Consider the following 72,089-nt stretch of genomic DNA (forward strand, 5'->3'; position numbering starts at 1 on the left):
ACGAAGACGAGCCACCCATTCACGAACACCCTTTCCGAGTTTCAAAGAAAGAATGCGAGGCTATTTGCCGCCAAGTGAAAGAAATGCTCTGAGACAATATCATTCAGCCGTCGACAAGTCCTTAGGCATCCCCGGCCATCCTTGCTGACAAGAAAGACGGTTCTCTTCATTTTTGCGTAGGCTAGCGGAAGCCTAACAAAGTGACGAAGAAAGACGTCTGCCATTTGTTGCATGTTTATTACTCGTTTAATCGGCTGCGCCATACCAAATCGGCTGCGCCATATCGGTTGATTTGCACAGCGGTTATAGGAAATTTGAAATATATGAACGAGACCGCAAAAAACAGCTTTCGTTACTCCGGACGGCCTCTATGAATTCAACGTCCTGCCAGTTGGTCTGTGCTCCGTCCCCGCCACTTTTCAGTGAATGATGGACATTGTTCTATCTGGACTAAAGTGGCACACGTACCTTGTATATTTCGACGAACTGGTAGTGTTCTCTAGGACGTTCAAAAGGGCACCAAGTGCGTCTGAGAGCAGCTCGTGAGGCCATCCGCTCCGCCTAACTGTCGTTGAAACCACGGAAGTGCCACTTAGTGTAGGAAACGCTGAAGATTTTGGCCCACCTGGTGAGCTTCCAAGGCGTCCGTCCAAACCCCGACAAGACGGCTGCTGTCGGCGCTTTGCCAACACCAAGTGACAAAAATGCCGCACGCCGTTTTCTCGGCCTCTGCGCGTACTATCGCCACTTTGTGGGGAACTTTTCTGAAATAGCGGAGTCGTTACCTCGCCCAACAAAGAATGACGTACAGTTCAGTTGGTGCCCAAAAGCGTTTGCAGCGTTCGACGAACTGAAACGTCGGTTGCAGAGTCCACCTGTGCTCGCCCACTTTGCTGAGGACGCTGACACTGAACTGCATACTCATGCAAGCAACATCAGGTTTGGTGCAGTACTTGTACAGTGGCAAGATGGTGTAGAGCGTGTTATCGCTTATGCGAGCCGTACTCTGTCACGCGCCGAAGCCAACTACTCTACAACCGATTAAGAATGCTTGCCTGTCGTGTGGGCCGTGACGAAATTTGGGCCATATCTATATGGACGACATTTCAAGGTGTGACTGACCATCCCTGTCTGTGCTGGTTGGCCAACCTGAGTCTTCTGGACGCCTCGCTCGCTGGAGTCTCACGCTACAGGAGTTAGGCGTCAGCGTCGTCTACAAGTCCGGCTGTAAACACGGCTACGCAGACTGCCTCTCTCGCGCCCCAATCGATAAAATCTTTACCAAGGAAGACGATCATGGCGGCTTTCTTGGAGCCAACACTCCTTCTGACCTTTTTCAGGACCAACAAAAAGACCCGGAGCTTCGCCCAGTCATCGATTAACTCGAAGGATGCGCCTCTCAGCTAACCAGATCTTCCGCACGCGGCCGTACATGATTTTGTCTGCGTAACAACATCCTGTATAAAAAACGTTTTGGATGCCACTGAAACAAAATACTTCCTCGTTCCACCAAAAAAACCACCTGCGAAAATTCTGCAGGCCTGCCCCGATGAACCGTTTTCCGGACATGTCGGCTTCGCCATACCTTAGCACGCACACGTCTACGGTATTACTGGCCGAAGCTTGCGGTTGAGGTCAAGCAGTGGTCATGTAGAGGTCAAGAGGCGGAAAACTCTGCCCGAAAAGCCCACCGATTCGCTCCAACCAGTTGACCCTTCAAAATTACCGTTTCGGCTGGTCGGTATCGATCTTCTGCGGCCTATTCCTTTGTCATGCTCCCGCAACAGATGCATCGTCGTCGCTACTGACTACTTAAGGCGTTACTAGAAAACAAAGGCCCTTCCCCGAAGGACGGCCACAGAAGTCGCCAAGTTCTTTATCGAGAACGGCGTCCTTCGTCACGGTGCTCCGACAGCAGTTATCATGGACAGGAGAGTTGCGTTCACAGCACAACTTCCTGAAGAAGTGTTCATCTGAGCTGCTCGAGCCAGCGGAGGAGAACCGCCTAACTCCCGCAGGCGAATAGACTAACGAAGCGCCTAAACAAGACCATTCCCGATATTCTCTTATGTAAGTTGACCTTGACCACCGGAACTGGGATGCCATACTACCATATGCGACCTTTGCCTACAATACGGCGGCGCGGGAAATAACATGGTTTACCCCGTTTCACTTGGTGCATGGTCGATACGTCCTGACAATGTTGGACTCCATGCTTTTACCTTACAAGTGCTCTGTCGACACGACAGACGCCTAGGTAATCGCAAAGAGTGGAGAGGCCAAACCGCAGCTGGCTCGCCAGTGCAATTAATGTCTGCAAGTAAACGATGCCCGCACGTATAATGCGGGTTACATATCTGCATTACATACATATTACATTACATACATTACATATCTGCAAGGAGGCCTCGTCTGGGTGTGGAGCCCTGTTCACTCCTAAGGGTTACTCCGAAAAATCGATGCGTGACTACTTTGAACCCTACAGGGTTCTGCTCCAGACAAGCGACGTGAACTACGATGTTCTTCCTGAGGGCACGGTATGTCCTCCTCGCACACGTCACAGTGCGACGTCGTTCACGTAGCACGAATGAAGCCGTACTACACCCGCTCGACTGAATCCTGAACTGGTGTGTTTGCCATACGATTCTCAGGACCATCAATCGAAACGATGCAACGGGACGATGCATCGGGAGGATGCGTTGTCAGGGGAGGGGGAATGCCGCATGCCTGGGACATTCTCCCAGTATGGGTATGTGCCTCTTTCGGGATGTTGGTGGCAAGAAGAAGAGGCTAAGGTGTTACCACGGCAGACAATCTCTAGATCGGAGTTATTCCTGGCGAATCCCGGATCACACACCCATTTTTATGGCCGAAAGCTCTCGCTCTAAGCAAAGTAGTGCAGCATGTATAAAAAAGCATCATATTATTCGATTCGATGGCAGTCACATCGGCATTACCTTCCTCTTCCGACTCTCCATTGTACCGCACACTATTAGTTTTTTGTTCCTAGGCACGTGAAGAAGGTACGCTTCTCTTGGGTCCCTCACCATACGGACATCAGGGGCAACGAGCTAGCGGACTATTTAGCTAATCTCGCTGTCACTTCTGCCATTAAATTCGGAATTCCTAATCTGGCTCCATTTGCATGTTGAAGATTAAGGCGATATTGGCATTTAAACGTTACTCGTTCAGACACTTTTTTATCATTTGAAGAGTGCCAACGTTTGAAGTTCGGTTGGAATGTTCATTTTTGTGGTTCTTGGAAATGCGAGGTCACCTTCACCGAGCTGCGCTGCAGGATTACAAGGCTTAATTTCTATCTCTTTAAATCAGTAGTTTTACCTACGGAACTATGTTTGCGGTGCCAGGTCCCTGAAACAATCCAACATTTTTTTTCGACTGCCTCCGTTTCTCAACAGCTAGACAACTTCTTTTGAAAGGACCAATTCAGCATTTCGGGTAGACTTTTTTGATTCCACTTATATTATCTATTGGCGCATCAAATGGGTGTTTGCAAAAATGGGATATATATAATTGCATTCAATATTTTCTTTCTGCTTCAGGTCGTTTGAATTGCTGAAGGGTGCTAATAATGGGTGATTGGTGTTTTATTCATAACTGTTTCTTTTTACAGCCTCTTTCACGAAATAACTTAGTATTGCCACAGACACTATTAACGGTAATAGAGGAACAAGATGCTTTGCCTGGTTGCTTGCTGCCTTGTCTTATGTGTGCGGTGCCAGGTCCCCGAAACCATCGAACATTTTTTTTCTCGACTGTCGCCATTTCTCAACAGCTAGACAACTGTTTTTCAAGGAGCCGATTGAGCGGTTGGGGTTGACTCTATCGATAACACTTATATTATCTATTGGTGGATCAAAGCTGGGGTTTGCAAGAAGGGATATATATAATTGCATTCAAAATTTTCTTTCTGCCTCAGTTGTTTGAATTGCTAAACGGTGCTGATTAATGGGTAATTCGGGTTTCATTCACAAGTTTCCTTTTACAGCCTCCTTCCGGAAATAAGTATTTTGAAGTCCCCACGTATTTAACCGGTTTAGCCCTCGCCAATCCCCCCTTGGGGGTACGTGCCAAAATATTTGAGGACATCATCATCATCATAAACATCGTCTGGGCTCGAATCTAATTAAAACTAGTCTTCTGTTTGGCAACCATCTGTCCCTCTCGTGAAAGTTTAGTGGAGTTTGCTGGGTATCCAACCAATGTATTTGGTGCCGAAAACCTGGCTACTTCAAGCCCCAGCGCAGTGGACAAACAACACCAGTTCACAAAGCGAGCAGACGCCTGCAAGGCTTCTAACAGGAGTTGGGCGTCTCGCCAAACCTGTAAGGTGAGCCATAAGGTCAGCCGTGACTTCTACTGCGAGCCAAACTAGACAAATGGCAGGAATGGCTCAACCGCTTTACCTGCATGCGCCTCGCACCCCGAAAGTGTTTCACAGGGATAGCTTTGAGGACGTCGACGATAGGCTTGAAAGCTTTGAACGGGTGGCCTCATGAAATGAATGGGATGACCATCGAAAACTGAGGATGGTTTATTCCTCTCTGGAGAATTCCGCTCAGACTTGAATAGAAATCATGAACCCACCATGGACACTTGGCAAGAATTTCGGCGACAGCACTTGGCCACATACCGAAGCGGCGAACGAAAGGCGCGGGCTAAGATCGACCTTCAGTCACGTGTCCAGGGTCCAAACGAGACTGTGATTGTGTTTTTAGAAGACATGTGCAGACTGTTTAGATGGGCCGACCCCGACATGCCCGAGGAGAAAAAGGTGCGGCATTTAATGAGATGAGTAAAGGAGCAGCTGTTCACAGGCCTTGTTCGGAATCCATCGGGTAGCGTTGCTGACTTCCTTAAAGAAGCAGCAATGGAACGCGCGCTGCAGCGACGTGGGATGCAGTACGGCCGTCAATCACATCCCCAGACATCAAGCTGTCATGCTCTAGCGCCGGGGAACACAGATGACGTTTCTATGCGACAGCTTATAAGAGCCATTGTTCGCGAGGAACTTGAGCTCCAGAAAGCCGAGCTCGTTGGTTGTCAGCCAAGCGTGGCCTCACTTTCCGACGTAGTCCACGAGCAGATACGGCAGGCATTGCAGCCCACACCGCCGCCGTAGAGCACCTCTGCTACAACTAACGACGTTCCGGCAGCCCCATGTCATGGCGTACGCATACGCTCTGCGCAGACCTTCTCTCTATGGGCCTCAACATTATCAGCCTCCAACTTTGCCTAGGCAGCAGGGGTTCACCAGCAGCGCTGCGGGGATTGATCCAGACCAGCCTGCTAGAAAAGCGGTTATATGGGGCACGTCGGACAACAGTCCCCTTTGTTATCATTGCGGGAAAGCAGGCCACGTTCGGCGCTACTGCCCCTACCGCAGGGTGGGCATGCGAGGGTTTTCGCCTGATGCTCCTCGACCCCGTTACGGCGAACGACGTCCTGAAATTAAGGAGTACCTAGCCTCCAATCTGCTCCCTCCGTCGCAGCAGCAAGCCAGTCCAGATCGTCCTCGCCAGATCGCTGTCCCCATTGATGCCCTATCTCGAATACGACGACAGCCGAGGCTGCTGAAAGGTCCCGTAGCCCCCGCCGACGGCGTCCTCCGGGCGTAGGGCTGCCCCCGCTCACACTTCGCAACTTCCTCCACCTGCTCGACGACGCAAAGCAAAACCCGACACCCCGGCCTCACCACCGCGATGACCCGACCCCGAACCCGCTGTTGCAGCGACTCGAACAGACGGCTTGACGCCTAGCCCAGAAACGCACCATGGAAACGCTGGCGTAGTATCCACCGAAATTCGATTTCAGCCGACGACTACCCTTTGACGGCTCTAGTGGACACAGGATCGGACTTTTCTGTAATGAGCAGCCACCGTGCTGGCCAGTTAAGAAAGGTGATAACACCATCGAGCGGCGCCGCGATTCGCTCGGCTGGCGGCCACCTCCTTACAACGCCTGGAGTTTCCATTGCCTGCTTCCTTGTCCTGCGAGTGTGTTCAAAGCCACTAGTGCATCGTCCGAGTAGACTTTCTTTATGAGTATGGGGCCATCATTGACCTGCGGAAGATACTGGCCACGCTCTCTTCCAACCGAGCTGTCAAAACGGAAGCCGAGCCGGGTTGTATGGCAATACGACTTTGCGACGGTCACGTGACGCTGCCCCCCTTACCCGAGCAAGTGTGTTTGTTTCCGTCAAGTGCGACAGTGACTTTGCGTGCGAAATAGCCGAAACTAACGTGCCCTTTCTGTTGGAACAACAGATCAGCGTGGCTCGGAGAGTGGTTGAAATCTGGAACTATCGCACAGACATTACACTAACGAATTTCAGTGCCGCACCCCAGCATCTTAACCACAACACGGCTGTGGTCTATCTCGCAGAAATAGCAGGCATCAATGAAACAGCTGCCGTACAAAGTACATTAGCTCAAGATCGACAAGAAGCCCTCAACATTTCTACAGTCAAAGTGACTGCTGAGCCCGCCACTATTGCTGAAATTAACACCAGTCTAACCAAAGAGCAAAAGCACCTACTCCAGGCTCTCATCAGCTCGTTCAGTGACTGCTTTGCTTCCTCGACCAAGGTAAAGCGCACTGGCCTAGTTAAACACCGCATTATAACCGGAGATGGAGAGAGACCTGTTCGGCAACAACCATACAGGGTTTCGTCAAAAGAACCAGAGGGCATTCCACGCCAGGTCAAGGAGATGCTGCGGGATGACGTGATACAGCCGTCTAAAAGTACGTGGGCATCACATGGCGTTGTCGCTGCTAACAAAGACGGTACCCTCCGCTTCTGCGTCGACTACCGAAGACCTAACAAAATTGCAAAAAAGCATGTATATCCCTTGCCACGTATCGATGACTACCTGGATGGACTCCGCCATGCCAGATATTTTTATTGTATCGACCTGCGTAGCGGATACTGCCAGATTGAATTTGGTGAAGGAGACCGTGAAAAGACTGCCTTCATTACCCCTGACGGATTGTTCGAGTTTAATGTGCTGCCATTCGGACTTTGCTGTGCACCTGCCACATTCCAGCATGGACAGCTTTCTCTCGGATCTCAAATGACACTCTTGTCTCATTTACTTTAATGATGTAGTCGTCTTTTCGCTCAAGTTTGATGAACATCTCGAACGCCTCCGCGCAATATTTCATGCGATCCGTGCAACCAGTCTCTCTCTCAAGCCAGAAAAGCGCCACTTCGCCTTCGAAACACTTAGGTTTCTTGGACATGTGGTGAGCTCTGAGGGCGTGAGCCCAGACCCCGAGAAGACGCCTGCGGTAAGCTCGTTCCCAACGCCAACTGACAAACGTGCCATTTTCCGATTCCTGTGTCTTTCTGAGTATTATCGACGATTTGTGGCTGACTTTTTAAAAACCGCGGAATCCCTAACCCGCTTGACAAGGGACGACGTACCTTGTGTTTGGGGAGAAGAGCAGTGCATAGCTTTCGAGGACATCATCCAAACGACCCTGATACTTGTTCATTTTGACGAAGACGCCAAGACTGAGTGGCACACAGAGGCAAGCAACATTGGTGTCGGCGCCATTTTAGTACAGCGGCAAGAGGGTGTTGAGCAAGTGATTGCATACGCAAGTCGCACTCTGTCGCGGGCGGAGAGAAACTACTCGACGACAGAAATGGAGTTCTTGGCGGTAATATGGGCGATTACAAAGTTCAGACCATACTTGTACGGCCGGCCATTTCAGGTCGTTAGTGACCATCACTACTTATGCTGGCTGGCAAGTCTCAAGGACCCGTAGGGACGCATTGCGCGGTGGAGCCTCAAGCTTCAGGAGTTCGATGTCACCATCGGGTATAAATCTTGGAAGCGGCACACCGACGCCGACTGTTTGCTGCAAGCTCCCCTTGATCGTAATACTGGCGACTCGGCAGAGGACAATGCGTTCCTCGGAGCCTTGGAAGTTATAGATCTTTCCCAGCAAAAAAGAGAGCACTCAGAGCTCAAGCCACTTATTGAGTGCATCGAGGGAGTACATCGAGGGACTTAGCGCGCTCATCCCACGACTTTTTAGGCGCTCACTTTCATCTTTCGTTCTCTGGGACGGCGTGCTCTTTAAAAAGGGTTTAGCCTACATGATCCGAATACCTTCTGGTTGTACTGACATGCCTGCGCGGCGACGACACGCTTGCCACGACCAGCCCTCGTCGGAGCACTTTGGCTACGCTCGCACCATGGCGTGCGTCCTCCAGAAGTACTACTGGCCAAAGTTCGCCGTGACAATCAAGCGCTACGTCACAACGTGCCGGGATTGCCAGCGCCGGAAATATCCATCTACACGGCCAGCCGGCTTCTTACAGTCTATTGATCCCCCCAACGTGCCATTTTAGCAGATTGGCATAGATTTACTAGGCCCATTTCTTTTGTCGTTAGCTGGGAACAAGTGGATTGTGGTCGATACCGACTGTTTTACACGGTACTGCGAATACAAGGCAATACCACGAGGAACATCAGCGCAAATTGCGATATTTTATCTCCACAGTATTTTGCTCCGCCATAGTGCCCCAGCAGTCGTCATTACCGACCGATGAACTGCGTTTACATCAGCGCTCTCTGAAGAATTAATTAAACTTACGTCCACCGACCATCGCCGCACAACTGCATACCACCCGCAAACCAACGGTCTGAACGAGCGGCTCAATAAGACCATCGCTGATATGATTTCCATGTATGTTAACGATGACCACAAGAACTGGTATGAGGTACTACCATACATTGTATTCGCATACAACACGGCTCCGCAGGAAACAACAGGCTTCAATACTTTTCGTCTCGTTCATGGTCGGGAGGTTGCCACAATGCTTGATTCGATGCTTCTGCCCAGTGAAACAGAAGCACCCCCTTCAGGCGCTGAAAAATTTACTCGGCGCGCCGAAGCAGTTCGCAACCTTTCGCGATGTAAAATACAGAACCAACAAAAACTCGACACCCGCCGATAAAAAATCAGGCAGAGAAAATTCCCCGCATTTCCCCGAGGGGAAGAATGTGAAAGTGCGAATGCACGAGTTGAATTTGCGCGGTTCGGTAATGTTCGCGAAAGAGAGATCACACACACACACACAACTACAAAGAAAAAAAGATGCATTTATTCACAGACACCTATTTGTGTTGTCGTTGTACTTGATTGCTAGAGCGGATCTCAGCTTTGAAATTTCGTGTCAGTACTCCTTTAAGCGGGTGCATTAGCCCTTCTCACGCCCGATTCCTGGTGAATCCCCCACGTGGGTATGTGCCATGTCAGCGGCCAGGCAGCGCGCGCCCCTCTCCCCCCGTTGCCAAGGAAGACGAGGAGATTCCTGGCCAATCCCCCACGTGGGTATGCTATGCGGACATCGCCGGTGGACGCAGGTTCAGGGTCGCTTAAGAAGTGCATTCGCACTTAAAAGGTGGCTTACCAGTCTGAAGACCAGGTTTTGGTGTGGCACCCTTTCCGCCTTCGAGGGAGGTCCAAAAAACTGTTGCGCCGCTATTTCGGCCCCTACGAAGTGGTGCGTCAACTCAGTGAGGTTACGTACCAGGTAATTCCCGAAGGAACTGTCAGATCTCGACGGAGAATTTTTCCAGAAGTTGTTCTTATGACCAGGATGAAGCTGTACCAGTCACGGTGAGGGCCGATTCCCGTTCAGTGATGGACTTCAATGATGGACTTAAGTGATGGACTTGATGGACCCCTCCGAGACTGTGAAGGACTATCGGAACTATAGTAGCTATTGTGCTGTGTTTAGAGAGTTCTTTTTCATTGTTTCCACGTTTCTCCCGCATCAAGTCGATGCTTTTTCAAGGGGAGGGATATTGCCACATCCACTATGAACAGTAACTATCCCCGCAACGGTATGCGCTGACTACTCGGAAACAGCCATGACCAGAAGGCGGAGCCAGTGACTTGGATAGAGGAAGAAGACGCTTCGTCTGCTTTCTCGCTACCTTGTGTGGGCTCGATTATAATTAAAAGTAATCTCTGTTTGCCAACCACCTGTCCCTCTCGTGACAGTATTTTGAAGTCCCGGCGTATTTAACAACCGATTTACCCCTGGCCAATCCCACTTGTGGGTAAGTCCCAAAATCTTTAAAGACATCATCATCATCGTCTTCATCCTCTTGTGCGTAAGCTTTGGGGCTTCTGTTGGTGTTCTAAATTCAGTAAATACTGCTTTTTTACCTTTATTCATGATGCAATTAATAGAAATTAGGAAGAAGAAATGGTCGTTGGCAGGGCATGTAATGCGAAGGCAAAATAACCGTTGGTCATTAAGGGTAACAGAGTGGATCCCTATAGAAGGCAAGCGTAGCAGGGTGCGGCAGAAAGTTACATGGGCTGAGGAGATTAAACAGTTTCCAGGGATAAACTGGCCGCAGTTAGAACAGGGGTGGGGTATTTGGAGAATAATGGGAGAGGCATTTTCCCTGCCATGGGAGTAGACAGGCTCCTGGTGGTGGTGATGATGATCATGGTGATGGTACAGTATACAGTATAGGTACTATTGCAGTATATGCCAGCGGGCGAGGTACTTCATCAGCTGGCGAAGCCCGGACCCCATGATACACACTCGGAAGCAGTGTCCAATTACTGTTTTTATGACCACCGAGGCCTGACGCCATTGGTGCCTAGTGCGAGCGGCGTATGCATGCTCTAAAAAAATAGTGTGCGTAATCCAGCTTTGTTCTACGTAATGTTCCCCGTGCATTTGAGACGTAACTTTTGTTTTTCGTTGAATAAAGTTCCTCCAGGTTTACAGTATAATTGGCGTGATAGTTCATAGTTTGCACACTTGAATTTTTTTATTGTAGTAGTTGTGTACGGCAAATTTAAAGGCCTTTAGTAGTTGCTTGTAGTAGTTGCTTGTGCGCTCATGCTGCTCTGAGTTCAGCATTCAGGTAAATTTGGGATAAATGGGTGCCTGCTACAACGTATGAATCCTGCAGAGAGTCTAAGAACAAATTACATACATAAATATTAACGTGTATGCCGTTGGTGTTTCGGGGCAATCATATCTAATCCACTTTTTGTCGCTCTATGTATTGATTGCGCGTGTCGTCTAAAGCAGCCGGAACGCCGCGCGATAGGGCTAAAAAGGTGTACGAAGCCTTCTCATTTCTTCGAAAAGGTGAAAAAAAAACTTCCCCAAGATTCCAGCAAACTTTCTCGGGCGAATTCCTTCTCATTACATAACACGGCATGCTACTGCGCAAGAAGCAAAATAAAGTTTTAATCTATGGAAGCAGCATATTATCGATGGCACAAGGCACTTACTGCCGTCAAAACATGGAGTGTCTCTCTAATGGCGACGCAGTGCCGGAGGTCTTTGCAGTTGGCTAACGGAAGCAGTTTAAAGTAAAGTTATTTCGGACGCTCACTCATTGTAGTGACGGGCGAGCTGTGTGGCTCTACGAATTCCCTAGAACTACTGGCGTAATCGGGCCACCTGCTGCGACATGATGGTTATTATCAAGCCTAGACGCAAGCCCATCATTGCATAATATTTTTGTTAAGCACCCCTCAGATAAACGCGCCAAAAATATACCTCCTTCTTCGGGTCAATGTGTTTATCAAATTTAGTTTATGTGCTTGTTAAATAGCAACGTCTGTGTCTTGAAATTAGGCGGAACTTTAAAGGTCCAGAGGCGGTCAAAATATTCTCTTCCTCTATAATGCAAATCGGATCACAGCCGAGGTGAAGCTATAGCGGCGTGTTGTTACTAAGTCACCAAACCAGAGGGAGCAGACTCAGATATTGTGTGGTTTTGTCGATTTTCTTTTGCTATTTCCAAAAGGCCCTATTGAAGCCGTATTATGTACGGCGTTATTATGGCCCAAATATAGGCAAGCGATTATGAATAAAATTAAGGAGAGTTTGTTCTGATGTTTAAAAACATGAAGTTCACTGGATTACGCGTAATTTTATTAGAGAACCCGCCGCGGTGGGTCAGTGGCTAAGGCGTTGCGCTGCTCAGCACGACGTCGCGGGTTCTATTCCCGGCAGACCAAGCATAGTGCGCGCAATACCAACAGCAGTACGCATCGCTACTTCTTTGTTTACGTGTGCTTTCGTAACATCCACTGTTTGTCGAACCATTCTTACTGATTAAAAATATTGTGCCCTAAATTTAGGCACGAACAGCTTGTTGGACAAGCTTACAAGTTCTGCCTAATTTGCCTTTGCTTTTTTTGGCATCCACCAATCGCAGTGCTGGGTGTTATGACATCACGGGTTCGGTTGCGGGAAATGAGCTAGTGGTGTCGCACGGCTACTGCTTTTTTTCTAATTATACAAAATATTTGAGCGAAGTTCACGTCAAAAGGGGTTCCAGCAAAATTCTAACGAGGCAATCTTTTGAATGAACCACACTTGACCCTTCAAGACCCCTTTAAATGAATGCCTTTGCCTATGTGGCATGGTGGAAAAACCTTTCGAAAATACGGCTTTTTTAACTTACTGTCGCACCAGCGTCCCACCGTGCTGAGCGGGAATGTTTTATAACGACATTTAGGAGACGTGTGGGCTGTTAATCAATAATTGCCTGCTAAGGGAGCACAACAGAAATGACGGTGCTGTATGCGGTGAATTCACCGGTGAACTAGGAGTTGCGGCACCGCTCAAGTGGTAGAGGCTAGCACAGCGCTCTGTTTCCGACGCTGATGCAAATTGCGTGATGTCGGGAAGGGCCCGCAGGCCTTCACTTTTTGTGCGAACGCTGGCTTCTACGCCCCTCTATGTACGCCGTACCACGGTCCTTCAATGCTTTTTTAATGCATTCAGGGACTTTGGCCCTACACTAACCCGTCCGCGGCAGATGTACACAGGGCTAGAAGAATGCCTTGCTTCAAGGCTGAAATATGTTTTTAAAGCCAAGCGTTCTTTTTTTCAGGAGAAGGAGAGAGAGAGAGAGAGACAACTTTATTTTTGTCCAGTTGTTTGTAAGGAGGCCTCCTTCCTAAACCGCGGCCAGCAGCTCTTGTGCCGTGGCGGCGTTTTCAGCCAACTGGACGGCCCAGAGTTGGTTTTTTGGGTCAGAGCTGAGCAGCACGGTCTCCCACTGCTCGTCATTCGCGATCTTACGGTCTTCTTGGGTCGCCTGAGGACAAGCCCATAGTATGTGTGACAGGTCCGCCCGCTCCTTACATAGTGCGCACATGCCTGAATATTGGCCAGGGTAGTAGTGACTGTATGCCACGGGGTTTGGATAGGTATTCGTTTGGAGGAGACGCCAGACCACTGACTGCCTTTTGTTTAGGGATGGACGAGCGGGAGGATAACGGGCCCGTTCGAATCTGTAATGATTAGTATTTTCCCTGTATGAGACCATTAGGTCTCTTCCCGACCTCAGCGGAGGCTGCTCGGTGGCTCGGCATGCGAGTCCTCGAGCCGTGTTGTGAGCTGCCTCGTTACCCGGGAGGGAAGAGTGTGCAGGGGCCCATAAAATTTGGACTTTCCGCTGGTCTCGGAAATTTAGCAAAATGCGTCGCGCCTCCGGCGATATGCGCCCTTTAATAAAATTTCGAACTGCCGTTTTCGAGTCACTGATTATGTATTTAGCTGTCGTGGAGGCTATCGCAAGTGCGATGGCGCACTCCTCGGCTGTCTCGGATTTTGCGGTTACGACGGTTCCGCAGCAGGTTAATTTACCTTCACAGTCTACTGCTGTCACTGACATGGCATCACACGTGGCATATTCTGCCGCATCGACGTAGATCACGTCCCTAAAATTTTGAAACCTTTTCTTAATGGCTTTGGCTCGCTCTTGCCGCCTTCGCTCGTTGTGTTCCGGGTGCATGTTCCTTGGCAACGGAAGTATTTTGGCACACACGCGTATTGCCTGGGGAATGTCCACCTTGGTGCCTTGTTGTGCCGCGTAGTTAATTCCGAGGGAGTTGAGTATGTGTCTTCTCGTTGGGCTGTGTGTAAGTCTTTCGTATTGTGCCACTGTGTGGGCTTCTATAAGCTCTTCCAGCGTATTGTGAATTCCTAGAGCTAGTAATCGTTCGTTAGCCGTACAGGTAGGTAACCCGAGGGCTTGCTTGTATGCCCCTCTGATTATACGCTCTATTTTAGCCTTTTCGGCGACTTGCAAGTTGAGGTACGGAATAACGTAAATAATAAGACTGACGACGAAAGCCTGCACTAATCTTGTGAGGTTTCCTTCCTTTAATCCGTAATTCCTGTTGGCGATCCTCGAGATGAGTCTCATCGTTTGATGGGCGCTCTGCTCTAGCAACTTGATGGCTTCGCCATTGTGTCCGTTCGACTGCAGTCGGAGCCCGAGGAATCTGATGCTTTTAACGATGGGAATCGGATTCCCGTCCGCAACTAATTTAATGTTTGGGGTTTCAGTGGGGCTTTTCCGTCCTCTACGTGTTGGTTGATAGAGCAGCAGTTCCGATTTTTGTGGCGAACATTTGAGACCTCTGGAGGACACGTAGTGTACGACTGTATTAATGACCGTCTGTAGAGTTTCTTCAATTAGGCCATAGCTGCCTCCCGTAACCCACAGAGTGACGTCGTCTGCGTATAAACTGTGATACAGCCCATCTATCTTGTTGAGTTCTGCGTGTAATCTTAACATTCCAACGTTGAAAAGAAATGGAGAGAGAACTGAGCCTTGCGGCGTGCCTCTGCTCCCGAGGATCATACTCTCTGATTTGACTCCGCCTATAGTTATTTGCGATGAACGGCCGGAGAGGAAGTCTTTGATGTATGCATACGTTCGTTTTCGGACTCCTACGTTTTGTAAATTGCCCAATATGGCTTTGTGCGTGATGCTATCGAAAGCTTTTGTGAGATGTAGGCCAAGTATGGCTTTTATATCTGTCGATTGGGATTCTTTGTCAAATATTTGATGCTTTAATTGTAACATTACGTCCTGGGTGGATAATTTAGGTCTAAACCCTATCATTGTGTGAGGGAATAACCCTTTATTGTCCATGAAGTTGCTTAGTCGGGTTAGGACTACATGCTCCATGAGCTTACCCATGCACGACGTTAGTGAGATTGGTCTTAGATTTTCCAATTGCAGCTTTTTACCTGGTTTCGGTATCATTACGACTTGTGCAGTCTTCCACTGTTGTGGGATGCTGCCCCTCTCCCAACATACGTTTAAGTATTTGGTGAGGGTCTCTATGGATATTTCATCTAGATTTCTCAAGATTTTATTAGTGATGCCGTCTGGACCGGGTGCGGATTTAGTGCGCAGCTTGTCTAGCACCGCTCGTACTTCCGCTACGGTTATGGGCCTATCTAAGTATTGGTTATCCTCCGCAGCATATGGATGTAGCTGGTCGTTGGGTGTGGTGTCGCGTACATATATCTCTTGTATATCTTGTAGAAGGTCTTTTTCCGTACCCGGATAGGTATGAATGATTTTGCTAAGGTTATGCCTTTGGATGGTTTTACTGCTTTCCGGATCGGGTAGGTATCTTAAGAGGTTCCATGCTTTAGCTGACACTATCTGTAACTCCATGCAGTTGCACGTATTTTCCCAGTTTTGTCTGGTTAGCTTATTTGCGTAATCTTCTATTTCCCTATTGAGCAAGGCTTGTCTTCTCCGCAAATTTTTGTTGTGTTTTTGCCCACGAAGGCGTTTCTGTATACTGGATTTGGCTTCCCACATGTGTAGGAGCCTGCTGTCCGCTGTTTTGAGTTCCGCTTCCTCAGGGATGGTTTTTGTGGCCTTTTCTACGCTTTGGTGAAGTTTTTTGGTCCACGATTCTTTGTCATCGATCTCTTCGTGTGTGTCTTGCTCTCTGATTTTGCGAAAGGAGTCCCAGTCTACTATCTTGATTTATCTGCCCTTCTTTTTGGAAGGACCCGCCCGGATAGTCGTAGCTACGATATAATCATCGCTGCCCAAATTTTCTATAGTATTGGACCATGTATGACCGGGAATGTTTTTAATTAAAGTGAGGTCGGGTGTGGTGTCGTTACACACACTGTTGCCCAATCTGGTGAGAGACGCGGGGTCCATCACAAGGGTTAGCCCTTCCTGTTGGGCGTTTAACCATAGATTGCGTCCTTTGATGGTTTCCTTGTTGGAACCGAAAGCGGGATGCGGAGCATTAAAGTCCCCGACCACGATAAGCGCCTGTTTGTTGGCTATGCTTAAGGTTTTGCGGAAGAGCGGTCCGAAACGAGATTTTTGTTTGGGGCTACTGTATACGTTAAGAATATATATGTTGCCTTCGTTTTTTCTAGTTGGAACTATTTCGATTAGGACGTGATCGACGTTCTTTACGCTAGTGTTGTGCTCGATGACGGCTAGATTTCTTTTGACTAGCGTTACGACGGGCGTTTTATCGTCAGAGGCATTACAGCAAGATTTGTACCCCGATAATTTAGCAGGTCCCCCCGTTTCTTGCAGGGCAATGACGTCTGAAGCCTCCTTTGTGTCTACGAATTCCTCTAGGTTTCCCCGTTTCCGGCGGTACCCTCGACAATTCCATTGCCAAATTTTGTACTCGTTACGCGGAGTCATGTTTGGTGATTTGGCTCTGCTGCACTTTGTTAATTTCTGTCATTACGGGTCTGTCGTACTGTTTGGATGTCGTTTTGATTGGACCGATTCGAACACTTCTCGTTTCCCTTTGAGAATTCTCTAGTATTGTTACTCTAGTGTTCATATCTGCTAGCTGTGCCTGTATGCTAGGGAATTGTTGTTGCATTGTTTGAGTCAGTGCTGCGAACATTCCTTCGACTTTTTGTTCTATTTGCTCCGAGATTACGCTTGCTATGTCAGGTGTTTCTGCGGTTTTTTTTTTTTTGAGGTGGCGCCGCGTTTTCCTGCGTACCTTAAAGAGGAATTGTAGAGAGACCTTGCTGAGGCAACTGCGACCCAGCCTGTTTAAGTTTTACGATTTCTTCTTTGAGTTTCTTATTTTCCTCTTTTTGCTTAGCACTTTCACGAATAGCTTGCTCTAAAAGTTGCTTAATCTTAGATAACTCCTGTTCTAGGGCGGACCCGTGTATGCTCGATGTAGCAGTGCTGGAGACCGCGTCTGCCCAGCTCACCTTTGATCTGTTGTCTTTGTCTTTAACGAGGCCCTTCTGCTGGCTGTGGGTGGTTAGGTTCCTTCTCCTTGAGCCCGAACGAGATCTGGACTGGGATCTAGACTTTGATCTTGTCTGGGATCTTGACTTGGAGTACAGTCGAGACTTGGATTTGGATCTCGATCTGTGTCCTGGTTCTTCTCCGCTTGAAGGGAGTCTTGGAAAAAAGTTATAACGGCTCCGGATGTCTTCGTCATTGGGTTTTGAAAGTTTTTTGTTCAATAATTAAAACTATCATATCTGATACTTTTACCTGAAGTTTTAAACTATTTCCCAGTAACCATACAAACGTACAATAAATTGCTTAGTGAAGTTGTTGAAGCGCGTTCTGTTGATATGTTTCTTGCTAAAGTCGGAATATTTTATAACAATGATTATCAATGAGAATTTGTTAAGCTGTGAAATACAAATGTACATCACCATTACTAGTCCTTCTATGCTAAACACCTTTGTAGAGATGTGGTCAAGTGTTTGTATTTTTTGCACTGTACCACTCATGTATGAGCCTTTGAATAGGTGTAAAGTAGAAAAAAGAAGTAAAAAAACGAAACTCTACATCCCACTTTATTTGGAGGGTAATCGCAAGCTTACTCTGCAAAATTCCTGAACTGCGCGTGTGCATTCACTCCGTAGCAGTATACCTCTACCATCCAATGAAGCTTTTGTGTCCACGCCAGCAGAAAATGCCAGGCTAATGAATGAAATTAGTTACAACGTCAGGAATCCAACCTCCACCATAAAGAGGGATGGAGTGACAGCCCGTTGTCTCACCGACTAAGCTACTCCCACAACTCGAGACAGGGAGATATACGGTGTAATAAACTACCACCTGCGCTCATTCAAAACCCCGTATGAAGCGCCGACTGCATAATGTATGATAACGGCGTTCCCATGTTTTGGATTAGTGGCGAACAGAACGCTGTATGAGAATGCGAAAGAGAGAGAGGTCGCTCTTTGGCGGCGACGCATAAACCAGGCCTGAGAGGAGGCAGTCAGAGAGATGACACCATAGCCGCGCGTGCGACCCCCCTCCTTCGCCTTCCCGAGATGCTCCTATCCGTTTTATTTCAGCCGTCGCTGTTGCGTTCGGTCACTCGGTTACGCGGACGCCGCTCCCGCGAAATCCAGGTAAATGCTGCCAGAGCATCAGGTTTCACCCTTCGCAGAGCCACGTCCGGGAATTCCAATTACGCCGCGTGAGTTTCCTCGTGGGCACTTCTCCCAGCTTCACTCGCCGCGGTGGCTCAGTGGCTAAGGCGTTGCGCTGCTGAGCACGAGGTCGCGGGTTCGATTCCCCGCCGTGGCGGCCACTGTTCTGATTGAGGCGAAAGGCAAAAACGCCCGTGTATACGAGATTTCGGCGCACGTTAGAGATCCTCAGGTGGTCAAAATTAACCCGGAGCCCTCCACTACGGCGCGCCTCATCGCCTACGTGGCGTCGGCGCGTTAAACCCTACAATAAATCAATAAATTTTCCAGCTTCGCAGTCCAACCACCTTCACATTGTGAACTGAAGCCTAATTTTGAAAAATCTAAACTTTTAGTTTTTTTCGTGCAGCAACTGCTCTTAGTTACTACCCTTGCTGTGCACAGTGCAACTTATGTAGCAGCATTGACGGAGGCAAAGACGATGAAGCACCGCTCTGAGGCTTACTGCACCAGCCTCGTGGCGTGAACGGTGAGCGTTCCTTAGAACACCGAGAGCTGCCGTAGCTGCCATTGGCCCGCTAGCTGCTGACGTGTTATTAAAAAATGTGTTGTTTTGGGCTCGGCATTTTCATTGCCTCGTTTCGCCACACAATTGGTGACCACGTTCATCGGACATAGGAGACGACAATCACACAGCTTTGGATGCCCAGCTCTGTACTACCACTGCAGACGACAGCCATCGAACTTCCTCCACCGCACAGGGTACGTGGCTGCATTTTTGCTGCAGCTTCCCCAGTACTGGCCTGAGGACTCACAGCTCTAGCTCGCCCATGTAAACAGCCGATTCGACATACCTCGCGTCACGTTGCAGAGCCAAAAATTTAATCACCTCGTGTCTGCGCTGCCTGCCGAAATAGCAACCGAGCTACGCGACCTGATTCCTTCGCCGTCGGCGAACAGCCCGTTGGACACCCTGACGAGTGAACTCATCACGCGGACGACAATGTCGGAACAGCGAGCGTTGCAGCTTTTACAATCTGAAGAACTCGGTGATTGCAACCCTCACAGCTACTGCGTCACCATCAACAGCTCCTTGGAGAAAAGGAAGCCACGTGCGATCAAGCTTGCCTTCGATACTTTTTCTAGTGTATCAACTCCTGTCGAACGTTCCGTGTTCAACTTATCACTCCCGGAACGTCCCGAGCCCACTAAATCAACACCCGCAACGCAGTCTTCACCTTCGCTGCAGAGCCTGTTCTAGGAATTTCATAGTGAGAACCCCAAGCTATCAGACCAAATCACTGCTCTCTCAGCGCCGCACCAGCGCTCTCCCTCGTGCGGCCGCTCCCTCTCGCACCGCGATTCGCCGTCGCCTTGAAGGCAAGGCGTATGCTGGTATCACCGCAACTTTGGAAAGGCAGCGTGGAAGTGTGCGGCCCCCTGCACACTTCCACCCTCTTGTTTTTTGTCACGGACAAAACCACTGGACTGCGTTTGCTCGTTGACAGCAGCGCGGAGGTCAGCGTCATACCATCTTCAACCGTGTTCCGCAAGAGCAGGCGCCCGAGCAATCGCTGTCCCTCAACATTGCGCTTCGAAGAAACCTTTGGTAGATTTTGGTATCGCTGATGTGGGCTACCCCATTCTGGGCGTAGACATTCTGCGTCACTACAACTTGTTAATTGACGTGCACTTCAAGCGCCTCATTGATGCTACAATGCACCTATATGTGCATGGTATAACATCGAAGGAACCGCTCTTGGCTGTGGCAGGCACCTCGCCGAAGTCGGTCTAAGACAGGCTTCTTGAGGAATTACCATCCCTTCTGCGACCTGCCAACTTTCTACTCCCGCTTCCGACATGACGTCACTCACGTCACTGGCCCACCCATTCTCGCTCCAGCTCGTCGCTTACTACCTATCGCTAAAAGGTCGAACGTGGCAAGTTCGAACATATGCTTGAGCTCGGAATCGTTCGACCGCCGTCAAGCCCTTATGCATAACGGGTGCATATGGTGCCAAAGCCAGCTGGAGACTGGCGTCCTAGGGGAGACTACCGGTTGCTTAACAGCGCCCCTGCTTCCGATGGTTACCCGCTTCCGCATATCACAGACTTCTCACAACCACTTTATGGGGCGACGGGTTTTTCTAAAATCGTCCTTGTTAAGGCCTACTATCAGATTCCTGTGGAACCGGCGAATATTCTGAATACAGCAATCATTACGTCATTCAGCCTTTTTAAGTACGTGCGGTTGCCTTTCGAACGTTGCACAAACTTTTAATGGTTTATTGGCATCATGACGTGCTTGTGTTCAGTAGCGATGGAGAACAATACATCCACCGCCTTTGCCCTGCCGAATACAGCCTTATCGTCAATACAGCCAAGGGCGAGTTTGGTGCTCACGAGATGCACATCATCGGCCACCGCGTAGACAAGAATGGCATTCGCCCCTTGCCTTCAAAAGTACAGGCGATACAACACTTTCCGCAGCCATCTTCCATACGCACGCTCTGCAAGGTTTTTAGGCTCCTAAATTTTTACCGCCGTTAAGACCCTAACTGCGCCACCCTCCTCCCGCCGCTGACAGACATACTCAAGGAAAACAAACCAAAAGCATCTTCACTGACTTGGTCTCCAGAAGCACTAACCGCTTTCGGCAATGTCAAAACCAAGCTGTCCCAGGCAAATCTTCTCGTCCATCCGAGGCCGGGAGTTTCGCTTTGCCTGATGACTGATGCAACTGATGCTGCAGTCGGAGCTGTCCTGCAACAGTTTGTGGGCAATGCCTGGCAACCCGTCGCTTTCATTTTCCGCAAGTTGTCACCCGCGGAGTCACGCTACAGCACTCTCCGATGACCTTCTTGCATTGTACATGGCTGTACCTCCCGTCCGCCACTTCTTGGAGGGGCGAGAGTTCCATGTCCAGACAGACCATAAACTTCTGACCGTCACCCGCTTGAACTACACCAAATTTTCACCTCCTGAAACCTGGAATCTGTCTTTGATCGCGCTAATTCACAACGAACATAAGGTGCGTGCAAGAGGAGGACAACGTGGCCGCTGATGCGCTCTCTCGCGTCACCTAACGTCCCTAAATAAAGGCTTTTAGAGTATCGGCACTCTTTTCTCTCATTGTTATGTGCCTCCGGGATTTCCATTCGTCGGTCGGCACCACGTGATGTTTGTTTACATATGGGCGCAGCCATTTTCTTTTTGGGAGCATCTCCTCTCTCTCTCCTCGCCTAGTTCACCCTACCTCGGCTGCGCGGGCGCTAGAGCGGCCGTTCGCACTTTGCCCATCACAACCGGTGGCGGTTTCGTTCGGAGAGATGGCAACACTGCAAGCCAGAAACAAAATGGCCCCCAGACACCTCCGGGTGCGCGAAGTGGCGGTACTCTTAAGTGTAGCTTATTTAGTGACGCTAGCGTCACCGCTTCAATCTCCAGTTCCCACAACACGACCGACATCGACTTCGCCCCACTCCCATCAGTGCAGCAAGATGATGCCGACACAAGAGCACTCGCGAAAATGCCGGCGCGCCGCACCTTCCCTTGCACTTTCATCCTATGCTGTCCCGGTGCTTTGCGATGTTTCAACGCCCAGCCCGCGTTCACTCGTCCCGGCGAATTTCCCACGCATTGTTTTCGATGCCTTCCATAGACTATCACACCCTAGAATACGAGCTCTCAACACCTGCTGAGGTGGAGTTTCGTTTGGCCAGGCATCAACAAGTTCTTACGTGAGTGGACGTGCTGCCGTCTCACGTTGCAGCAGTCAAAGTTTAACCGGCACCCCGAGGCTCCTTTCGGCTCGCTTACTGCACCAACTGTGCCTTTCGAAAGGGTGCACGTAGACAATTTGGGGCCCTGGCCTCCTTCAAAAGCGAACATATACCTACGAACTTGCGCAGATCGGTTGACGTGTTGGACCGAGGCGTTTCCTTTTCTCGTCATCCGTAGTGAAACCATCGCAACGGAGTCATTCGGGCTGGGTTTCCAGCTATGGTCTCCCATCAACTATCACCCCCAATCGAGGTCACCAGTTTGAATCGGCACTCTTCAAAAGCCTGCTGACCCTTTTGGCACTTCCCGCATCCGCACCACACCGTACCACCACATTGCCAACGGGCTCGTTGAGCGTTTTCACCACTCCCTCAAAACCCCACTCAGGGCATAGCCGTTGGTCCCATTGCTTGGTCCCAGGGCATAGCCGTTGGTCCCAGGTAGACACATTGGTTCACCTGGCTTCCGTTGAATTTGCTGAGCCTTCGGGCTACTTTGAAGCAGGATCTGCACAGCACGCCCGTATAGATGGACTATGGTGCGCCGCTACGATTTACTGGAGCGTTTTTCACTAATACCAAATCATCACCGTACCGTAATTCCACGGCCTGCGTGACCATATACAAGGTTCGTTTTGCTCGCTTCGTGCGCCTGCACCACGCTGCCAGCACCGTGCAGATGCCCATGTGGCAGTGTTGTACGGAACAGCATTCTAAGTAACGGCGTTCCTGGAACTAGTTCCTTTTTGGAGGAACGGAGGAACGCCACCGTTCCATTAAGGGTTGGTGGCACTGTTAGGCTTATAAAGGAACGGCAGGAACGGCGCTCCTTCTGTAACAGTTAAATTCCTAGGAGCTTGCTGTTTTTTATTTCAAGGCTCGAGTACAAAAATCCACATGTCGCTACTGTGTTTCTCGTGCTGTAAACTGGCCAATTTGCCCACCCTTCAGGGGAACGCGCTACCTCTAACGTCGAGTAACCACACAGCGGGCCGTGTCTTGTGCTTGCTTTCATGCCGCTTGAGCTTACGCGGAGTTGGAAAGGGTGAAAGCGCCACTGCGAGGATGCTTTTCACCTTTCATCATTGGTCTCGGGAGGCCTGGATGCGCGTCCGTCCGATCTGACGGGTGCGTAGGGTAAAGTGACTAGCGGTCCCAATTTAGGGGGTACACATCCAGGTTTGGCGGCTGTGGTCCCGCTGTGATGATGATGAAGGTTGGATGTTTATGGCGCAAGGCCAACTGGGGCAAAGAGCGCCAAACAATAGTCATATATGAGGGGTGAAACCTTAAACAATAAGTAAATTCAGTAAAAACAAAAGTGAAATCACAAAACGACAATGAGCATGGCTGGTGTATAGGGCCAGATTTCATGATGCGTGATAGGAAATGAGGTTTAAAAACTTGACGTCTGACAAATACTCAAACACACGTTTCACAAAAACAATGGCATCGCCACCTAGAAAAACCATGGATGTAGGGGAATATGTTGTCTGTGGAGTTCTCTGAAGTGTTTGTGTCGTGTTGTGTGAAGTGCCTTGCATGTGATTAGTATGTGCACTACGGATAGGGCCTCTCCGCACCTGCTGCACTGGGGCTAGAAGATCCTGTCAGTAGATACGAGTGTGTCGCATGGGTGTGCCCTATCCGCAGCCCACCCAAGGCGACTTCCGTGTGTCTGTTGTATGAGTCAGCTGTGTACCGTCCCAAGTGTGGCTTTATTACATGTAGTTTGTTGTCTGTCTGTTCGCCCCAGTGTGTTTGCCATGTTCTGCGCAGGTGTTGTCTGATGTGTGGCTTGAGGTCTGTGTAGGGTATTGTTGTAATGTCTACAGTGTTCCTGAGTGCAGCAGCAGCGGCCCTGTCGTCTGCCAACTCGTTCCCAGCGATCCCTGCGTGTCCTGTGACCCAGCAGAGGACCAGCTCATGCTTTTGTGCATACACGGACATGATAGTGTTGAATACAAGGTTAACTATGTGGTTTTGGGGGGGCTTGTGCAATGACAGTGCGCGAACAACACTCAAAGAGTCTGTATAAATGACGGAATTGGGAATCAAGTGGAACGGACGGCGCAGCATATCCAGCAATCAAAAGCATAATAAATTCCTTGTGTTGTATTTTGATTGAAACCACGTAAGGAGCCAAATAAACAGGAAAGACGTCAAAGTTTCGTCGAGGCAATAAAATCATACAATGAGGAGCCTCCTGATTGAAAAACGTGAGGTAATGGTGCGGCATTCCTGGTACAGTTGACCCCCGGGCGTATGGATCAGAAATAAAAGCCACGTCAATGTGATGCGCCTCGATTAAGTCAACTAAATGAGAAGTTGCAGTGCGCGTGTGGTTGAGGTTAACTTGCAAGAAATTTAGCGTAGCCATAGTAAATAAATGAAGTGAAAGGGCTTGTTGAAGTACTTTAGGCGGTGGATGGAATGCAGAGAGCGGGCGTAGAAGTCAGGTCGTAAGTTGTTTTCGCTTTTAGCCTAGAGATTCGGAACGCAACCGTGAAGCAACATGGCGCATTAAAAGCGTGGTCGAACCGCCGACTCGCTGCTCGACGCTCCCTGCCCACCACTTTTTCCTGATCAGTCACTGGGCACTCTGCCGCACATGAGAATCCGCACAATAAGCACAGCAAAGAATCTGCGCATTTCATCTTGTTGCGACATGTCCGTATGTGCAGCACTTATCACAGGCAGCCACATAGACGTTTTCTTTAATTTGACAAGAAGTCCAACCAACCCAGATTCGTTCCCTGTCCTTCAATAATCTGTAGACCGATGGAGATACTTCGACAATGTGCACCTTATTTACAGACCGGTCTTTGAAATATGTACGATGCTTGAAGTCTTGTTCAGGAATGTTGAGATTGTTTCTGGCATTTATGCTACTCCTTAGCAACGCAGGAACTACACTGGGGTCCACCCTAGATATCTTGAATTGAGGTAGGCGGCGGGGAGGTCGGGATGTCTTCAGTACAGTCTTTAGGTGAGCATGGGATTCCATCGCCCTTTGTAGGTTGCCTATTGAAGCTTGATCGGCTGATACGACTGTCAGACCAGAGCGTGTGGGGATGAGCTTTACTTGCTTCACTCCGATTTCACAGGGGTCATTTCCAAAAGTAGATTTGAGCATGGCAGTAATCTCGGGGCCTGGGTTAACTGTTGGAAGGAGAGGAGCGAGGTGTAGAACGTAGTTTGGATTGCTCGTTGGAGTCGAGGGTCTAGCAGCGGCTTCATTGTCCTTATGACTAAATGGACGCGGCACAGGCAACGAGGAACTTCCAGAATGAACAGCCGCTTATTAACTGCGTATGGCCTCCACATACGATTGCTTCGCGATGAGTGGGGAATCCTGGGCCTCGGCATTCTTGCGAAAAGAATCCGCAAGTTGAGTGCGTAGTTCCTTGATCTGGCCTTCAGAACGTGAGAGCCGCATGCATAACACTATCATCCTGTGCTGCAATCTCTCGAAAGTTTCGAGTACCTTCCTTCGGGCACTGACAGGTATTTTGTTGCCTGGATCGTTTAAAATGGTCGATAGCTCTACAATGTAGCTCCCAAAAAGGCGAGATACGTCTTCCTCTGGCGTGGTTGATAAAGCCGAGTTGTTCTGGCCATCCTGCAGCGTTTCTATTGGCAATTGTACCTGATGGCGGTCATCCTGACTATCTCCTTCTTCATGACGTTGATGGATTTGGAGCTCAGGGCTTGAAGTACGCTCCGGGCTAGCTGAGGTACGTATCGAGCTAGTAGGAGTGTGGCCTGTGGGATTGGCCAAATTGGGAGGGGTATGTGCTCCGCTGCTTCCGGACTGTGTTCCTAGCATTCTTAAGAATGCGAGCCGCACTAGTGACGTGACACGTTGCAGAAAACCTGCCAGCTGCTCACCGACGATAAGTAAGATCGAACATCATGGCACGTGACAGTGCAATTGCATTGGCTTGGCAGCAAGGCATGTCTGCAAGCTGACGGTAGGCCTAACAGGTAAAAGCGTCCCTGAAGCACACACGTTCGCGTAAAAAGCAAGCAACCAGCTCACCGAGACTCCCACGTTGTATAGCAAACTTCTCGCACCAAAGACGAGGACAGGAGAGAGTTGCAAACTCGAAAATATCTACACGATCATAGAGCCGACATAAATCACTGCTTCGCTTGGATTGACCCTGTCAATCCCTGTCTTGATGAAAACAAAGCAGTGACCACGCGCCAACCAACTCCGCATGCCCTGGTGCGCCCGCGTTGTGCGTTGCGGTTCCGCCTTCACCGAGGTAGCCAGAAACACGAGCAGTCGACCAGGAGCCCGCGATACTTGGCCCTGTTGCACCACGGAAGGGTCTGGCCGTTCAAGGTGAGCGGCGGCGTCGCCTTGCGGGCCCTTCAGCCGCCTCGGGTGGAAGACCAAGGCTTGCGTTTTAAACACGGACAGCTGCAGACCACTGCTTCTCAGGAAGGCGTTGACTGCCCTCAGCCCCCCCTGGAGGCATGCCTTCACCTTGGAGAGTAGTCTCATTGGTCTGTGTGTCCAGATGGCGATGTAGTCAATAAAGACTGCCATTCCCCCTGCAAACCCAAGCTAAGCCGGGATGCAGTCCGGGAGTGGAACCAGGGCGAGGTTGAAGTGGAATGCGCTGAGCACACTCCCCTGTAAAACCCGAGACTGACGTCTCGTGGGCTGCTGGTTGCTCGGCCAACCATGACTCGAAGGGTCCCGTTTGCAAGGAACGCCCTCACGCAACTCTGGAAGTGCCCCACAACGCTCGTGCTGTTGTGGGAGTTCAGCATGGCCGTGTGGGGGACGGAGCCGAAGGCCGACTTCATTTTCTGTCCAGCAGGAGCAAGAAGGCCACCTCCCTGTCATGGTGGCCCTGTTCCAGCATAGACACCACATCCTGGAGGGGGTCCGCTGTGCAGTGGTGGCACCTGAAGCCGCTGGAAGACGCCCCGACGATCAGCAATCCGCTGGAGGCGGGCCAGGACCGTGCTCCCCATCAGCTTCCCCGCTGCGGACGACGGGGAAACCAGCCGGTACGATGCAGGCTTGGTGGGCGGCTTACCGACCTCAAGCATGGGCCTTACAAGTGCTACCTATCAAGAAGGTGGAAGGCGTCGCTCCCTCCACACGCGGTTGACGAGCTGCACAAGCGCCTCCAGCTAGGTGACGTTCAGGTTCCGGAGCATCTGATACGTCACGCCGTCAATGCCAGGGGCGCCCCGCCGCTTGGGGCACCGATCCAGGCCTGCTCGCAGCTCCCGGAGTGGGATGTTTGCACCGCAAATGGCCACCACTTGCGAGTCCTCGGGGGACGCCAGCAGCACGTGCAGCTAGCCGGCAGTGATATGTGAAGCGGGGTGAACTGTCGGCTGGCCGTTCTGCGAAGGCCTTCTCGGTGATTCCTAAGGAAGTGGCGGATGCCATCACAGTGTGGCGTTTGGTGACGGCAGGCTGGAGCAACACCCGGAACACTCTCCAGGCTTTATCTTGATTGCTACGCGAGTCCATGGAGGTGCAGAGGGACTCCCAGTTCTACCTCCGCTGCTGCATGGCTCTCCTTCTGCACTGCGCATCCACCTTCCGGTACGCCGTCCAGTATTCCTGACGCCTGCTCCGGATGGCCCGCCGTCGTCTCATGTCGTGTCATACCGCTGCGGACTCCGTGCAGGGGTGTTATTAGGCGTGTTGAACCACAGCTGTCACGGTGGCCACTGGCATTGCAACATCTTCAATGAATCGTAACTGATCTTGCAGAGAACCCAAAGCAGAGAGAGTGGCCCCACGAAATCTTTTGGAACCTTGCTGATCCTATTGCGCTTCTGCGCTGAGCGTATCGGTTGGTTTACGGGTAAACAATATATAAAAACAACAAGCCAATGTCAGACGCGTACGCATCGCTCGACCCCCTGTAGGGAGGCAAAAAAGTAGCTATGGGTGTAAAGCTAGAGAACGCTAATACCGAATCCTCGGCAGAGCGCTTCTAAAAATCGACAAAGCTATGCGTACAATCGTGAAAATACAAAAAAAATGGGCCCATCTCCCCGCGAGGGGGACTCGGGTACATGCGTCGCATAGGGGGTGGGTGTATTGCGTTAACGTTTAGTGTTTGGGGAGTTGGTGTTAGTGAATGCGTTGTATAAGCAGCTTCTTGACGTAGTTTGAATGAGGCAAGGATATAAGGCGCGTTCGTAGCCTCCCATTCTATGTCGGCTTTGTGGCGCAGTGGGTAGAGCACCATGTACATTGCGTTCCGCCCGCAGGGTCGAGTGATCGAAACCAGGCGCCGGATAGTATTTTTTTATATAGTGTAGGGGGAGGGGTCCGGACAACGACGGTGCAGACTACGACGGACGTCAACGCGGGTGACATTGTGAGTTACTGAAATGCTCTGCATTTAAAAATCTATGGAATTAGACAACATTTTTGAACGCCACCAAAGAACAGTAGGAACGAGGGAAGAAAAGATAACACTCAATCAGGCATTGATTATGAGCGTGATTTTTACGGACTCCTATATCACAAACTTACTCCCACCAAAGAAAACCAAATAAATGCAACCATCAAGACACCGTATAAATCTGACCTCAACTTTCAAATTTTCACAATTTCAGAGGCATTTGTCTGGAGTATTAAGCGTTCTGGGTAAACCGTCGAGTGATTACTAAAAAAAAAAGACCCAAGGAAGTGCCTTTTATTTGCAACGTCCCTTCGAAATAAAAAAGACCAGAAAGTATAACCAGACTTACACGTATTTCTGCAGTGCAGGCTTACTGGGCCATACACGCGCATCTTCGGGAAAAGAAACACAACCACTTGCGAGAAGAAGCACCGTACCAAATATATGCACTGCGAAGTTGGCGTTCTTTGCAAGATTGCGCTCACACACGGAAAATTCTTCATTGGACACAACGGCCCGTGTGTAAATGACCGCCTGAAAGAAAACGATCACTATTCAAAGAGCAGCACCGAGTCGCACCTTCCCCACCACTGCCACAAATTTGGCTGCGTTGATGGGGTTAACGAAAAGATTATTCGTACAAAAACCGTTATCCTATGGCTCGTGAATACCGCGAAGCATACAATATTCAAAATAACCACGCAGATTCGATCATATAGACTTCACAATCATTGTTTTTAACATAGTACCTGTAGCTTGGCAATGTGCGTTAAAGGGAAAGCGGTGTATTTTGATCAGTAGCGGCTACGTTTGGCCGGATATTCTATAATGCCGTAATATAGAAAATATATTGTTCATAGAAAATATATTAGCCAGTGCCTTTTTCTTGAAGTATAGGGTTGTAAATAGTGACTGGGTCTAACTTCTTCGTATTCGTGGATCGTTTCTTGTGCTCCTTTCCTTTACCTTTAAACAAGGAAGTAGCACAACCGCTCACATTATTGAAATGTTGTTTAGAACCTTCCTTCTCATTGGTTTCCCGGTGTCAGGAACCGCTCTTCCATAAGTAGGACAGAGTAGGCGATTCACAAAAGGTGGGACCCTGCTACCATGGCCCGCTAATTAAACAAATTCGCTCGTCTACAACACCATCGAGGCTGCAATGAATGACCTTGGCTGCAACAACCGCCACAAAAACATCTTCATAAAAACCTGAAATCAGCCCCAGCCCGACAGAATTCCAAAATATGAGCCGGAGCGCACCCCGAGCCGGACAGAATTTAATAAAATAAGCCAAAGTCCGTCAGACTGTTTTAAATATTAGCCCGCGTCAGACCCACTTTCAAATGACTCAGAAAGCGCTTGGCTTCATTAACTAAAAATTAAGCATAGAGTGAGCATATATATTTTGAATTTCCTGAAAACCTGGACGAACAATTGTAAAACATAATTATCCTAACTTCAGAACTATTTTCAAGAGCTCTCGGTGAAATGTGCACCTTCTTTGAGAAAGTCTTCGAGCTCAACGCACACCGGTGATCTTTAAACAATGGTGAGAGAACTGGATATTCTCTTTACTAGGCCTCCGTTTGAAAGTTTCTCAATGTGTAGCAAAGACGCAACTGTCTGTTAGCTTGTCTTTGGACAAAGCTAACCAAGTCACCAAGGACGAAGTCGTGTTTATTCTTTTTATATTTGAAAAGCAGAAAAAAATGTAAGCCTCTTGTACGCTATGGCCACAGTGCCCTCGTTTTTTGACCCGCTCTCTCCTACCATGAATATGATGCCCATACGTTTTTTTAAACACTTTATAAGTGCAATACGTCTATTTGTTAGGTTTTGAACGCCACCGCAATTAGTGCAATTTGGTTGTTTTTAATTTCATGTACCCTAAAAGATGATTGAGCCAGCTTTTTGTACCAACAATCTAGAATTCGAGGCACACGACTGCCGGGTTTTAGGCACTACCCGAAATTTGTTTTGTTCATAACTTAGCTCGGCCCCGCCGGCCCAGGGAGGTGCGGTGCACTAATCAGGGCTAAATATACTGGCTGTCACTTATGTTCTGTTAGAACCTTATGACATAAATACGAATTGGTGGCGTTGGACTGTTCAATCGAGCACTAAGCGTTAAAAGCGTAATCTAAGCCTTGGTGGTCAACAAGTATCAGTAGGAGTCTATAAACAAAATGCCATCACACCTCACCTCACCCTTTGTATCAACGTCACGAAGCCACCGACCAACTACCAGGAACATGCATGTCTGCTGGGAATACACTGCTATTCTTACAAAATTATTTGGGGCATTTACATCAGAAGAATACTAAAGATCAAATCAGGAACGAGCCTATTTTGTTTCTTCGAAGCACTTAGCTGCACTGCACTCAGTTGTGTTTTATGCGATGCATTACTTTGGTTTCGCTCTCCAACCACACTCCCACCGTGGATTGCGAGCGTGGTTAGATTTCATGTCCAAAGACAAGTGATTTTTTTTACTGCACCTAACGCGAAAAGATACCACCGTTCTCATAATTAAAACAAACGTTGATTTCGTTTTCACACTAGACAAAAAACAGGCCGTTGACCAACATAGTGTCGCGGGCTGTACCAGCATAAGCAAGTGAGCTGTGTGAATGCGGGGAAATTCCTCTGAATACAACATTCCTATTGTAATGTTCCCCTTTATTGGGTCGAGTTCACTAAGTAGATAAACAACAATCTGCTTCTCGTCCGCTCACCTCCGCTTCTTCTGCCTCCTCTGGCTGCTGCCCGGCTCCTCGTCGACCTCTTCCTCTTCCTGTTACACAGGCCGCCCCTCTGTTGTCAACCCTCCTGGGTTGATACGGCACTACGTTGCACATGGATGCAGCTTCCACGATGTTATTAGGTCATTGTAGCATATGTACTTGAAAATTTCTTGTTTGCGAGCAGTCTGCACAACCATGTAGGGCCCTGATAAGGAGCCTTTGAACCCTGCAAGCCTTTCCGGGCGAGGACATAATCCCCAACGTTAATATTCGGAACCTTGCCCGTGTGAAGACGGTCGTAATGCTTCTTCATTGCGTACCCGTACCTTTCATTTTCTCACTCGGATCTTCCTTGATCACGGAGTACTATTGAATCGGTAATCCCCAGGAAGTGATCGGCATGCAGCCACTCAGATTTCCTATGATATGCAAAGTATGGACGGCATCCGAAAGCTTCTGTGTGCGAGTAGTTGAGGTGTGCAACAGCGGCTTCTAGAGCACATTTCCAGCCCCCTTTGACATCTGGATAGAGAGAAATGAACTGCTTGATGTCACGTATAGCTCTTTCAGCTAACCCGTGGGCGTCAGTGTGGTACGGCGCTGAGAAACACAGCTTCACATTGCGCTTGAGATCCCAATTCTTCCACTGCTCGTTCCGAAACGCTGGTCTGTTGTCGGCCACAATTCTTTTGGTGTCCTTAAACATAACTCGGTTCAAGAGATAGATGGCGCTCATTGCATCTTCTTTTCCGGCTTTACACGCGACCATTCGCGTGTGCTCATCAATTGCCAGCAGGAACGCTTGCGTGGTGCGTCTTCTCTCGCCTTTTTTTCAGAGCTCCGCGAAATCAAGGTTGATCGTTGCGAATGGTTCTTTGGAATATTCGGCGATGATCGTTGCACTACCTCTGGGTTTCAACTTGGCCTTGCAGGTTTGACACTGGTGACAGGTCCATACGTATTCAGAGATGTTTTGCTTCATGGTCTTCAAATGAAATCTTTGCTTGATTTTCCAGTATGTGCACCAAAATTTGTTATGTCCGCCAGGGTGAGGTGAATCATGGTAAAGAGCCAAGATTTTTAGTACGCTAGTCTTCGGTACCTGTAAACGACCATCTTTCAGCGACATCGCCTCTGTGCCGTCCCATAAGAGCGCGCTCACGTTGTGATCATCACATGGGGCAGGTATGTGAAGTCGTGACATGGCTTAGGCGTCCGGTAGCTTGTCACCTGGTCTGTGAGCAATGTCAAATGCAAACTGCTGCAGGTCACTTACCCACCTGGCCAGTCGCCCTTTTGCATGGAACAAACTCAGTATATAGGTCAAGGCTTGGTTGTCTGTGAATAATCTGAAGCGTCGGCCCTCCAATTACGTTCGGAAGTAACGTAGCGCCCTCCCTACCACTTGGCCCTTTTTTTGATCGTAGAATATTTAATTCCTGCCTTCGTAAATGTTTAAGAATAATAACCGATGTCCCTGAGCTGTCTTTTCGGTGACTCCTTGTCATCTCTTTGGTACAAAATCGCCCCGGCTCCGTAATGCGATGCATCTGTGGTAAGTTCAAACGGTTTCGTGAAATCTGGGAGCGTCAACACTGGGTCCGACGATATTATCTTTGTAAGCATCTGATATGCGCTGTCGCAATCCTTGGTCCATTCAAAAGGAACATCCTTCTGCGTCAATCCTGTGAGGCATTTCGACTTAGTGCCGTAATCGTTGATGAATGCCCTGAAGAGGCCGGCGAGTCCCAGGAAGACGCGTACAGAATGCACGTCATGGGGCTTGCATAGCTGTAAAATTCGCTTGACGGATTCCTCTTTCGTGCTTTTCTTCATGCCATCAAAAACTCTTCCCAGAAAGACAACAGAATTTTTTAAAAACTCACTCTTCTTGAAATTATTGTTCAGTTTAGCTTTATTAAGGGCGTCTAGCACCTGTGAGAGATGTGATATGTGCTCATCTCTGCTCCTAGAATAGATTATTATGTCGTCGACGTACACTCCACAAATTTGTGCAGTGAACTCTTGTAGGATGGTGTTCATCATTTTCTGGAACCATGCTCCAGAATTCTTCCATCCGAAGCGGTGTCTGTTGTACTCATATGTACCAAAAGCAGTCAGGAATGCAGTAAAGTGCTTGTATTTCTTCTGAAGTGGTACTTGCAAATACCTTTTGCACAGATCGACTCGAGAGAACCAAGAGCAACTGCCGGTTTTATTGATGATGTCCCTATTCTTGGCATTGGGTATGGGAACAGGTCAGTCTGGCGATTCACAAGCCTGTAGTCTGTGCAGAGCCTATATGTACCATCGTCATTGAGAACCGTTGTGATACGTGACGCAAGTGTTGATACAGAAGGTCGGATGATATGATACTCCAGCAGACTTTGAAGTTCAGTTTTTAGCCACATCTTCTTTTCGTAGGACATGCCATATGGTTTTTTCGTACAGCAGTATCATCGCGCAGTTGAAACGGCACTTCCATGACTGCTGCGGCTGGCGGATAAGTGCCTACACACAAAAGTTCGGGATATTGGAAACACACGTTCTCGCTATTCGTTACCAGCCTGATGGACGGCTTTGTCTGCGTGCATATCATCTCAGTTGGATGGTCAACGAGCATCTCATCCTTCCAAGAAAGGTTGAGCCTCAATCTCTTCATGTCAGAACAAGCTAGGATGAAATTAAACCGCGTCGTCTGTTAGTAATGCTTCCATGAGCACTTTACTTCCCTGGTACTCGACTTCGACGCGCGTCCATTTATCAAGCACCCCAGCAGTCCCATCGTAGCCATGTACCTGGACAACCCTGCCAGGATATATGCCATCTGGCGGGGCACGTCCTGTACTCATGACGCTTACATGACTCCGCTAAAACGTTTTCGAGTCGCCCGCTGACATACATTGGTGCATACAGCAAATTGGATTCAGATTTAATGAAGTACACAGTCTCGTATGGGGTCTTTGGGTGGTACCGATCACCCTCTTTTATTCGTTTTTCGGCTGATGAGCACCACTAGCCATGCCGACCGATAGTATGGCATTCCGAGCTACGTCGTACTGTCGGGTCTGGCCTATTGGTGGCAGAATGTCGACGCAGACGTCCCTCAGCGCACGGAGGAGTCCTTCCGCTGTGGTAGGAGCCCTTGGAAGAACGTGGCGTTGAACGGCTTTGGTCATGCCAAGGATGATCAGTGGTACAATGGACGACTTGGGGAGATTAGGATCGGCAAGCTGCAGGAGTCTTCTCTTCTCGTAGAACTAATCCACCAGCGTCCCCTCCTTCTGTTTGAAGAAAATGGCGTGATCCCAACGCTCAACGGAGTTCAAGTCGAATGCGTGGTTGAAGCTGGCTCGCCAGTCAGCCCGGGCTTGTCAGCGTTCCCTGCCATCCGCAATTTATACCACTTCTTCGCGTTCCCCGAAAGGTATACTCGTAGGTTATTTATCCGATCAGAGTCTGTTATCCAGTGATTGCTAGAGCACGCGTATTCGTAGAACTGAATCCATGCCGCTGGACTTGAGGTGGTACCATCAAAACAATCAGACTTGTCTGTACCGGGACGAGCCACGACTCAATTCCATGAAAGAAATAAATTGCTGTTTCTGCTGAAGTTGTTGTTTTTGCAAACGCACAGTGTGTTCGATAATACGCGTGAGTTGCTCTGGATGGTCTCACCTTCTGTTGACTGATTCACTTGGCTTAATCACCCAAGCTTGAAACTCAGCGGCGCGCATGCTCACTTTGATGTTACTCTTCAACGCTAACTCGTCTAGCTTCAGTTTAGCTTTCGTGCCAAGGAAAGATATAAAGTCAGGTGTGCTGACTTTTTCTGGGAGGATCACGGTCGCATCATCCCCGTCCTTTTGGTAGCCGTTGACCACCAGACGACCATCTTCACGCTGGGTCAGAGATAACAACACCCACATTGTCCGGAGTAGTCGGCTGCGCCAAATGTAACGTTCCAATTTATTGGGTTGAGTTCACTAAGTAGACAAACAACAGTCTTGTTCTCGTCCTTTCACCTCTTCTTCTCCTCTAGCTGCTGCCAGCTCCTCGTCGATTCCTTCCTCATCCTGTTACACTTATTGCATCCATCATTAGAGTTGCGACTGGACACAGTTGAACGGGAAGCTCAGAGATGTACTTACGCGAGAACCGTGGCCAACACTGTAGTCTCTTCATGGCATTTCCAGTAAAGCAAGCCGATATGCACCGTTTGTTCACACCCTCACATCTCTAATAAAAACACGTTGCCTAAAGAGTTCTTACTCAGGTATAACACTGAAGGCTCCATATTTATAGTAACCATACTTAGTACTTCGAAAAGTTAGTATTTCTTCGCCGAGCCAAGCTTGTGCATTGATAGATGAAAAGCAATAGCACCTTCACTCCGTGGTCCCGTGCTTTCCTTCAGAAACTGGAGGACCTGGCGCAAAATGTCTTGCCTTGTCATCTGATTACAGTTGGGAAATAAGACGTCGTCCAAAAAGGCATGCTGGGCGGCTCTCCTGTGACGTTCTTTAAACAAAACTGACCGCTACTGACCGTTGTTGAGCCAACCTGACCTCACATTTTCTACCCGCAAGACAAGTCAAAATCTAGAGTTTGTTATTGTCGTACCGGTCTCGTACTGACAATTTCCTACATAGCTTCCTCCAGCCCTGGTAGTTTTTGTGCTCTCAAAAGTATGGCATTGAACAGGGTGGCTGCATTCAAGTCGAATGCCTTCTTTTTTTTGGGTCCCATAATGATAGCAGTCTCTCGAGAATTTGTCCGCAGGGCTTCAAATGATTGACGTGCTGCTGCAAGGTACTATTTTGCCTCGACTGGTGTTGGAAATGACGGTAGACTGTTTGTAAGCTATTTCTTGGCGGACTAACAGAAAATGTTTACTGCCACAAACAAGGGGTTTGTCTCTGCCGAGCCAGGTTGTGCCAGTCATTGAAGGTACGGCCTGTGCTGTGCCCTATACCTAGTGCGAAGTATAGAAGCTCATGTTTTACAGCAGAGCAGAAGCACGTCATTGTAATAGTGTATGAGTCCACAGCGAACTGATGATCACCGAAATATAACAAACGTACACCCAGCGAAATAAAAATATAAATTTGTTCAAAACAACACGGTAGCCTTATTCGGATATGTAATTTTATATTTTCTGAATCGCAGGGACACTTAGCAGCCGAGTAACCTATTAGAGAGCTTTAGTATAGCGGGAGCTAGCGTTTAGCGCGCACAAAATATTGCGCTTGCTCTCTGCAAACGTTTTCTGCCAACCCCGCTTTTAGTACTGCGGCAGCAACGCTCCGCTAATAGCAGTGGTGCTGGTCAGAATCGTGGCTAGCTCCATCTCCGATATCAACAATTAAATATTATTTCGCAAGCCAACCAGCCCATACAAAAGCGATCCAAGGTAACCAGTGGCATCGCCCACACCAGTAGTGTTCGGAACGGCTTCGCACAGCGATACAGTGAAATCATCATCATCATCATCACAAGCCTATCTACGCCCACTGCAGGGCAAAGGCCTCTCCCATTCTTCTCCAATTACCTCGGTCCTGTGCCAACTGTGACCAATTTATCCCCACAAACTTCTTGATCTCATCTGCCCATCTAACTTTCTGCCCCCCCTGCAACGCTTGCCTTCTCTAGGGATCTACTCTGTTACCCTTAATGACCAGCGGTTATCTTGCCTTCGCATTACATTCCCTGCCCACGTCCATTTCTTCTTCTTAATTTGTACTAATATGTCTTTAGCACCAGTTTGCTCCCTGACCCACAATGCTCTCTTCTTGTCCCTTAATGTTACACCTACCATTTTCCGCTCCATTGCCCGTTGACTCGTTCTCAATTTAAGTTGAACCCTCTTAGTGAGCCTCCAAGTTTCTGCCCCGTAGGTGAGTACCGGTAAGATGCAGCTGTCATACACTTTCTTCTTCAGCGACAATGGTAGCCTGCTATTCATTATCTGAGAATGCCTGCCATATGCACCCCACCCCATTCTGATCCTTCTAAATATCTATGCGCATGGTTGGGATCTGTGGTCACAACTTGGCCTAAGTAGATATATTCGCTTACCACTTCCACGGCCTCGCCACCTATCTCAGACTGCTGTGCTGTTCCGAGGTTATTGATGATTACTCTAGTTTTCTGCATATTAATTTTCAGGCCCACATTTCTACTCTGTTCGCCCAGTGCGGAAAGCATGCTTTGCAATTCGTCCCCAGAGTTACTTAGCAATGCAACGTCATCAGCAAATCTGTGGTTACTTAGGTATTCTCCATTAACCCTTCCCACCTGTTCCCTATCCAACGTTCTGAATACTTCTTGTAAGCATGCTGTGAATAACATTTGAGAGATTGTGTCTCCTTGTCTGACACCCTTCCTTATAGGTATTTTACTGCTCTCCCTATGGAGGATGATGGTAGCTGTAGACCCGTTGTAGATATCCTGTAGTATTCTTACAGAATGCTCATCTATCCCCTGGTTCCGTAATGCCTGAATGAAGGCTAGCGATTCGACAGAGTCAAATGCTTTCTCATAATCTATGAAGGCTATATATACGGGTTCAGTATACTCAGCGCACTTCTCTATCACCTGATTGGTCGTGTGAATATGGTCCATTGTGGAATAACCTTTACGGAACCCTGCTTGTTCTTTAGGTTGACTGAAATCTAAGGTTGCAGAAATTCGTTTAGCGATTACCTTGGTAAATATCTTGTAGACTACAGGCAGTAAGCTGATCGGCCTGTAATTTTTCAAGTCCTTCATGTCGCCTTTCTTATGGATTAGGATGATGTTCGCGTTCTTCCAAGATTCCGGTATTATTGCGGTCATTGGGCGTTGCGTATACAGGTTTGCCAGTTTTTCAGGCACAATTTCTCCACCATCCTTCAAGAGGTCTGCTGTTATCTGATCTTCACCGGGTGCTTTGCCCCCTTTCATTTCTTTCAAAGCCTTCCTTGCTTCTTCGGTCGTTACTGGTGGGATGTCGATCTCCTCTGAACTACTGTCTCGTTTAGCATTATCCTGTATGTCCCGGGTACTGTTTAGATCCCTATAGAACTCCTCGGCCACTGTGACTATTTTATCCCTATTTGTGATGACATTGCCGTGCTTATCCTTAAGTGCATACATCTGATTTTTCCCCACGCCAAGACGTCTCTTCACTGCTTCCAGGCTACCTCGGTTCTTTACAGCGTATTCGATCCTCTCCATATTATACTTCCGTATGTCAGCTGTCTTACTCTTATTGATTAACTTCGAGAGCTCGGCTAGTTCTATTCTATCAGCTGCGGTAGAGATTGTGATGGTTTGCCGTTTGCTGATTAGATCTTTCGTCTCCTGTGAAAGTTTACCAGTATCCTGTCTAGCCATAGTGCCCCCGACTCCTACTGCACACTCCGTGATAATGCGTGTGAGGTTGTCCCTGGCTTCCTGTGTCGTAAGCTCGGCTTCCTCGTTAAGGGCGAAATATCGGTTCTGCAGCGCGATCCTGAATTCTTCTACTTTATGTCTTAGTGTTAGCTCATTTATCAGCTTCTTTCGTACTAGCTTGTTGAGGTTCCTCCTCAAATCTAGCCTAATTCGAGATCTTACCATACGGTGGTCACTACACCTTACCCTTCCGAGCACTTCCACATCCTGCAAGACGCCAGGGTTATCGCATAATAATACAGTGAAGTCCAGTCTAGTATTCTGTGTGACCGCAGGTACCTGTCGCTGTCAGCAACGCGAGATTGTCGGTGAAGGTGACGCGCGCGCGCACAGAACCATTCCGGGCGGCAGCAGCCAGCGGGGCAGGCTGTCTCGAGCTAACAGGCTTTGGGATGCCAGCGGCAGCCGCACGCGGCCCGCTACGCAGTAAAATACCGCCCGCAAAATCTGGAAAATAGTGTGCGTACGCAAAGCGAAAAACTTCCTTTTGCGGACTGCGCAGGCACACTAGGACGCGCGCAAGGAAGAGCGCGTTTCTAAACGCTACCTTCCGCTATAATAAAACTCTCTATTAATTGGAGTATTCATGGGAGGTTGTGGCCGTGACTACACCAGGGTGACCAATCCTGCTGTGTTGATGGAGTGGGTTACCTGCAATGGTCACCGGGCTCAGACCGAACCCCAAGCCCTATTCTGCTATACCATCAATGCGGGGATTTTTTTTTATCTGGTGGGAATAGACCGGCAGCGACATTCAAACCTCGGTCCTTCTGCACTCGAGGCGGACGCTCGGCGTCTCCGCCACCGCTGCACATTGTTCTTTAGATTTCAGTCAATCTAAAAAACAAGCAGGGTTCCGTAAAGGCTATTCAACAATGGACCATATTCACACCATCATTCAGGTGATATAGAAGGGCGCTGAGTATACTGAACCCCTATATATAGCCTTCATAGTTTATGAGAAAGCATTCGGTTCGGTCAAATCCTCAGCAGTCATTCAGCCATTACGGAACCAGGGGGTGAATGAGCATTATGTAGGAATACCAGTGGATATCTAAAATGGATCCACGGCTAACATCACTGTTCATAAGGAGAGCAGTAAAATACCTACAAGGAAGGGCGTCAACAAGGTGACACAATCTCTCTAATGTTATTCACAGCCTGTTTACAAGAAGTATTCAGGACGTTGGATCGGGTACAGGTGGGAATAAGGGTTAGTAAAGAATATCTCAGTAACCTCAGATTTGAGGATGATGTTGCCTGCCTAAGTAACGACGTGGACGAATTGCAAAACATGCTTTCTACACTGGACGAACCGAGTGGAATGGTGGGCCTAAAAATTATTATGCAGAAAACCAAAGTAATGATCAATAACCTCGGGACACCACAGCAGTTTGACATAAGTGGCGAGGCAGTGGAAGTGTTAATCGAATATATGTACTTAGGTCAAGTTTTAGCCCCGGATCCCAACCATGAAGCAGAGATATATAGAAGGATAACAATGGGATGTAGTGCCTACGCAGCCATTCTCAGATAATAAATGGCAGCCTACCATCGTTCCTGAAGAAGAAAGTGCATCGGTGCTCGCTACGGTGTAGCGAGCACCGATCTCGCCTACTCGCCTACGGTGCAGAAACTTGGAGGCTCACTGAGAGGGTTTAACGTTAATTGAGAACGACTCAGCGGGCAATGGAGCGGAAGATGATAGGTGTAACATTAAGGGACAGAACAGGGCGTAGTAGGTCGGGAACAAACGCGTGTTAAGGACATCTTCGTAGAAATTAAGAAGAAGAAATGGACGTGGGCAGAGCATGTTCTCCGAAGGCAAAGTAACCGTCGGTCATTAAGGGAAGCACAGTGGATCCCTAGACAAGGCAAGCGCTTCAGGTGGTGGAAGCAAGTTAGATGGGCAGAGGAGATCAAGAAGTTTGCGGAAATAAATTGGTCGCAGCTGGCACTGGACCGGTGTAATTGTAAGTGATGATGACCACATTGGCTGGGTTGGTGATGATGAGGATGATGACCACATTAATACTTTTTTTGTGAAACAAACATCGGGAAGAGAGCCGAGGCGATTCCCTAGAAAGTGCGCTTTGCCGCAAATTCTGCTTGGTTTATTTGATAAACATCTGTGCAGCATTTTGAGGGACATTGAAAAAAATATTTTGTACGCAAGCCCCCTCGTTTTTGTCAAAAAAATATATCGAGCTTGTTCTTGCTTGTAGCTTTGACGCCTCCTGTTTTATACAAAGAATGGTCTTGGCTTGCCTCTGAACACACCGGGGATGGGGGAAAAATTTATATTTCTCCGTAATAGGTAATGCGCAGTGTAGTAGGTGGGCCCACAGTAATCCCTCCTACTACAGTAAACCGTCTATTTGTCTTTATTATTTGGACTTTGTTGTGGGCACCTGCGTCCGCCCAGCACATCTTACACTGTGGAAAGCAAAACGTGTTGAATCATTTTGCTTACCGACACCGAAATCTTGGTTTGGCAAAGAACAGTGCGGCTTTACTGTCAGTGTCGTAAGGTTTTCTTTCTTGTTCTAAACTGTTGTCTATCCAAATGGATATTTTTGTCAACGAGAGCACTGTACTTAAATGTGCGCAGAGAAAGCACCCTGGCAATCTATTCGCCGACACCTGTCAGTGGATATCATTCTGCTGACTGCTTCTCGCCGCTAGTACGTTCTTTGGGGAACCCAAGCTCACTCACATAAAATTAATGCCCTAAAGAATCCTGTGTCGTCCGTTCTTCGATTTGATTGATTGATTGTGGGGGTTAATGGGCCCACGCTGCACAGACGACGTGGCGCGCAATTGGAGATGGCTTAGGGATTATTTGTCCGCCTGGGAATTTTTAATGTGCGCTGAAATCTCGAATACAAAGGCGTTTGCCCTTTTCGCCTCCATCAGAAAGGCGGACGCCATGGCTGGGAATCGAAACCGCGTCCTTGGGATTAGCTGTACAGCGCCCAAGCCACTAAGACACCGCGGCGAGTGCGTCACCGGTGGCTACGTGACAATATGTGAAGCTTACAAGTGTCTGAGAAAACACTTCTGGTTTTTCCTCGGACCACACCGAGGATGGAGAATATTTTACGTATTTACAGAATCCTGAATGTCTGTTACCCTCGTGGTTACATTTTTGAAACCATTTCAAAAATTGAAAGCGCGTTTCGTGAAGTGGAGTGACACACAGTTCTTTATCTGTACAATACTATTTAGGTCACACAAACGTGCGTTTTATGCCATACGGTTTTTCAATCTGCAACCTTGGTTTTGTGCTTCTTGTGTATAATAAAATCTCTTAAGAGTACCGAGAAGGTAGCACGTATGTCTGACTAAATGTTTTCGCAATCGGCAAAAATTATTGGGCACCAACGTCAATTCTAAGGGTAACCAAAAGTTCATGTAGGGGTATTGTAAAAACGATTCCGTGAGTACCGCTGATGTACCTCAACTCATTTCTTCACACACTGCGCATTATAGCCATATAGCCGTAGATACAATCTCAAAATACTCGTATAGGCGTAACTGAAACGACCACACAACGTAATAATTGTTAACCTCGTCATCATCAGCCCGTTCAGGTGTACTACAATACGAAGCGCACTGCGCTGTCCTCCAACCAGTCCTGTCATAGTAAACCAGAGTACACAATCACTTACATCACAATTTTATTGCATGGCTGCACCAACACTGCCGTATATTGGTACTATTGGCACTCTACTTAAAGAGGCGTTCACCGGCGTTTTGTGAAAAAATGTCGCGCCTGGCGCTAGTTCGCTCCCCCTAAGGTAGGCTAGCTCACCTTGTTTAAACTAAAGGAGAAAACTTGACCATTTTTTAAACACAGTGAACTATCCTAAGCAACAAAACCTACGCCAGAGAAAGGCTGTGAAAATAATTAGGCATAGCGCCTGAATGAAACGATTACCCTCGATATCAGCAAACTAAAACCATACCTCTACACCACAATGGCAGGGGCTTTCTCTCGATCCAGCATTTGTACTAATTATATGTTCTATTTTCGTCATACGACACTGCACACAATACGATATTTTATTCCTTCATGGAGTTAACAGTTTTCTGCTCCGTCTACTTCTGCCTTTCAGCAGCCTTGACACGACTTCAAAGAATCTAGGAATGCATAAAATATTCCTTGTATTCAGATGCCTTTAACGTAACGTTAAAAGCGGATACTGAAAATGAAGCCTGGAAGACTTCAAAGTGCCTCTGAAAAAGCGTTAACGTTGAAAGCGGACACTGAAAAGAAAACCTGGAAGACGACAGAACCTTTTGCAAGCGCAGGTTGAGTGTGACTGTGTGAGCACGTCCTGTCGGTTTAATTTGCCTCCTCGTAGGGGAAGATAGGGTTTTGAGCTTGAAATGTAAAACATTTATGGGGCACTTAAGTCTTCTTACGGGATTGGGAAAGGGAAAGCCTAGCAAAACTTAGCGAAAAGTTTTTTTATGTTTGGGTCTTGACGTTTGCAGTTGTTTTTGGTGTTTTGGTTCAATATACTACTACACACCGAGTGGGAACAGTTGAAGCGACCGCTTGTGCAGAATCAGAATTTCCTGCCTTGAACTCTTGCTTTTGTTCCGTCGCTTTCGCTTGTCATGCGCAGTGCCCAGTAGGTTAGCTCATGTTCTGCCACAGGCAAAGGACAGAATAGGAGTGGAGTAAAGCACTCGATTCCAATTCGGAATACTCAACTTGAGTTCTCGCAAAAAATACCGACGTATTTCTGTCATTTTCCTGTGGTACATTTGAATTCTTGGGGTAGGGACGTAATAAGTGTATAAAATAGCGGTCTAACCCACCTCCGCTGTATATAAAGTGATGAAAACACATAAGACCGCAACGTGTTTCAAACAAAGACTGCAACTGCCGTGATGAGATAAATCTTGTAATAGGCTAAAGTGCACATTCAGTTGCTTTACGCAAACTTCATAAAATTCATTGAATGAAGAATCGCTACGGCAAGTTTTAAAGCGTATCGCGTTGATTGTGGTTTGCGATGTGACGTTTGTACATCTCTTCGTTCGGCATCGAAGTCGAACGTGTTTTCTGCAACAGAAAGGCAACCTGAGTGTGAAAAATCATAAATGAGCCATTGTTTGAAAAAGCAAGCGCACGGCGCTGAAACCTGTGCCGAAAGACGGCTACTCGAAATAGGTTTGGCAGACGTCAATTATGCTGCTCTTTTTTCGAGCAACCAGCACATTGCTTTATTTTTAATTACTTACGTAGAACTGCTGTTTATTATGGTGCTGTAGAACTAAAATTAAAATACTTAATTTTCCAAAGAGTGCTGTGAATCAAATTTATCAGACGATTACGGTAAGCTGTTATCTGAAATATTTCTTCGTGCATCTTTCAGTTTTGCCCCCAGTAAGCCCGTCGGGTTCCAGAATATTACTATAGGTGAGCCATTTCGTGTACTTCACATTTTTTAGTGCCAACATGTTTCTAGCAGGCACAATACACAATGTTGATGTATTTACGCCAATGCCTAAACAACAAACCCATTGTCATGCCTAACAGATTTGTCGATGGTGCGGAATGGATATATCTGGGCTTAGGTTGGAATTTTTCAGCTTTTGGATAAACATGTCATTTGTTTTCCTGCGCGCTTTATGCGCCATCGAAAGAACAACCTGCTTTTGGTTGACTAGAGAAGTATCGCATGCATTGCTGACGTAAGCAGATGATGAGACACGTGAAGGGGCAATCACCGGGCAAATTTCGTAGTTCGCCAAGGATATTAGGTCGACGCTGGAGTTCTAACTTCTCCAAGGCTATTGCCGACGCTGGACGTGGAGAGGTTGTAGAAAAGCGGCGTATTTATCTCTGAGTCAGTTTCTCTGAAAAAATACTTCGACGGGTTCAATGGTTTCTGCCTTTGACGTACGTGTTATTTTGGTATGCTCGTACTTCTGTCAACAGCAGGCGATTGCAATTCTATATATTCTTTAAGCTTTTCTTTTACTTAACAATAAAATTTGTAAAACCGGAGTGAAAGAACAACTCCGCTATTTTTTACCCTCCCGTAGATAGTGGGGCGGGGTGAAGGTCAGACATACATAGAAAGGGCTACTGGTTTTTTGAATACATTTTTTTATAATTATTGGAATGGCATCGTTTCCCTGGCCGATTTTCCTGGCCATCTCAGATATTTACCCCGTTCTGGTTAGTAATGAGTAACGGAGTCGGTATACTTGAGCAGTAACTTGAGCTCAGTATTGGCAAGTTTTGCCAATCTTTGTGAAAGGTGCAAACTTGCCAACGTCCTGTTCCCAAACATCCATTGAATCTTTATTTCCATACATATACAATGTGCAATATATGCAATACGGCTGATGCCAGGCAACTGAATATAAACAATGAGATTCAACTAGTCATGGGTAACCATCGCAGCCCTGAGAACGAGGGTTGCCAGATTCTTGACAAAAAAAAAGCCAGAAAATTGACCAAAGTAGCCAGAGAGGAGCCAACTCGCCGTGGTCGATTTATTTCACAGCCAGAAAAGTAGCCAAGTATAATTTATGCTTGTTTGCGCATCGCCACGGGAAAAAAACAATCACACATCAGCTTGGCTTTTGTAACACCAAAAAACACCAAAAAAGATATTCCCCACTTTTGTCACATAACATTAGACTAGAGAGTCGACTAGACCTTGAAAACGCAGCTGTACATACTCGAGTTGTCTTTCTGCAGGATTTATCGTGCCACCGAAAATGTAGAGCTTGTGACTCCTTCCAGCCGCAGTGTAAACTTGATTCTCAGGATCGCGATGAGTAGGTCGTGAGACACTGTATTCCACAAGTCACTTTTTTGTGAGATCGACGGCTGAAAATACCCTTTCTGCTTCTGCGTTCGATTTAGGTAAAACAAGGAGTTTCATTGCGGTGTCTGCAATGTCTGCTGCCGAAACATCCTCCGTGCAGAGGCATTGTATGCCAGTGTATACCTTCCAGCTGCAAGTGCACGGCGCAACCGGCAACACAAAACTAGGCCAGAAAGAAACTGAACAAGCTGTATTACAATGTTGCCAAACCTTGCTGTCATGCCGTTCATGTTGTGTTTACAGTGCAGGCAACTGCTTTGGGAATGAAGAGAGCACAGTCATCAGAAACTCCGATGAAGCGGTTGCTTGCAGAACAAATAGACGCCAGTTATTTTGTGAATGTTTCAGGTATGTTAGCGTATAAGGCAGCTGTTGACCCTAGTGCCAAAACAATAGCCAGAAACTGGCCAAGTAGCCAGCGCTTTTTTTTTGTCGCCGCGGCCTGTTAAAACTAGCCAGTTTGGCGTAAAATAGCCACAACAGGTCAGGTCGTCAGGTTTAATAGGTGAACGGACACAGCTATTCAACTCCCTTTGCATGCTTTGCCAACAACACTAGTACTGCCATAGGTGAACACATTGTTGCCGTTATAGCACTTCGACCTGTCTACCCAGGCGTAAGCGTAGGTCCACCCGGGTCTTGCTACTCACGGACGCTTCAAGAACCTAAAATTGCGAATCGGGATACAACAACTGTATCGCTGCAGGAAATCGTCCTGGTTGCGCTAAACACAAAAGTTCTACTTAGGTGTTACGGCGAAACAGCGGTGAGTCTTTTATCATATTTCACGCAGTACGTAAATGAAAAATTAGTGCCCTTCTATTGGGTAAGAAGGGGTGACGTGCGGAACCGGGCGCAAACAAAGAAGTGCAGGAAACCAACACGCAATAGAAATTCGGTGTGATGGTAGATTCTGAGTCGCGGGTAAATTCAGTGTTTCTTTGCGGCGGCTACATAAAACCGAGCTGTGAGATCATTTACCGGAATGTTAGCATTTCCTCAAGAATAAGTTTTTCAAGAAGACTGAAACTTAAAGCTTGGATTTTAAAGCTTCGATACCGCACTCAAAACGTATTATTTGTGCCTTTTAGGCACTACAGTTCTCTGGCAACTCCCCTTGCCACTCCTGCTATGTGGAATGCAGTGGGAAAAAGGACGCCGGAGTGATATTTCAATTTCTCTAACGGAGCGAGCCCATTGGTTCACTGAGACTATGGTGAGACTGAAGCGCCCGCTTACAGAGGCCTTGGGAACCTTCTACTGTATGATAGCGCCGCTGAGAAAAGTACAGAGACGACTTAGCACAGTTCCCCTGCTAGTAAACAACGTTATTAGAGTGAGAGGGTCAAGATACCTAATCTCCGGCAGAAATAAAGTGTCATCATTTTCTCTCCTTTTTTGAGTTTTTTTCAAATCCGCGTACATAGCGAGACTTTGTGTGTTTATGTTTCACACCTTCAGAAAACCAAATACCTTCATAAAATAACTGTATTGTTGATCCGCCTGAAACTGTCCTAATGCGTGCTTACCCGTACACGTCGTTACAGTAACTTCACTACCGCACTTTTTCTCAAAATCTAATGGTGCTTTATTGTGTTGTACCCGTAAAACCCCTCTTTTTACTGCTTAGTATATGCATTTCCATGCTTCGAAATATAAAACTCTTGACATTTCATTACATGGAATTTACAAACTATTATATTTTGCTGTTTGGGATAAACTCAGTAAAACGTTTTGGCCACCAATTATTTTAAGTGCTCATTTCTAAGCCTGAATTTGTATAAGGCGGCAGCGGCTGGCGTGAAGTTCGTCTTTAACCACTCTTCACTGCCTTTTGCAGTTATCCCGTTTATCATCTCGAAGCCGAGCAGAACTCGTCGCTCACAATTCAAGATCCCGAGCCAGCTGATTCGTCGCCTGGGGGCACAGAGACCTACGTCAGACCGCAAAAAGCTACAAAAGCCTGCTGCAAAATCGACTACCCTTCATTGCACAAGGTGGCAGCGGCTGGCATGAAGTTCATCTGTAACCACTCTTCACTGCCTTTCGCAGGTGGGTGTTACGTAAAAGTTATGCTAGTAGAATGCATTTTTAGCCACCGCTGCCACCCGTACTGACGTGATTGTTGATGTGATTGTGCCACGTGTTTGCTGTCGAAATGGCGGATGATGAATCAACTGATATTTGAATGGTGTGTCAGAAAACCATTACATCCGATGCTGCTGCAATCACGTGAACTGAATGTGCATTCTCCTATCATGCTGGTAACTGTTCATGGGTGACAGATGCGACGGTTCGTTCCAAACCTGATATTGAAACCACATGGCTGTGCACCACCTGCGAAGCGCTAAACTAAGGAGTGACCATAAACCTGAAAAGTCAGATCAGGAAAAAGCAGTGGACATATCTCATAAGCTAGCTGTAATGAACCGAAGGATCGCTGCGCTTCTGCCCCCCGTGAACCAACTGCTGACAATCAAAGAAACTGTTAGAAACATTGAAACTGCGGTTGAGAAGATTTCCGCTAACAACGATACTTTTTTATTGACGGTTGACTCACAGACAAAACCGATTGCTGATCTAAAGGCCAGAGTAGAAAGCCAGAGTAGAAAACGTAGAATGTAGCACTCCAACGCAAGAACTGAAAGAGCTGAGAAAGGAACTAAACGGCCTTGAACAATACAGTCGCAATCGTAAACTAGAGATGCAAGGTCTGGAACATACCGAAGCCTAGAACTTGCTGATTTAGTGTAGGCCGTAAACTAAACACTGCTGAAGTCACCTCCGGAGAAATTGAAGCCATACATGTTCTACCATAGAAGCCAGACAAAGCCCAACTGTTTTTGTTCGGTTCGAATCGAAGCCTACCTCACCTGCAGTTAAGCGTTTCAGCTCGCTGTAGTCGTCAAAGCGAACTCTGGAACATCCCTACACCGAGAACAAATTACGGCTTTCAAATGCTGAAATTTGCCATCACGCATGTGCTAAATAAATACAGGCTTACTCTGGAACAATTGCACTCACTTTCTGCAAGCTCTGTCTTTACTCTAGTCAGTTGTTGGCAGCAACCTATTCCTCCTTCAGTCGTAGTCGTACACAACTACGGACCATCGGAGACATGTGTCTGTCACACACATATAATCTTATCATTTTGTCTGTCTGACATTTGTTTTTGTAAAATAAGTGTATTACGTTAGAAAAATTGTTCTACAAATTTAGTCTGCGGTCATAAGAATGTAGTGTTTTGAATGTGTTGTATGCAAAAATATATGCATTTGATACAAAGCGCGGAAGCCTTATTTGCTTAGAAAGTATTGCATAGTTTGCCTGCTGTCTTCCTTCTTGTTTTCTTTTCTTTTTTTCGTTTTTTGTTGTTGTTTTTTTTTTCTAGAAGGTGGGGCCTTGTCAAGCTGCATGTGCGCAGCTTTCTCCTCATTTTCCACACCACATTGCGTTTTTGACATTTCTGTTTGTAATTTCCTCTGAATGAGCACGCGCTGCTTTGTGGTCAAATAAAGAAACTAAAATAAATAAATAAACTAAAGAAAAAAATGTGCAGAACAGATACCGCTGCTCAAACTCAAGGAATCTGGCCTCCGTTTTTTCTACAACTTAACACCCTACAACAGAAATCTTCTACAGATGGCTAAAACAAGGGCGCTCGAACGATTCTATCAGTTTGCGTGGCAAAAAATAGCAAGGTGCTCGTCAAAAAGAATCAGGGTGATCGTAATGTCCACATATAATCGGAAGATGACCTAAAAGATCGTTTTATTCCCGGAATGGGAAATCGTGCACCGCCTCCCCCATTGCTGAAACGTCATGTCATTATTATGATGATGTTGTAGAAAACCAAGGAGAAGCGAAGAAGAAGAAGCGAAGAAGAAGAAGTCACCACATGCACGTTCCTGTTCTAGTCATCATCATGCTTTGCTAGAATAAATATGTGTTCGTCGCAACGTCCCCACGGCCTCTGTGATTCCTTCGTCTCAATGGTGCCGTGACCAGGATTTGGAGAAGACTACGTCATCGACGCTGCCAGCCTCCTCAGCGTCAACGGTCTGGCCGGAATTTAACGTTGATCGGACAAGCGTCGCTTGAAGGATCAAGGCCGTGGAACAGCATCGCAGAATCACGAGAACAGGCGAGTCCTCAGTGCGAATTTCCGTAGAAACATGAACAGAGACATACTCATGGATAAGCGCAAAGCGCGGCGAGGGCAGGCTACCACCATTGTTAATGAGTTTGATCAGAAGCTTGTGACACAGGTAGATCGGAGCGCGTTGGTAACGCTCCGTAACCAAGTGACCAGAATCTCGGAGGCTACAAAGCAACTGGACAGCCAAATAGAGCTAGTTTTGACAGTAGAAAATGCAGAATCCGAGTTTGAAAGAGTGCTCGAATATGAAATGAAGATAGTAGAGACTTTATCCAAGATTGACTTGAAACTCGAGGAATACGAGCTGAGTTCTCGCACAGCCCATCGTGCTCAAGAAAATAATGCCAATATTGACATGCAAGGTACTAACCGCACGGAACCAAGTGACATAGCGAAGCTGCCAAGGCTCGAAATGATCAAGTTTGACGGAACGAGGAAGCTATGGCCCCGGGTTTGGAATCAATTCGAAACGACAATACACGGCAGAGAGAGCATGCCAAGGACGGAAAAATTCAATTACATGCTGGCATCGCAAACAGGGGAAGCTGCGTCACTAGTTGAAGGATTGCAGTTCTCAGAAGAAAACAATGACCACGCCGTAGAACTGCTGCGGGAAGCCTTCGGCAAAAAGCAGAATCTGCGAGAGGTTTATATGAAGGAGCTTACAAGTCTCGAAGCTGTCAAGAGCAAGAAAGACTTAACGGGAGGCAAGCCTCTTGACAACAAGGTACAGCTTAACAAACGAGGACTGGAATCATTGGGAGTAAAACTGGAAAGCTACGCGCCAATGCTACTGACATTGGTCAAGGAAGCTTTGCTTCCGAAATGTGGTGGACTTCAAGATGAAGGAAGCCATAAAAGAAACAAACAACATTACGGGATCATCGCTATCTGCATCGGAAGCCAGTGTTCAAACAATCCGGAGACTGTTAGATTTCTGCGAATTCACATCAGCAGCAGAAAAGGAGAATTGGACGACCGAAGCAACAACCAAGCGGAATACCATCGCGCACCCAGGACGAACATCAGATTTACGTGCAGGACGTCAAGTTTCCAGAGCATCGCAAGCAAAAAGTGCGTATTCTGTGGAAAAAAGGACATTATGCAGAAGACTGCCGACGGACAATTACGCTTAACGAAAAGAAGGCTGTGCTTCAACGGGAAAACCGATGCTTCCGATGCACCAGACCAAACATACGGCGCGAATTTGCCGAGCCAACGTTCGCTGCAAGACCTGCAAAGGAAGACACGCCACTTCAATGTGTTGTCCCAAAAAACGCGACCACGATAGGAGCGATGCAGAAACGATGCCTAAGGGCCAGGAAGAGTAAAGCCAAGCTACATCCAGCCGGTCGTGCAATATGCACACTCAACAGACAAACACCTCTTCGTGCATCTTGCTACAAACTGCTCTCTCTTGGACGGAAGGGCAGAAATCTGGCAGCTACGCAAGAATAATGCTTGACACCGGGAGCCAACGATCCTTCATTTTTCAAAGCTTGTCGCAAAAACTAGGATGCAAGGAGAAAAGAATTGAGAGGCTAACAGTTGGGTCGTTCGGTGGCGGCGAGAAAGAAATGGAAATGAAGGTTGTGGAGGTGAAAATTAAGAGGCATCCGTCCGAAGAAGAAATTATAATTGATGCACTGGAAATAGACATGATATCTAAACACTTCATTTGAGGCTCTTGACAAATAACACCGCCCTAAATTGGGGTAAAACAAAATATATTTCATTAGGATCCTGGAACAAGCAAAGTATTCCCTATGTTTTATGTCAATAGCCGGCAAGAAGATTGAAAGGGTGACATCAGTTAAATTCTTGCGAGTCACTTTTAATGAACATTTAAGCTGGACTCCAAACGTTATTAATTTACGTATAAGCTTCATCGAAGAGTATTGGCATGTTAAAGAAGTTTAAAAGTTTTTTTCTGAGTGGTTCAGGTGCCAGCTATATTATGCTTTATTCTCCTCTCCTATTTGTCACTGCATCCTCATCTGGGGATGAGGATGCAGTTCCAAGGGCAAATTAGACCGTACATGTAGTTAAAAAAATGTGTTCGATTCATAGAAAATCTTAATTAGGATGACGATACCTTTTCATATTTTTAGAAAAATAAACTCCTAAAAAAGAAAAAAAATTACCTCGAACGCTTCTATTTCAAGATATTACATGATGGAAAACCCAATCCTGTCATGCAGCGCATTAAATTTAAAAGAGAAAAATGTCGTTATGACCTCAGGCATGAACCATGCGTAACAAAATGTGTTCGCACATCTTATGCAAAACAAACGTTAGAATTTGAAATTCCCCACTTTTTAAACAACTACCCTAGAATTACCAAAGTTTTTCAAACTTCTTGTTCGATCGGCCTGTTGAAATATTAAACGACACAATTTTTTTTTCTGAGAAAACAATTGTCGACCTGACCGCCTTGCATGCCATATTTTTGTCATCACATTGGTTTAGAACACGATGTCATTGTGTATTTTATTCTCATTGGGTATAAGCCACATATCTGCTATAAGTACAATTCCGGTCTCAATAATACCTTTTAGTCTGGGTATTGCTTGATTGGTTTGTAATTTGAGTTTTATAAAAATCGTTTGAATTATTTTACTGTCTCTAACATTTCTTGAATTTTGTTCTCACGACGTGTTTTCTTGTGCTTTATTGTGTACAATGAATCTGTGATTATGTTTATACATTCTCGCCTACGTCGCAGTAGGTTATAATTATGTCATAATTTGGAGTATTTGATTGTTAAATGGGCCTAATGGTGGTGCTGCCGTTTTGCAATCTCAAATACGGGGCCTCGACAGGCATCTCGAACGGCTGTAGGCCTGGTTACTACGACAGAAGATGAAAATTGAAATGTACCGTGTGATGTACGTGTGTCGTGCCCAAAATATACAAAAGTAAACAAACAAACAATATCGGCGGTAAAAAGAGAAATAGCCCGAACTATTCCTGATCATGCAATAACAGCAGAATGCTTTAATCGGATTCGCTAGTATCAGGTCAACTACTTTTTGTAAAGTTTAAATCTTAAGAAACCTTAATTGGAAATTCTGTGGTGTATAATGCGGCATTTTATAGGCAAGTATATTTAACAGTTTTATAAAGCATAATTTATTTGCATGATTCTTATTTATTCATGGTCAGGAATAAAAATGCATACCTATTTTAAGCAATGTCTTGCTTTACAACACATGGTTTATATGTTATTTTTTTATTATTACATAAAATATCATGAAATATATTTGTTCTACTACTTTTCGCCATTTCGAGTGTTTCCTTTCTTTTGTCGCAAACGAGTTCCAACAAAATACCATATTTCTTGCTGAAAGGAGAACTGACGTATGCGAATCCTGTATAATTACTTTATATTACTGTATATAAAGCTCAGCCGCGTGACGCACAGTGCAGCCGGCAGAGCCCTTCTCAACAACCAACCTATTGGCTACCAAGAAGGGCCCGAGCCAAAACCATTCATTAAAAGCGCGACTAGAAAAAACATCGTTATTCTGCTGCTTCTTAAAAACGGCACCTCGAATATCATTCTGAATGAAGCGCGCACGAGGCTCTGAATTAGCAGGAAAATACCTAATCGATCCACGTACGCTGTCTGTTGATGCTGCGGAGTATCTTCACGTAGCTGCTTTTTCTATAGCAGTCTTTCATTCCCCCGCTTCTCTCCCACTCATTGCCCTCTCCATTATATACCGTCACCCCCCAGAGGTAAAAGACGGGGTGATAGCACTTGTACTCCCACATAGTTCAACCCGCCCAATTCCAATTCGCTGATTCAAAAAGGGGTGTTTTACAGTGAGCAGAGGCCTGATCTCGCCTCAGGTTCACCAAAATTTTAATAAATACCCATCTACTGATCATGCGGAATAAATCTGGTTCTCAGCCCACACGGCGATCGGACGAAGTGAAATGGTACAGGACGGAGCCCATCTGTCGTCTCCCATGGCTGTCAACCCCACACTTCCTCCCATGAAGCCAGATCAACAATGTATCGTGTTTGATAGCCGGGGCAAGCGCGTTAGTCCACCCCCGCGTGTGGAATGTTCCTGTCATCGCATCGCGGCGGTGCATGCTCGCTGTGTGCATTCGCCTTTCATGTGCACTCCACCCTTTCCCAATGTATGCCACAAAACTTTCCGCCGAATTATTCGAGGGGTTCTTCTCGTCAAGGCTTCGCTTCACTTTCAGCGGCGGTCGTGCAAACACGAAGCATGGTGCCAGAAGTGGGGTGAAAAGGTACGTCGAGCTGAACGGCAAGAAGCAGCCACCAGCAGTATGGAATTTTTGAAGCCCCCTGAACCGATACGCTTCGACGGCGACATCAGTAAGCATTGGCAGCTGTTTAAACAGAAGTTTGAATTCTTCCTCACCGCCTCAGAAACCGGCCCCAAGCCCCGTGGAAGCGCAACGAAGTCGGCCCTAATGCTGAGCCTGACCGGCGAAGCCGTCTTAGAGGTTTTCAACAACTTCACTTTCCTCGAAGGTGAGAGCATAGAGAATTATGTCACGGTGGTGAACAAGTTTGATGAATGCTGCGCAGCCAAGCAGAATGAAGTGCGCGAGCATTACGAGATGCCGCGCCGTGAGGACATCGAGGCAGAACTTGCAGGAGCAAAATTTTTCTCTCGCCTTGACGCCAGCTCTTGGTTCCATCAGATTCCACTTGATGAGGAAACAACTAGAATATGCACGTTTGCCACCCCCTTTGCAAGCTATAGATTCCTCAGGCTTCCTTTCGGAATAGCGTCAGCCTCGGAGGTGTTTCAGAAGTGCATGAGTGAAACCTTCGAGGCCATCCCGGGAACCCGAGTGTACGTGGATGATATCCTGGTATGGGGTAGCACAAGAAAAGAGCACGACGACAGGCTACGGGCATCATGCAGTCCGCACGCACAGCGGGATTAACATTCAACCCGGAGAAGTGCGCAGTAGCGGTAACGAAAATTGTCTTTTTTGGGTGACGTAATATCGGCGCAAGGAATACGCCCGAGCCCTGCATCTGTTTCTTCGGTACAACAAGTACCACCCCCAACCGATAAGCACGCCGTACAAAGAATGCTAGGAGTCGTTAACTACTTTGCGAAGTTTATACCAGCGTTGGCCGAAAAAACAAAACTTCTCCGAGAGCTAATAAAAAAGGACAACATCTTTGAGTGGACTGCCAATTCCCAGTCGAAAAACACAACAGAAAAATACGACAGAATGATCCTGCGAGGAAATGGGACATTCTGTAGTCTGTAGTAAATCCTGTCCTGTAGTCTGTAGTAAACCCTGTCCTGTAGCCTGTAGTAAATCCTGTCCTGTAGTTTGTAGTAAATCCTGTCCTGTAGTCTGTCGTAAATCCTATCATGTAGTCTGTAGTAAATCCTGTCCTGTAGTCTGTAGTAAATCCTGTTCTGTAGTCTGTAGTAAATCCTGTCATGTCTGTTTTCGTAGTAAATCCTGTCATGTCTCGAATTTCAACTTGTTTTGCATAAGAAATTTCCTTCCCTTGATGTTTTTTTCTATTAAGTACCTGAAGTATGCAGGATATGCTTAACAATTTCAAAAAAATATGACCAACAAACATAAGCATTTGGGGGAATTCTTGCCTTTCTGGAACAAGCTTAAAATTGTTTTCAGTGAATAACTGATTTCAGAAAGCTGTACCAAAAGGTAATGTAAGCAATGCAACAAGTGGTACTTTCATGCATGCAATACAAAAGTTTGATGTTACGCAGATTGCACATCCTTGATGCATGTGCAGTCGCGGAAACTCGTGCACACGCACACTGCAAACGCGGAAACTCGTGGATCCGGCAGCCGCTGGAACGTAACGCTGGAACACGCCGGAGACCACGCGGTCTCCAACCTATAGCGTGGCTGATGCTCGCGCTAGGCCTTTTTTAATAGCCTTGTAATTACAAACCCGCGTAGCTGTTAACAAGAAATACAGAAGTCCTTCCTTCAGGGAAACCTAAGTAGCGCTACAAAATTTAGCTAGACTCATTTGGGCACTTTTCAGCTGATTTGGCCGTGCTTCTGAAGCAGGGCCAAATCGCGTCCCATCATTGCGTTCCGTCAATGACGCTCAATCTGTTCATGAAAGCAAATTTATTCTCCGGGATAGAAAAAAAAACTATTAAACGAGCATTGACAATAACCATTCGAAAATTCGTTCCTTATATTAGTTAGGACCATTAAAACACAAGCAAACAAATATTTCTTGAACCTGATTTATTTAAACAGCAAAACGCAAGAGAACGTGAAAGAATTAAAATGGAAAGTCAATCTTTAGCTGGAATGCTTGCCTTGGTGAACCTTGATCCGTTGACAATGCATTCGCACAGCAAAACGTGGCAGGGTATCCTGTGGCGAAAAGCGCACGTCTCTGTGGGGCTGCACTATCTCGAAGAGTATGAACGCACGATACCTGCCGAAGTCACGCAGGGGTCATTGCAAGTTCAGTCGACTGTCGAAGCACATCGCACGTATTGGAAATCACACTGCCTGCGAAATTCGTCGTATTCACCCGCATCAATGTGCCAATAATCCCATGCACCACGGTTAGTCGTCGCTAGAGGAGTCCTCACTTCGAGATGCTTGAAATCCGGACCACTGATCTTGCTTTTACCACAGCTTCCGAAGCTTCAAATGTTGCTGCTGATACTTCGCGGATACATAAGATGCACGCTTTTACAAACAAGTTACGCGTAACTTCAGCTAGGCAAAGCGCCGATACGCCGTTGTTAAATGTGAACGAGCCACTCGGCCACGCAGCCACCGCCAAATTTTGACCGAAAGACGAAAAGCAGGAGGGAGCAAAGCAGGAGGGAACAAAGGAAGGGTAAGGAGGGAACCGGCCGATCACAAGAACTTGTTTCCGCGACCCCTCCCTACCCTTCCCATTTCTTCGTATTGTGGTCACCCCACCCCGCGAGTGGTGTCGCACGACATGCCTTCAGGGGTGACGATGCTTCCCCGAACTTCTTCCGAAGGGCCAGGCTAGAGCGAAGGCGTGCGTTTTCTTTCTATCTACATTTATTTTTTTAACACATCTTGGCAATGCAACCGGTTCACTGGCGCCGTTTCTTTTTTTTTCACACATGTAGCGGCAACTGGTTAACTGGTTTTAAAATCTTATTTTAACTATTTAGGCTTGATTGGACACATGGTTCGCGTTAAAATAAACAAATTGATCGCTAAAAAAATAAAACAACAGCGCGCAGATTGAAACAATGGGGCTCTCAAGGACACCCCGAAATACATGTCAGAATGTGCACTGCAATTATTACACCACGTCTTCAAAAAGCACGTCTTGCTTGTCCTTTATGCGTCCGTTTTGCCGACGGGCTACCCTTATTGCCTCATTGTTTTATCAACGATTGTCCACAGTACAATATATCCAATTGCAATTCACTCAAAGAAGCCAAGGAATTTGCGAAGTTCTTTATGTATCCATTTCTTTCGTTATGGGGCTACTCTTAGATGTTCCAACATTACAGTGATTTGTGCTAAGTTGCGTTGTTAATTGCAAATTTGTAGCGAAGGTTTTTTTTTTTAAGCACGGCCAGAATGCTACTGGCAGCAATGCAACAAACGTTCATTACAACAGACGCTTCCAGTGCAATTGACCAAGATGACCGTCATTTGCACGCACCATTGTTTCCGTGCAGCGCACGCTAAAAAAATGGGAATTTCCGGCACCGCACGGGCCGCAAACACCAAGTTTCGCAGCATCTGCGTCAATCGCGGCGCTCGAATACAACCAGTCAACCCCTTAACCGGCGCGCGGCATTCCCGTGTCCAGCCAAGCAGCGGCACCACACTATCCCGTAGTATCAGGTACTATCCTGTTCATGCTATCCCGTTCATCCTGGCTGAAGCCCTGTCCCCAGAGGCAATGTCCTCGTGTTATTCGATGCTCTCCAGCATCATCCCAGCGTTGCTGTCGTTCAGTGCGGCATTTTCCAGTGTTTGCCGTTCTTTCTAGCGTATTCGATCGTTCTCCAAATGCTGGAAAACGCGGAGTTTTCCGACAGGGTAAGCAAGAGATTTTGTAGCAATACTGAACGGTCTGTCATGTGACACTTTTGCAATGAATTTAAAATTATCTTTCACACAATAAAAATATGCAGGGCTACAAAGTGGTCCGTCGCACGGCAGATAATAATAGTAATTACGGAATGCTAGATGTAGCGGCTGAAGGACAGTTTGTGGTGCCACAGGTAATTTGTGTATTGCCTACAGGGGGCTGCACAGCAGAAATTTCTGTAGTACAACAGAAATGTCGCATGTGATAGACATTTTGTGGTTTTACTACAAAGGTTTTTGTAGTGGGACTACAGAATGTCTGTCGCATGATAGATATGTGTGTTGTACTGAATTAATTTCTGTCGTACGACAGACATTCTGTCGTCATACTACAGAGATTCCTGTCTCACAACAGACCATCCTGCATTCCCAACAGAAATATCAGTTGTGAGACGGAAATGCCTGTCGTACGACAGATTTTCTGTAGTTGTACTACAGAAATTCCTGTCGCACGACAGACCATCTTGTAGTCTCAACAGAAATCCCTGTCGTGCGACAGAAATTTCTGTTGTGCGACAGGAATTCCTGTTGTGTTTTTCGACTGGGAACCACGCGAAAAAATGAGATCTCGTCTGTGGCGCGCTGAGTGAGCAGCCCGTTCTAGCTATCTTCGACCCCAATCGAGACACGAAGATTAGCTCAGATGCGTCACCAGACGGCATCGGCTCAGCCCTACGGCAACGGCACGGGGACGGATGGAAACCAGTTGCTTATGCGTCAAAGGTACTGACGAGTGTTCAGAAACGATATTTCCAGATCGAAAAGGAAGCCATGGCAGTGGTATACGGATGCGAGAAATTCCACAATTTTGTGTACGGCCGCAAAGTGTTGCTTGAAACGGACCACCGCCCACTGATAGGAATATCTCAGAAAGTGATTGGGGACATGCCGCCAAGGTTGCAACGCTTCTTTTTTCTTCTACTCAAATACGATTTCACCCTGCAGTTTGTGCCCGGAAACTCCTTGCTATTGGCTGATATGCTGTCACGGGCGCCCGTTGGCCAGCCCCAAAAGGACGACGCTGAGCAGTACGTCGAAGTTCATGCTGTAAGTAGCATTTCAGCACTTGTAAGCGAGGCAACATGGCGCAACCTGATACAAGGAACAAGCGAGGACGGCTAGTCAAAAAATGTCATCGAATCTCTTCACACCAACAAACCCGTTACAGGCCAGCTAAAACCGTTTGCAGCGGAGCTGTCGACAGTTAACGGCGTGCTTTTGAACGGATGCAAGGTTGTTATCCCAGCCAGTATGCGGGCCAAAGTTTTGCGCAGAATTCACGATGGCCATTTGGGAATGAATAAATGCAAGGCACGGGCCCGCCGTTTAGTTTTTTGGCCAGGCCTCGGGACGGTCATTGATAACCTCGTCAGGAAATGCGTAGTGTGTCAGACGCATGTGTATAAACAACAAAAATAGCCACCTTTGATTCGTCCCGTGCCCGAACATGCCTGGTATAGAGTAGGGGTGGATATCTTCGATCACGGTGGCAAAGCGTACCTATGCGCGTAGGACGCGTTTTCCAATTTCCCAGAGGTGAAATTGCTCAGCACATCCCCACATGCACAGTAACACTCATTGAGAAGCTTAGCGCTATGTTTGCCATATACGGGATACCAGTGGAGGTATGCACTGAAAACGGACAACAGTTCGCCAGTCGGGAATTTACGCTCTTCTCAAAGAGATATGATTTTACACATACCACCTCTAGCCCCCGGTTTCCTCGTTCCAATGGCCTTGCGGAAAAGGGCGTGCAGGTAGTTCAGCGGATCCTAAAGAAAACTACTGAAGGCAGCGATTACTTCTGGTTGGGATTGCTCAGTTACAGATCCAGTCCTTTGGAAGATGGCAATTCGCCCGGCGAGCTACTCTAAGGCCGATGGCTCCGGACCCCTCTGCCCGAATTCAGTGAACAGCTCGCATTACTGTGCAAAACCATCAACAACAAGAACCGCCCAGACGTTCAGTGGTGCCCTTGGGAGGGGGGGAGGGAGTAGTTAAAATTCGTGATTCCACGTGGGCAAGGAAAGCAAAAGTGATCCGTGCTGTGCAGCCTTGGTCGTACCGTGTCGTCACCGAGGACGGGAAAGTTCTTCGCCAAAACCGGCTACATCTGCCAAAGACGACAGAACCTTTTGTTCCTGACACGTCCGATGACGACGACTCCGACGAAGAAGCGGGCGACGACAGGATACCAACACAGCCACACTACACCACAGCAGGTTCAACAGTGGGGGTGCCGCTACCAGTGAGCGCACCGGTGAGAGGATCAACGCGCCCGCGAAGACCCGTTATTACTTGTACGTTGTTACTTTGTTATTACGTTATTACTTGTTATGTACGTTATTACTTTGTTTATTCTGAATTGTGACATGAGGTCTTCTATTGGTGCTCTTGAAAGTAATCAAGCGTGCTGTCCTGCATGGTCGTTGTTGCTTTGTTTATTGAGGGAAAGATGTATCGTCTGTGATAGCCTCGGCAAGCGCGTCAGCCCGCCCGCACGTGTGGAATGTTCTTGTCATCGCATCGCGGCGGCGCATGCTCGCTGTGTGCAGTCGCGTTTCATGTGCACTCCGCCCTTTCCCAATGTATGTCATAAAACTGTCCGCCGATTAAATCGAGGGGTTCTTCTCGTCAAGGCTTGGCTTCACTATCAGCGGCGGTCGCGCAAGCACGAAACAATCAATTCATAGTCTACTCAAGCACAGACATCGCAGAACAGTACCGCCTCTACCACTACAAATACCCTACAGGTCACCGATCCCTCTCAGTGGAAGAGGAACGCGCTTGGCATCAGCTTCAAACAGAATTTCTCCCCTGTTTGGCCATACTTCATCCCCTTCACACCGCACTATATTCCTCAACACTGTGCCATTAGTGCTCAGAACGGGCTTCAGTACATAGCATATGGTATTTCAAATCTGACCCCTTCTCTCATAACCTGAATGGACCAGTGGGAAGCAGAAAAAGAAGATGCCCATGGGTCGGGCAGCCATTGTAATGTGCACACTAGACTTTTCGGTTACCAAGTTTCACTTACCACCAGGTAAATAAATTTGATCTTCCCCTGTCAGTTTAAAACAACAGAGCTGTTTAAGATCTCAGTTTCACTGCATAACGCTACCCAAAATACCAAGAAGAAAAATACTAAGCGCATGTGAGCGTGCACCTCGCGAGGACGCCCGGCGTAAGCCGGCTTGATTTTCGCGAACACACAGACAAACATTTGTGGCGTGATCTCTCGTGCTCATCTATACGCCAGTTCAAGCGCCTTCATGCCTGAAGTGGTGATCATAGACGCTGAGTTGGTGAATCTGGTTGCAGCGGATTCTAGACTGTGCTAAAGCGGTACAATTTGAAACAGCTGTGAAAGGCTGTGGAGAAAGCGAACTGGGCCCGTCAGTCGCGAGAACTTTCAGCAGCTAGTTGGGAAATCTATGAGACGTACAACATCCGGGCCTCCGAAGAAGGGGAAGGGTTATTGAGTCATGGTGTTTCTCCTTCTTTGCACCACTACTGCCAGCGAGGACAATTCGCTTCCCATTTCCATTCCTGTAAGTACACGTAGATAACTGTAAAAACTATTCGGCGCTTGATTGTTTATAATAAATGCCCAACCATCGTTAAAAAATGCGTAAATGTTCTTCAACAGCGTGAATACGTTTTAATACGAAGACCAAATAATAGTTCAATTGAGTCAGAGTGCGACACAATAGGTCAGAGTGCGACACAATCATGCTTCACGTACGTTCAGGACGTAAGGGTTGTTTGCCATGCATTAGAGGGCGAGATGCCAGAAACTAAAAATTTCGGCCGTGTGCTTAACGGGATAGCTGGTGTTGCCTTCAATGCCGTACTGTTTAAAGTGTTACAGCGTCACTGATATAATCACAGATGGCACCGCTTTGAATAAGCTAACATTTAGCGCATTGCTCAACCGTTCACAAGGCTTCTCACCTCAGCCGCCACATCATCGTATAACAACGTCTTCCCACCCCACGGAACAAGACGCTACTCCGCACCGGAGTCGCTATGACAAAATCTTACCAAGAGCATTCGCCATGAAACTGAGGCTATTGCTTCTGCTCCTACATCGCCATGCTATGTAAATTAGCCTTTCGCAACTGTATCCATGGTGCAAAACGTAACTCGTGAAGAAATGACGAATCCGAGGCTGCACCGTCTCTCCGCAATCGCTCAATTCAGACCGCACACCCCCCACACTTGTTTTCATCAAACCGCTAGGAACTCGTGATGTCCCCTATTACTACACCAGAAATCCTGCGGAATGGTGAACCACACATGACAAACCTATCTGCATCAACTGCAGACCACCAGACCATACCAGTCGCTGCTGCCGATCCGAAGATTTTGTCAGAATCAAAACAGGCCGAATCCAACTCCTCGTTACTTTCACTGTGGTTACACCACCCTTTCCTAAGCCGCAAGCCTTCGACACGTCCGCTCAGCCTTACCAACTCAGCCGCTCACCGTCCCCCAGCTCTGTCGTCACTTGAGGTGCAATTGCCGCCCTTCCCCGTCCACTCTGTACCCGCATTTATTATTGGAAAACTGCATGATGCACCTCAAAAACAGGACATTGCATTCCTCACCGGACTTCAAAACCCTCTAGTGAAGTTTCCTATGAAGCACAAGTTTCTTGATGTTCACGTCAACGGTGTGTCTGGGCGGGCAATAATTCATACCGGTGCTCAAGAATATGTGACGATTCGTGACTTTTGCTGCTATGTGCGCAAAGTTTTGGAATCTGCCTGGACGTCCTTGCACGTCCGCGATTGTGGTTTACCAGCGGTAGCCCGTGTCTGCAGTGCACCTATGACAATTGGTGGCCTGTATTCAATTGTGTTTACAGTACGTGAGCACTGTGTTCACGTTTTAATCCTCGGCGCTGATTTTCTCGAGGACCAGTGTGCCCTAATTGACTGCTCTACCGGGGACGTTCATGTCCAGCTTCCATTCGTACTTTGAAATCTTGACAGACCACTCACACGTTTGTTTTCCTTAGACTGATGTCCGTTCATTGCCTAGAGACGACACGTTCTGCCCCCATTTACTAGCACCACGGTAACTGATGGAGACTGCATCTTTTTGCCCTTAACCTCCGTTTTACTGGGGCGTAGCATGTCGCTTGAGGACACCGTCATGGCGATCGTCCAAAATCAACCTTCCTTGCCTATTCCAAATTCCGGCTTGTGCCCCCAGTCTATGCCCAGCAGGATCGTATTGGGTTGACATTGTTGATTGCTCTCCACAAGATATCAACGTTTTTGGCGTACTCCTTACAAGCGAGTGCTTTCCCACCCCCTGCAGAAGTGCTGCCTCAACTCTTGTCTCCGACTCAGACGCACAAACGTGGCACCCGCTGACGTCCTAGTCAGAGGCGCAAAGTTTTTGACTTAGACAATCGTGGCCTTGGAAAACCATCTGGCGTATAGCACCACGTCGACACCGGTAACGCTAGACCTACTCACCGCAGTTCGTGCAGTGTTCCATACGTAGCTGCAGGTTATCCAGAAGGAGATCAGTGAAATCCTGTTGAAGGACATTATGGAACCATCCTCCGACCCCTGTCTTCCTCATAAAAAACGGACGGGTCATGACACTTCTGTCTAGACTGCTGCCATCTGAACCACCTCATTAAGGATGTCTAGCCTGTTTCTCGTATCTATGAAGCACTGGATTGTCTGCACGGAAACAAACATTTTTTTTCTTAATTGACCTTCACTGCGGTTATAATCAACTAATTCTCGACGACTAGAACTGAGTAAAAGGAGCAATTATAGCACCACATGGTCTCTACCAGTGTAAAGTCATAGCTTTTGATCTGTTTAATGCGCCAGCGACGCTACCTGCGAGTTATTATTTATCAGTTTAAGATAAAACAAATTGGTTATTAACAGAAGGCTTTTTTAGTTGGCGCATTTTTTGTTCTCTTCCTCATGACTATGCAATGGTTTTTTTACAGGACGTGCTCACACCAAAGGAGTTCCTGGAGATTGTAAATAAATTCAGGAGAGCAAGTTTATTGCACGAAAAGCTCTATTTTACGGAAAATTAGTTTTTTTGGTAATAGTGGTGCTGTTTTCTGATGGTACTACAGCTTTTCTCAATTCTCCATATCTGTCCCAGTAAAAGCAAAAAAACATATAATGGTTAAATGCAGACATAAAATCCAAGGGTATCGTTTTTCTTGCAGTGAGGGCAATCCCTGTGGCACCGCAGGTTCGTCTTGTTTGGGTGACACTGAAAAAAAGAGAAATTGCTGAGTAAATAAATAACTGCTCCTTTATAGTTGGTTCAACATACACATGGGCAGCTTTATTGCCAAAATTTTAGGCAAAGTTCTGAACATGAGAAAGATTTACACTAGCAGGACTTAAACTAAAGCGTATGTAATATGAATTCTTTAGTGCGGTTAAGGACACGACCAGAACACTCCAAAATATTAGAGAAGTACATCCAAACGCCAGAATAGCCCAAATTACATTAACACGCTTATGACGTTTAGTTAGAATCTAACATACACAGAAAAAAGATGATGATGATGGTTGTATGTTAATGGCGCAAGGCCAACTGGGGCAAAGAGCGCCAAAAATGTGGATAAATATGAGAGGTGAGAACATAAAAACTGAAATCAGTAAGCAAGAACAAAAGGAAAATCAATAAATACAATGAGGATGGCTGGTGTGTAAGGCGAGGTTGTGATCACGAGTGGTATGAAATTAAGTCTAAGAATTTACTTCTGCTAAATATTTAAAAATGCCCTTGACACCAAATTTAGGATCATCAGAAAGAAAAAATGCTGGATGTAACGGGATGTGTTTTATGTAAACTTGGGTGAAGTGTTTGTGTCGTGTTGTGTCGAGTGCTTTGCATTGGAGTAGTACGTAGATTACGGATAGGGCCTCTCCACACCCGCTACAGAAGGGTCTTGGAGATCCTGTGAGCAGGTGGGAATGTGTTACATGAGTGTGGCCCATCTGTAACCTGGCAAGGGCAACTTCACTGTGTTTGTTGTGTGAAAGTGGTTTATTGTCCCAAGAGTGGCTTTATTATATGTAGTTTGTTGTCTGTCTGTTGATTCCAGAGTGCTTGCCATGTTACGCGAAGGTGTTGTCTGATGTGTGGCTTGAGTTCAGTGTAGGGTACTGTTGCAATGTCCCCTATATTTTTATGTGCCGCGGCAGCGGCCATCTGATCAGCGATCTCATTTCCCGCAATCCAAGAGTGGTCTGGAACCCAACACATGATCACCTCGAGATTTATCGCATATGCTGAAATAATGGTTTTATACACTGCATTATTGCATGGCTTTAAGAAGCTTTATTGGATGATAGTTCAAGTACAACACTCATTGAATCTGTGAAAATAATGGACCTGGGTATTTTATGTTGGAATATGTGATTTATAACAAGCAAATTTCCATGGGCTTCCACCGTAAAAATGCTGGTTTCGGAGTTCAGTGTCTTAGAGACTCTAAAATCGGGTCCGTGCGCCGCGCACGACACAGTAAGGGCAGTTTTTGATGCGTCCCTATAAAATTGTGCACAATGATGCTTATACTGCAGGGACAAGAAGTGCTGCAAATAGCAGATTTTGGTACGCTGGTTTTATCAATTTTAATGAAGGACAAGTCACAAGATACAGGTTGAAGCTGCTAGGGTGGTAAAACGTCAGTGAACAAAGATGCGTAAATGTCTAAAAAGTACATATTGAAATCTGAAGCTTCCGGCCTCACTTTAAGTGAGAACGGAAAAGGAACGGACGGGCGATTTACAAACAGTGGCGATATCGATGTATCTTTAAAAGCAGGTTTAAAAGGATGGGTATTGAAAGATGAAATTTTAAAAGCGTAGAGAATGTTCATGTACGTTCGTTGGTCCTCAAGGCACCACCTATTACATTCAACATATAGACTCTGGGCCGGCATAGTGCGGAATGCACCCCACGCAAGTCGCAGGCCCAAGTGGAGTACTGGATCAAGACTTTAGGGTTGTTTTTGATGCCAACCCACACACGACACTGCCGTAGTCTAACCAGAACAATAATAATGCGGTAAAGACCCGGATAAGCAGTTCTTTGTCTGCACTATAGGATTAGTGGGAGATGACCATGAGAATGTTTATTGTTTGGAGGCATTTATGTTTAGGTGCAATGATGTGGTATGAACGTGAGCTTTTCATCAAATATGACACCTAAAAACTTGTGCTCCCTTTTCAAGAGGACTAGGTGCACGGTTAAGCGTATTCTCATTGTCCACATTAATTACGCGCTTGTGGGAGAACACAACAAAAGTACTTTTGGCCAGGTTTAGTTTAAACCCGTTAAGGTCCGCCCAGCCAGCAAGTTTGTTAACACCGAGATGTACTTGACGTTCGCATATTGACAGGTTGCACGATTTAAAATATATTTGCACATCGTCTACACAAATGAAACAGGAAATGGTTGGCGGCAATGCCTTTCGGATGGAGTTTCTCTTAACTATAAACAATCTGCAGCTTAGAACTCCACCTTGCGGCCCGCCATTTTTCTGTAAATATGAATTAGAAAGTGCACTGCCAACCCTCACTCGAAAGGTTTGTTCAGCCAAATAACTACAAAGAGTTTTCATCATGTTGCCAAAGGCAGCAAATGACCTAAGGTCCCCGAGGATGCCGTAGGGCCAGGCTGTAACCTAAGCTTTTTCAATATCAAAAAATACAGTAAGGCAGAACTTGTTGTGGACAAATGCGTCGTTTATGTACGATTGCAGTGCAACAAGTTGATCATTGGTAGATCGCCCCACCCTGAAGCCTGCCTGGCAGCCCTCGAGAAGACCGTTGTACTCCAGAAAGTACACGAGCCTACGGTTTATCATCTTCTCGAGGAGCTTACACAGGCAGCTTGTCCGGGCGATGGGACGATAACTTGCGGGAGAGGAAGAGTCCTTCCCCTTCTTCAGAAAGGCCACAACTATGGCCTCCTTCCAAGAACTTGAAAGCTGCCCCGAAAGCCATATTCTGTTGTAGAGGTGTAGGAGTGTCTCAAGAGTATCGGCGTGTAGGTGTTGTACTTTGGTGTATATAATGCTGTCTGCCCCTGGAGCTGAATGCGTACAAGTGGCAAGAGCACCCTTCAGCTCATGAAGTGTGAATTCAGAGTTGTAAGCAGAATTCGACTTGTTTTAGTCTCGTAAGGGCTTTTTTTCTGCAGATGTTTGTGTTGCATGAAAGTATTAGTGTAGTGTGCTGAGCTGGACACGTGTTGGAAGTGTTGTGCGAGTGTGTTAGCCTGGTCTTCCAGTGTGTCCCCTGTAGTACTAACCAGGGGCAGGCTGCGGGCCTGTTGTCCTTTTATTTTTCGCATGCGTGTCCAGACTTTGTGTGTGTCTGTGTATGAATTGATGGAAGTGAGGAAGGTGCGCCAACTCTCCCTTTTCGCCTCACGGCGCACTCGCCTCCCAAAAGCCTCAGCCCGTTTAAAAGAAATGAGATTATCTGATGTGGGGTACCGGCGAAGGACACCCCACGCCTTTTTCTGGGCCTCTCGTGCACGCCTACAGTCCTCATTCAACCAGGGCACCCTTGGGTTGTGCGGAGCACGAGAGGATTGGGGAATGGAGTTGTCGGCGGGTAGCGAGGATGTGCGCCGTGAGGAGTTGGGCGGCTTCTTCAATGTGTAGGTGTGTTATGGATGTGTGGTGTAGTTTGGATGTTTTAGGTAAGTGTACTGCAGTTCGCTCTGGCTTCATTGAACCTGTTATGGGAAGGCTAACTGTTCTGGCCTTTACCTATGTATGTTAATGTGGTGGGGAAGTGTTCACTACCAAATGGGTTAGTGCCAACATCCCATTCAGAGATGGAAAGACTACTGCAGAGCCAATATCCAAGTCGAGGTGTGAATAAGTGTTGTGTCCTCTAATATGGTACGTAGGCTTGTTTTTATTAAATAGGCATGCTCCCGAAGATGTTAGATATTTTTCGATAAGGCGACCTCGGGCATTCATGCTGGGGGAGCCCCAAAGAGAGTTATATGCGTTGAGGTCGCCTAAGACAATGAAAGGTCCGGGTAGCTAATCTACAAGGCTCTAGAAATCCGAGCTTGAGAGCTGGAAAACAGGAGGGATGTAAACGGAGCATAGTGTAATTACCCTATTAAAATATTGTACGAGTGGCAACAGCCTCAAGGACGGTCTGTAACTGGATAGTGTGACACACCAAGGACTTTTGGACAATGATGGCCACACCCCCAGAAGATGTGCCACCACTATCCCTGTAATTCCTAAATACCAAGTAACTATTCAAAAATTTGTATATTTGGAATTTAAATTTGTTTCTTGTAGGCATAGGACACTTGGCTGATTGGAGTGCAGTATCTCGTATACATTGTCAAGATTTTGAAGAAGGCCTCTACAGTGCCATTGTATTTAGTTTTCTCTTCCCATTACTTAGTGTGAGAGCTACTGGAGTGTGTATGTTTATGTGTCGTCTTGCGGGGCTGTGACTCTTGGATTGGTCTTTTTGGGCCTTTCTGTAGGCTGCGACGTCAGAGGCCGCTCCTTGCGCTGCGTTGCAGCCAAGAAAGGCACGACGTCCATATAGTCATCCGATGTCATGGGTGTGCCCGTCGAACCAGGCCCCCCAGACTTGGGCCCCCTCTGGGGGCCCTTCATTTGAGCCGCCACCGCCACGAGTGTCGGGGGCACAAGACGTGGCACGGGCGGTGCGGTGGCGGTGGGAGCCGATGCGGGGCCCCTGGTGTCCATCCCATCGGCACCCTCCAACGAAATTGAAGACGGGGAGGGAGAGAGGGAGCTGCATCAGTCCCAACAGAGACGGTTAGCACCACAACCGCTGCTGCCTCAGCAACAGGCGTGGTGCGGGGTTGGGCTGCATGGGGCAACGCAGGGGGGGGGGAGCGGGATTAAGTCTGATTCGCGGTACTAGGTCCCAGCCGAAGCCGAAACCAGACGCCGCTCCGTCGCCCGACGAGCTGCGTCGGCGTACCTTCCCAGGGGGAAAGAGGCGAACCTCTTTCGCTCCTCTGGGGACGTGAGGTTCTCAGTCACCTTGATATTGATTGTCTTTTTCTCTGTTTGAAATTTTCCACATTTGCGAGAGTACGCTTCTTGCGGCCCCAGCAGTTCACACAAGTGAGGGTGTCGGATGGGCAGTTGTCGCTGGGGTGATCGTACGCCGCGCATTTTGCCCAGGTGGTTCTGCCACGTCAAGAGTTTGTACCTTGCCCGAACCGCTGGCACTTGAAGCAGCAGCGCGGGTTCGGAATGTAACGACGAAGCATGCATTTATATATTGTGGAAGTGCCGAGCGGTCAAAGGTAAGGATAATGTGTTTGGTGGGGTTACCTTGTCGTCCTTGCGCATCGTGATGCGCCGCATGGCTGTGAAGCCCTGATTCTTTAAACCTTCGAGAATGTCGTCGTCTGTTTCCGCCAGGAGATCTGTCTCAGAAATCCCACCCTGGGAGCTGTTTAGGCTTTTGTGGGGTGTGACCCTGATGTCCAGATAATGAATGCGGGTTTGTGCAAGAAGACTGTGGGCTTGTTGTTAGGCATTGAACTTCTTCAAGGATTTCTCCGGTCCTGAGCTTTTTAGCTTGATATGTGCTATCTATGGTGCTTTGCAGGAATTTAGAAATCAAGAATACGGACATGGAAGTGCCAATTCTTGCTGAGTCAGCTGACTTATTCACAAGAAATCGAGCATAGTTATTCATGGTCGTTGACAAGACAGTTTTTGAAAGAGGTGGTGTGTACGAAGTTGGTACTGCGCAGACGTCATGGCGCTTCTAGGGCAATGCATTTTATAATTAGGAGATAATGCTACCTGAATAAGGTACCCCATAAATTGTGATAGGGAAGTTGTTGAAGCACTATCATACTAAAACTCAAAACTGCGTCCTCAAAGCTAAATCAAAGCGGCAGCGTACTTATCAGTTTGCACTAAGGTAAGTCCTTAACTGGTCCCCGGGCCAAGAACTGGTGGGTTTGTTGGTGTAAAAACAATGGCGCGTACCACTCTGGAAGATTGGTCAAGCCATATTTAGTAAAATGGTTCATAATTCATATTAAGGGTTAAATAGCGCAGTGGAGAATGTGAGGAACGTGATGTTAACAATTTTGAGAACCCAATAAAAAACTATAACATACTCAAGCAAGAACCGATACTATACGTACCAGACGAAGAAAGTACCAGATGTGTTTTAATAGGGTAGACAACCTGATTGTAAAATAAAAACGTGAAGGGAGCGACAAACATCCCCGCCGCAGAAACCTAAACCCGATGCCCAAAATGACTGCAAATTCGAAACACACAAGGGACGACCCAGGCGCCGGAGGAGCACCTTCAAGAATCGATTTGGGGGAGAGGAGAACCACCGGCAAAACAGCAGAAAATGTTCAATTGTCTCCTCACAATGCCTTCATTGGCGTTTCATCTTTTTCTAACTAATGATGGTGCGCTAGCTACCCCGTCATTCTTGCTTTTCCCTCAACATCCTCCCACTCTCGACAATGTTCCTGTGTAACAAAAAAATGAATAACGGCAAATGCAACATGAAACCAGGGATCAGTTGAGCCTATCAGTAGTAATTAGTCAGTCGCTTCCTCTTCCGACGGTGCATCGAGGAATAGTGTCGCTTTCTAGTCATAATCTTGTTCATCACTTCAACGAAAGTTCTAGGCCAAAAAGTTCAGCAAAATTTTTTTCCGGGGTAACAGTAAGACAGCCGGCCGTCCTCCTTCGACGCATCGTAGACCATATTACTGACTGCGTTTCGTCGTGCGGCTTTCGTTTTGTCCGTAAAACAGGCACTAGTTGGCAAAATTCTTCGCGCATATTGCTGGCCTCTTTGTCGTTGCAAATATCCTGTAGGTTGTATAGGCGCCTGAAGTTGTTCGGTAAAACTTTGTCTTGCGGTTCTGTGCCTAAGTTTTTGTGTTTCGTCAAGCTTTGAGCTGGTGGTGATTGTGGCACCCTTTAAACCCACCGGAGGCCAAACTCGATGATCCTTCTCTTCAGTCGCTCACTCTAGAAACTCTGCTAGACGTCTGTCGAATCCCTCGGCTTGTGGCGGTGTAAACTGGCCGTGTGGGCGTCTCATAGGGACAATTGGATGGTTGTCTTCAGTGATTCTATATATCAGCGCTTCTTCGGCTGAGGCTACTGGTTTATGACAGGAAAGTGCAGAGGTCAAAAGCGGGCTCCGTTACGATTTGAAAAAGGCAGATTTAGGAGCTGTCTCAGGGTTCTCCATGAATCACTGACTGTGCTGTGTTGCGGGTGTGTAGCCACAGGGCTGACATAGCCACCTTTTTATAATTTGTTGTTAAGCAACAAATTATTCCGAATAAGCACTTCGAGATATATTTGCGATTCTTCAAGTTCCTTTGTGTAGTCGTTAAGTCCAATCAATCTCGGATCTCATTATCAAGCTGCACGAGGCTGATCTGTTTATCCGGTGTTAAGTCCAATCAATTTCGGATCTCATTATCAAGCCGCACGAGGCTGATCTGTTTATCCGGTGCCGATTCACAATGCTATTTCAGCATGCACCTTTTTCCAGATGCCTGTTGCAAAGCGCAGTCTGCCGCGTTGACGAGGTTCAAAATATGTGCACGGGCATTTCCGTGAGTCGCTGCAGTCGTCCGAGGTAAACGATGCCATGTCCGGTGTAACATCGAGCAGGCGGGTATCGCGGGTGCCATAGAAGGGCACGGCCTCCAGGATCGGGGGAACAGCGTGGTTCCAACACCTCGTGTGCCTTCAAGTCGCGCTGCGCCGCCATCTGGAGTGTTCTGGGACGTTCCGCTCGGCTTTCACGGTACCAAATGTTTACGAACTGAACCTACGGCCATGGCTCCACTCAAAATGCCTTAAATGCCACTCCGTCTCCTCCTAGGTAATGATGGTCATACTGCGCTATCTACCCCATCAAGTTCCTGTTTTTTCAGCATCAAGCACGCAACCGCCACTAAAGAGTGGCCATTGGCGTGACCAATTTCAAATTATACTACTCGGCGTTTCCGTAAAACGAGCTCGAATCATTGTTGAAGACGGTAAAGAGTACTAGACGCGTGCCGGTGCACGCGGACGCAACGCTTGAGCCCTTTCGCTCCGTCTTGCGCATTGATGCTAAGGTGAGGAGATGATTTTTTTTAAGAATACAGTTGCACTCATTAATTAGAGTTACTAACACCAGCGCCCAATGCCGCCTCTGGATTATGCTTGCAGGTTTTGTTTACTGTTCGTTACTATAGTTTTGCACAGGAGACTCGAGACCGAAGGAGACGGCAGTGGACCGGGCACTCATTTTCATTTTTCCACTTTTAATTTGATTGATTGTAGGGT

The sequence above is a fragment of the Haemaphysalis longicornis genome, unplaced genomic scaffold, assembly GCF_048455015.1.
Source record: "Haemaphysalis longicornis isolate Haplotype H1 unplaced genomic scaffold, Haemaphysalis longicornis Haplotype H1 scaffold_16, whole genome shotgun sequence".
Classification (NCBI taxonomy): Eukaryota; Metazoa; Arthropoda; class Arachnida; order Ixodida; family Ixodidae; genus Haemaphysalis; species Haemaphysalis longicornis.